The sequence below is a fragment of the Podarcis melisellensis genome (genome assembly GCF_964234715.1).
Source record: "Podarcis melisellensis genome assembly, chromosome: 3".
NCBI classification, from domain to species: domain Eukaryota; kingdom Metazoa; phylum Chordata; class Lepidosauria; order Squamata; family Lacertidae; genus Podarcis; species Podarcis melisellensis.
This window is the reverse complement of record NC_138530.1, coordinates 47,489,663-47,561,751: the sequence shown is the minus strand read 5'-3', so window position 1 is coordinate 47,561,751 and position 72,089 is coordinate 47,489,663. Positions and strand designations below refer to the sequence as shown.

The 72,089-nt window shown below is 42.5% G+C and overlaps 2 long non-coding RNA genes across 6 annotated transcripts; one reads left to right on the top strand and one right to left on the bottom strand.

Annotated features, from left to right (window-relative positions):
* Nucleotides 1–18,469: 18,469 nt before the first annotated feature.
* Nucleotides 18,470–24,848, bottom strand: LOC309367577. Its single transcript, XR_014167236.1, has 3 exons — nucleotides 24,719–24,848; nucleotides 22,499–22,726; nucleotides 18,470–18,711 (listed from the first exon to the last, which is right to left on the bottom strand). It is a non-coding gene; the product is annotated as an uncharacterized lncRNA (long non-coding RNA).
* A 5,989-nt stretch (nucleotides 24,849–30,837) lies between these two features.
* LOC309367552 lies at nucleotides 30,838–42,594 on the top strand. 5 transcript variants are annotated; one of them, XR_014167204.1, is made up of 6 exons: nucleotides 30,838–31,009; nucleotides 31,283–31,374; nucleotides 31,651–31,774; nucleotides 33,169–33,265; nucleotides 40,664–40,753; nucleotides 42,398–42,594. It is a non-coding gene; the product is annotated as an uncharacterized lncRNA (long non-coding RNA). The 5 variants fall into 5 exon arrangements; XR_014167203.1 differs by lacking the exon at nucleotides 31,651–31,774; XR_014167206.1 differs by lacking the exons at nucleotides 30,838–31,009; nucleotides 31,283–31,374; nucleotides 31,651–31,774 and adding exons at nucleotides 31,795–31,950; nucleotides 40,052–40,238.
* The last annotated feature ends 29,495 nt before the right edge of the window (nucleotides 42,595–72,089 follow it).

The window sequence follows — 72,089 nt, the reverse complement described above, 5'->3', positions numbered from 1 at the left end:
AGTCAGCCCCTTAAGCGACGTACACCCACAACACTAACTTGGGAAGGGAACAACCAAAACATTTTCCTCTCCAGCTTTGGACCGCTGCCCAGTTAAGGCAACTGCTTATCTGAAACTGTGGTGTAAAAACATATAGTTGTGTCAGTGTTAAGACTAATTCCTTTTGCACTGCAGCTACGGTATCCACAGTGTTTGTTCAGCTGTAAAGATGGCTGCCGTGTGAGAGGCAAAAACTGTGCTCTAGATGCCATGGGCACCCTGTGCTCCTTCCTGGATGGCATGCTCCATGTTTTGCTCTGTCTTTACCCTGCTGATTTCCTTAGGGGACAGGAAAGAGCAACAGGGAAACTCTGGGAATTGTAGTTTAAGGGTGCTGGCAATTGTAGCTCTGTGAGGGGTAAATGACAATTCCCAGGATTCTTGCGGGGGGGGGAGCCATGTGCTTCAGATGTGGCCACAGTGGCTGTGATGTGGTGTTGCTCTGGGACATTGTGGAAAGTTAAAATGGCGGCTTCCAGTCACCCAGCACATTTTGTTTAATGGGAGGCCCAGGGAAAGTGACAGCAGTGGGCACTGCTTGGGCTTCAGGGGCTCTGTCAATAGCTTGAGGATGCTGGGGCTACTAATGGGAGAAAAATGACTAGATCCTTCACACATGCTTCATCTTGGAACAAACAAACAAAACCACCCCAAATTGTAGGCGAGCCCAGTTTCCAGTCACGCAAAGAAAAAGTGAGGCATTAATGAGGCCCCCCACCTGCTACCTCAGAGTTATGTGGGAAAACCAAGAGATGATAAATGGAACCGACAGCTCCAGAGGAAACCTTGACATCCGTGAAAGTTTGAGGAAACAGAAGAAACAAAAGCTCGCAATTAGTAGCCCATGACAGGTCCAACGTCCCTCCTTCTATTAATGCAATTAGAGTCAATGTCGTGAGAGTGCTGGCGCATGATGCTGGAACTCGAGGCTTCCATTTTATACCTTCCTCTTTCAGCGAGCCTCAAAGCTGAGATCTTTTTCAAATCTGCATCTGTAATGGAATTGTTTTGAAAACATTTTTTTTTGTTTTATCACTTGCTGTTTGCTGCCACAGGCTCCTTTGGGAGGAAGGGAGCTGGGTGTAAATTTATTTATCAAATCAAACAAATAATAAACACCAAGCAGTTTTACTGCTCCATTTGACAACAGGGAAAAGCCAAATGTATGAAAAGTATGGCAGCATCCAAGTCTCTTGTATAACAAAGTGAGGAAGGCTACACACCATTTTAAGCGATTGATGGGGAAGATAGCATAGAGAAAAGAGGAGAAAATGGGGCCAGGTTAACAAGTGATGAATATACTTGAAATATACACTTGGGAGTGAGGTGTGGTCCCTTCCAACCCTACAATTCTATGATCTATGATTAAGGGGTTTATTTTTTTTAAAAAATCAATATTTTGATTTTTCAATCAAAAGCATGATCAATAGTCATGCTTGGCTTTAGATTCAAGAATAAGGCTGCAATTCTAATCACTCTTGCTAGGAAGTAAGCCCCACTGAAATCAGTGTAAAGGTAAAGGTAAAGGCACCCCTGCCCGTACGGGCCAGTCTTGACAGACTCTGGGGTTGTGCGCCCATCTCACTTAAGAGGCCAGGGGCCAGCGCTGTCCGGAGACACTTCCGGGTCACGTGGCCAGCGTGACATCGCTGCTCTGGCGAGCCAGAGCCGCACACGGAAACGCCGTTTACCTTCCTGCTGGTAAGCGGTCCCTATTTATCTACTTGCACCCGGAGGTGCTTTCGAACTGCTAGGTTGGCAGGCGCTGGGACCGAGCAGCGGGAGCGCACCCTGCCGCAGGGATTCGAACCGCCGACCTTTCGATCGGCAAGTCCTAGGCGCTGAGGCTTTAGGGATGGGCAAATCCGTAAAGGTTGGGTTTTCTCAGTTTCTTGTTTTTCCAATCTTCAGTTCTCCACATTTCTGCATCAGTTTGCAATTTTTTTTAAAATGGGGGGAAACCTCATGAAAATTTGTCAGTGTTTTAGTGCAAATTCTTCCTAATACATGCACATTTCCCTTAATATGATGCATTTCTGTATGTTGTTTTCAGTTATATATGCATCTTTATGCATAGCTTGCCTTTCATATATGCATTTTTAAACACATTACTTGGCTGGAGAACAGCATTACAAAATTCAGAGAACTGCAAATTTTGAAGGATATTTCAGTTGTCACATTCCTTCGGAAAGTGTGAATTAGGTACGCTTACTTTGGAATGCAAACTGGATTGGTCTTCTCCCCCATCCTTACATCAGTTTAATTTACTTTTGAGTATATGTGTTTAGGATGACACAGGAAGGTCTAGCAAGAACAGAATTAATGCAGTCTCACATATACTGGCATTTATTGGAAATACATCATGGAATCACACAGCTTTCATCGGATCATGCCCCGTATTTTTTCAAAATATAAATTTGTTATTAATACCTCTCTTCCACAAGATGGATTTTGTAGCAGATTGCCTGTTAATTTTATTTATTTGCAAAGCATTTATTTATGTGTGCATACAGACAACTATGACAGCTTTCACAGGGTATTTTAAAGGTACTCACCTTTCTCTTCCTGACCCTCTTTCCCACCCAGTTACAAATGATCTACAATCATTGACAGTTCTTTTCCATAAACAATAAAATGCTTTTTTAAAACACAAACACACGTTGTCACTAGGTAACACCAATGTCTATAGTATGCTCTTTTATTTATTTTTTTAAAGCAAGAGATTAAATGCAAGGAAAATAGTTAACAGCTCCATAAATCTTTCACTGTCTGCATCATAAATTTCAGCTGTTTATGTTCTTATCAGTTCCAAAGAATAGAATGATTCATTGCCAGTGTTTTACTGAGATTTTGTTTACAGGGGGAAAGTTGTCCAGATTTTTTTTTTTAAAAAAATCACTTAAAGATGGTCCCGTTCACACCATACATTTAAAGCATATTTAAAGCATATTACTTCCCCCAGAGAATCCTCAGAAATATTGTTTATTAATGGTGCTGGGAATTATAGCTGGGAATTATAGCTCTCTGAGGGGTAAATGACAGCTCCCAGGATTATGTAGAGGAAGCCAGTGGTACAAGTGTACTTTGAATGTAGTGTGTCAATAGGACCAATGTCCTTTTGGGGCACAATCCATGGGCTAGGTTTTCTGTGCAATCCCTGTTGAAATTAAGGAGACAACAGCATCCTAGTACAGCTCCTGTTCATTTCAAAGGAATTTATGCAGGAGAATTCCTTGCTGTTTTATGACCCTGGTCTTTTTTACAATGGTCCATAAGTGGTGCCATATTAGAATCAGTGGCTTCCCATCTAAGAGTGTACAGCACTGCCCATACACAAGGGGTAGGCAATGTAGGGCCATGCAGATGTTGAGGACCACAACTCCCATTGCCCCTGACCTTTAGTCATGCCAGTTAGGGCTGAAGGGAGCTAGAGCCCATCCCAAAACATCTGGAAGGCACATGTTGATTGCCCCTGCCATATATTAAGGATTGGAATTGCTTGGGTGACAACTATGACCACGGAGGGTGGTCTCACAAAAGCCACCATCTCTCAGCCTTGGTTTTCCATTTGTACTATGGGAATAATAATAATCCTGAGCTGTAAAAGGTATTGTAATTTCTGAATCAGGCATGTAAGGGAAACCCACAGTATATAAAACAACAAAATACAACAGAAAGGCAATTAAAAGCAAAGTGGAACAACAACAACAAAAGATGACAAAGAGGAAATTTTTAATCTGCTTGAAAAACTATTTTTTAAAGAGTAGCTGCACTAAAACCTCTTAAAAGCATGTGCAAACAGGACTGTCTTCAGCTGACATCTGAAAACCATCAAATGCATGGAGAGTACTTTGGCCATGTTGTAAAACATGCAGTATAATTGCTGTGTTATTGTTGCTATGCTACTGCTCTGCTGGACCCAGGCTAGTACAGGTACAGTGATAAAAACTGGTTTATCTTTTTATGATTGGGAAAGCTCCAAGGAGTGTCTCCATGGATCCAGAGATGAACATTTTCCTACTTCCACGTGTAAGGATTCATTTTCCTAGAGTATCATATTGGATTCACTCTCAGGCTCTGCACAATGCCAAGTATCCACCCAGCTTCTGCATTTGTTTAGGAAATCCCTTTGTTTTTAATATAGAGTTCATGATGGCAAAGGCTTCTCTGAAATAGATTTGAGTGGGCTGGCTGCATGTAGATTGCCACAATAGAGACTGTTTACAGCCCAATCCTAACCACATCTACTGAGATGTAAGTCCTACTGAATTCAACCAACCTTAGTTCCAGGTAAACGGTGTTAGGATTGCGACGCCAGTGGCTTGAAACAGATATGGAGCACAGAACCTCTGAGCAAGTACTAACACTGAACTGTGGAGCAAAGACCAAATACAGCACTTGAAGCACAGTACAGTGGTACCTCGGGTTACATATGCTTCAGGTTACAGACTCCACTAACCCAGAAATATTACCTCGGGTTAAGAACTTTGCTTCAGAATGAGAACAGAAATCACACGGTGGCGGCGCGGCGGCAGCGGGAGGCCCTATTAGCTAAAGTGGTGCTTCAGTTTCAGGGTAAGAACAGACCTCCAGAACAAATTAAGTTTTTAACCTGAGGTACCACTGTACTGGGGTGGGGAGGATTTTATTTGCAATCACAGTTAAAACTCCCCATGGTATGATTGGGATGCATTTAGTGTCACATGCAGTTAGGCCCTATATCTGTTGCCAATTCTTATGAAGTTACCACAATATTCTAAGTTGTATCGCCTTTCTAAAAATTGCAAATTGCTGTATACGCCACTGAAGTGTTTACTGTACTTGTTAAGAAGATATAATCTAATATATCTATTTTGTATTCTGCATTGTCTGTGACTCTGATTTATTTGCATAGAAATGTGCATACCGAGCTACTTTAACTCATTTAAGAAGGATTATTTCTGTATCTGAAGATCAGCATTGACACAGGGCCAGGTTACACACACACACACACACACACACACACACTGTTTGCATGTGGCAGAGATAATTGGAAATGAAATATTTATTCATAAATGCAGCCAAAGGCTACAGCAATACCATAAAATGAAACACAAATATCCAAATGAAACCACATGCTGTAATATCAAAACCAAGCAAATCTTACATCCGTTTGAACAAAATCAGAAATTTGAGCACTGTGGGCATCATCATATGAGTGAATATCATTCTCTTGCCCACCAAAAGCACATCCTATTGTACGTACTTTTAGCATACTCACCTTCTGAATGTGCATCCTTAGTTAGCCAAAACAATACTACTCACACACTAGGATGAAGTGCAAAAAAAAATCTTGAGAAAGAGAATCCTAGAGGATGGAGGAAACTTCCCTAAACTGTGAATATAGTTAGTTCCTTGGTCAAGAGAAAGTAGATGTGACCAACTGATGCACGGCCATGAATGTGTGCATCGCACTGACCCTGGAAGTGGCTGGAAAAGGGTTGGGGCAGGTGTGGAATGGGCTTACATGTGCTCCGTTGACACACCTGAGGGTGAGGAATGCAACCCCTGCACAAAACTGTTGTTGCCTGTTCTTGCAAAGGAAACTTATTGTGGATGTGAGAGGAGAGAGGAAGCTAGTGTGGGCCTGGAGGCCTAGGAGTAAGCATCGCAGAGCTTACCTGAAGTGCCTGGAGTCTCTTTTTAAGAAAAGCAGCCCTGCTGGGCAACAACATGCAAACAACTTAATGAGGACTGAGCATCCCAGGGGGACAAGATGCTGACTGACTCAGGGAGGGAGGACAGAATGGAGGGGAGGTTCATAGAATGGAGTATTCTGGGGGAGAACGTGGCCAGCTTGCTGAAATCCCAAATATGCGCACCCAGCTGTTGTTGCAACTGTAATTCAGTGCCAGCAGCTCTTTATGGCCATTTCCATGAAGGTCCCATGGTTGAGCCAAAGGGGTCTGTTTTGCCAAATCCTTTTCAAGATCTACAGGCTGTGTTTCTGGCATGATGCACACTTAACTTCCTCTACTCTTAGCATACTATCCTCTGGATGACAGATGCTAAGTAGGCAGCCAAGCCCCTTCCAGCCTTCTAAGATATAAAGGAGGAATTCACATGAAATACTGCCTGCATGAACTGTTGCTCTCCAGGCTGTTACGTGCATTTCTTCAGCACTCTCCTTGACTGAGTTCTGAAAACATGCCTGTCTGGTTTCATGGGCTTGGCCTATTCCATTCCTAATCTTAGCTCTGCTTTTCCGAGGAATAATAAAGGTTCTTGATGCAGCCTGAGATGCTTCAAACTCGCAGATTTCGTAACTCTTCGTGTGACATTTTTTTACCCTCTAGTTTTCCAAAGAGTCATAAAATGATATAAATACATGTGTTACATACATACCTTGCAGCCATAAAAGCAACAACTGAAATGGGATGCACGGGGATGTCCTGGAAAATTGCACAGAGAAATGAGATAATGCAAAATGTTTAAAAGGACACGTTGTTGAGATATGCTGTGCCAGTGTTCTAGTGTGGAGATTGCTAAACTAGGGCCTGTGGTGTCATGGTGCCCACAAAAACCCTCATCGGTGTCTCCAGGAGGGACCTAGAATCTGAGTTTTCTTTCTTTTCTTTTTTAAATAAATCTCAAGCCCTCCTAGAAAGAAAGTTATGGAGCAAAATGTGCAGGTTTTCTGTGAAATGAGCTAACCTGTCTGCTCCAGTGCTCTTAGCCACTGAATGAAGTCAGAGTTGTGAAAGTTTGGACACTGGACAGTAGGGATCCCTGGGGTTCCTCCTTCTCTTGGCAGCCACCATTTTGTGACTGGTGCCCTTGGCACCTTCTCAAAATTCCCTATCTTCTCTAGTGTTTGCTTTGTTTTTACTTTTCTTTCTTTCTTGAGCATTCTGGGGCACAATTCTGACATACTTGAGACTTCCAACCTCTATGGCCAACATGTTGGTTGCATGTTTACCACGCAGAGAAATAAATCAGAAGAGGCTCTTGTTGAACTCCATGTGCCAAATGAAATAGCAGAAGTTTGCCAAGATTTATTCTTTATTCCTCAGCTTTGGAGCTTCCTTCAGAATCACCCGTTCTTGGGGTTCACTCCTCAGTGTTGGAGGTTCAAAGGCACCCAGATCAGAGTGTCTTTCTGAAAAAAATGTAAGAGTATTCCCATTTTATGAAAGCAATTTGTAGTTAAGCACAAAGAAGGGAGTGACACAACCAGCATGATGAAGTGCTACAGACAAATGGCAGCCTCCTCTTTAAACTTTGTTTATTGGATGCATTTTTTAAAATAGAATTTTTTACAAGAACTAAAAGTTAGGTTTCAACCAATATACTAGAATGAAAAAATATGCAACAAACCATTGTTGTAACATCTCATGCAAAAGCAAAGAAACGAGAAAAAATACCGTATTTTTCACTCCATAGGATGCACCGCCCTATAGGACACACCTAGCCCCCAGCCCCCAGAACAGCCTGCTATCCGCAAGCTTAGGGAGCCGCGCCAATCTCCCCAGGCTTGCGGAGAGCTGCGCAAAGCCCGGGCGCGCTCTTCAGCGTGCCCGAGGCTTCAGAATGCAGGCAGCTCTGTGCAACCTTCGGGAGCCTGGCACGGCTTCCCACCGGGCTCCCGAGGGTTGCGCAGAGCTGCGCGGAGCCTGGGAGGGCAGGCAACTCTGCGTAACCCTCCGGAGCCCAGCACGGCTTGGCGCCATGCTCCCGAGGGTTGCACAGAGCTTCCTGAAGCCTGTATTCACCCCATAGGACGCACACACATTTCCCCTTAATTTTTGGAGGGGGAAAAGTGTGTCCTATAGAGCGAAAAATACAGTACATTCCAATCTAATACTAACTTTTAATTCTCGAGTCTTAGGAAAAGCTTTCATTCCCATGCAATACTTATATCTATATTTATATCTGTACAGTATGTTTCTATTTTCTATATGTTTTTGTTTGTTTCTATTTTCAAACATTCTCATCCTGCATTTTGATGGCACTTGCAGATAATATCCCATGCAATAGTCTCCATACGCACAATACATTTAAAGCACATTCAAAGCACCTCAAAGAATTCTGTGGTTTGTAAAGGGTGCTGGGAATTGCAACTGTGAGGGGTAACCTACAAGTGACTGGAATTCTTTGAGGGCAGAAATGTGATACGAATATCCTTCAGAGATTTATAGTGTATACAGGAATCTGCTTTGTACGTTAGGAAAAGTTATGTACACATTACCACTTACTCCACATCCAGTACGCTCCCACTGCTAGTTTTTGAAGCTGAATACACATGACATCAGCCACAATCTGTAGCGATCCTATAGTTTCTTAAGAAAGACTACTGTTTGAGGTGGTTATTTTTCTCAAACCAGCTTCAAACTAACTAGAAAACTGAAGCCACATTCACTTCGTACTTAAGCCATTTGAGAAAGCTGTCACACATGCACAGATGCAGATAACGGCTTCATGAATAGGAGTTAGGGGACAGAGAAGCCAAAAAGTTCATGCGTGTGAGGTGAAGACATCCTTAGCTCCTCCCTGATGTGCATGACATTACGCAAATGTGGCTTGAAGCACAGTGGAGAAAAACAACCTTGCTGTGATTTAAGCTAATGTGTACATATCCTAAATATCATTTTTAACACTTTATGGATTTTCTTAAGGTCAGTATTTAGCACAATGTATGATACCAAAAGAAAAACAAAGTTATACAATGTCCTTCTCCAGAGTCTTCTGTACATGTGTGAACCATAACAACCACAGCTCTCAAAAATATGTGTGTTCTTTGACGTAGTCTTCTCATTTCTGACTGGCACCCCTAAGGTACGCAAAACAAGCACCGAGGGAGGATGACAGACATATACAAGCTGTGCTGGGCACATAGTCACATAGAGAAGCTGCTAATAAAACACTGACATCAAGTTGGCAATGGCAGTTTGGGGTTGTTTCTTTTCATTATTATCTACATGGCACTATACAAGAACCAGCTGGCGTGTGAGGAAACCTTGAAGTTTCCCAAGTGAATTTCCAATATTATTTTATTCTGCAATATTCGCAATTATCCTCCGCCACCATAAAACATATAATATGCCTGTTTCCATTGGAAGTCAATTTATATATGGAGTCTGCAGGAGAAATAAATGTGTATAAGCCAGTGCTCCCCCCCAGCGGGTACTCAAGGGTACGCAGTGCCAGCACCTCTTTCTGTTGTTGTTAAAAAGTGTGGCACTTACTGTGACAACTTCATGGTGAGTACTGGCACCTCGTTTTTTAGGAAAAAAAGCACTGAAGATAACCATTTCACATACCCAAATGAAAAGGTCACCTGGGCCTTTGCCTTCTTGATTCTTTTTATGTGGTCAGACATAAAAAGTAGATGTGACAACTTCATAGACAGGTAGGATACTTTCTTTAAAGGGAAAGGAAGACATGAATTGGCTCTACAGAATAAAGGAAGCCCTCTGCTATCTTATCAGGGAGCAAGGTCAGTACTAAGTCAGCATCTGTGATCCTGGATGCAGGGCCATCTTAAGCATATCCGGCGCCATGGTGCAAAGATCCCTCCGGTGCCCCACCCCCCATTTCCCAGAGTTGCCAACCTTTTTTAGGGAGGACAGTGTTATTGGGGCTTTGCGGGGCTGGAGGAGGGGGGCAGTGGCTGGAGGGCAGCTCCTCCGGCAGGGAAGAGGCGGAGGCAGGACATGGCAGCTCCTGGCTCAGCTGGCCACTTTGTGCCATGGCAGGCAGAGGCTCCGGGTGCAGAGCTGCTTCAGCATGGCATGGCATGGCGGAGGCGGGCAAGCTGACGCTGGGGGGTGCCATGTTCAGCTTCCACCTCTTCCCTGGTGCCTTCCAGAATTTGGCACCCTGGTGCCCTTCGCCACTAGCCTCTATGGGTAAGATGCCCCTACATGGATGAAGGGGCCACATGGCAAGTATCAGAGACTTGGATGTGTGTGATCTAACTAACCCAGATACTTGGTGCAGCCCCAGGCCAGGCTGGAGGAGTGGTGGTGTCATCTTCCATAGGAGTTCCATCTAATTTACCAGGAAACCTTTTGATCTTGGGGCAAATTTAGTGAGCTTGCACTTGGTATTGGACAAACAGACAGGGGGTGCTGCCTCTGTACTGACCGCCATGCTGCCCAGTGGTCTCATTGATGAAGATGGCTGAAGTGGTCTCTGGAGTAGTGTTGGAGGACCCCAGGACAATAGTTCTGGGTGCCTTTAATGCTGTTTGTTTGTTGCATTTATACCCCACCTTTCTCTCCATGGAGCTCAAGGTGGCTTACATAGTTCTCCTGTTCCTCATTTAATCCCCACAAAAACCCCATGAGGTAGGTTAGGCTGAGAGGTAGTGACTGGCCCAAGCTTCATGGCCGAGTGGGGATTTGAACCCTGGTCTCCTAGGTCCTACTTCAACCCTCTGACTATTGCACCAACACCATTCATGCAGAGGCTGCTATTGGTCTGGCTTGAGACTTCATGGCAACAATGGGGCGATCTCTATTTGGTCCAAAACACCCAGTAAGGGAGACGGTTGTAGCCAATGCTCTGTGAGTGGAACTCTGCTAGCACAATGGGATTTCGCCTTCCTCTCCTTCCATCATGTCCCCCAATTCTGCTCTGGTTGGTCCCCAAACCTCCCAGAGCTGTTTTTGAGAGCATGCAGGAGGCTGCAGTGGACGGGAGAGGGGGGAATTTCATGCTGCAAATTGACATCTCTCGTACTAACATTGGATACCACCTGCACTCTTGATGTAGTCTCAATGGGGCTCTACCTAATGTATCCCAGCTCATTGTCAGGGGTGTGATTTGACAATAAGCTGATAGTTGGGGCTTCAAAGCAGCTTATTTGGTTTGGATAGTAGAAAAGTAGAGACTGTTGTAATTCGCTTAAAAGAAAATGGTTCTGTTTGTAACTTCTGTGAGCAGAGAATATTGTTATAAAATGAAATGATGTGTTTTCTTTTAGATTTCTTACTTTCTTCAGGTTTGTTTTGTGCTTTACTTTTTCTTTTCTTTGCATATACTGGTTAAACCAGTGAAATATGTCAAAACAACAGTTGTTGTAAGCTGTGACTTCTATAGCCACAGCCAAGTTGCAAAGAAGTTCTCTGCTCAGAGAGCCAACAGAAAGAGGCCGCAGCTGGGGGTTAGCTTGGCTTTCTTGAATGAGTGTTTATGAATGAAAAGGGCTGGGAGGAAGGAACCAGTCCCAACTGCATCTCATTTAAAGTGGTCACTTAGTCTAGGTGCACATTAATGGCTTAAAAACGCAGTGAGGTGGTTTGCCGCCTGCTGGGTTTCACATTGTATTTGCATGTTGCTGTACACACCAGAGAGCGGGCAGGAATGCCTTTTAGGTGTGTTACCTACTTGGTTTCCCTGCCCTTACACCCCCCCCCAAACTCCTGCACATGAAGTTGTTATCTGTGCATGTGTTGTCACCTGCACATGGCTGTCTCAAGTGTACACGCCTCAGCTTAACTGCAAAGTGAATGTGGCTTCACTTTTTCCTTTCAGAGTGAAGCTGCTCTGAGGACAAATGCATAAAACATAGGGCTGCCCATTTTTCAAAGAGTGAAAACCAGGACACCCTGAAAATTGTTGAGCTTTGGCAGCCCTATAAAATAGCACTATTTCTCAAGAAAACACAAGATATTTCAGCATTCTGGGTAACAGCATTTGTACACAGATTCAAAAGCCAGCCACAGTAAATGGCAATGTGTACAGAGCCTTAAATACTAGCTAAGAAGCCCTTTATAGCTTGGCTTTCCTCTGAATAACTTGAAACAATTGATTCTATTTTTTCCCTGAGTTCTACATAAGCCACCTTGAGTTCTTGTTAGGGTAAAAAGTGATGATGATGATGATGATGATGATGATGATGATGATGATATAGTTGACATGTAATTCAATTTTGATCAGCTGTATTACTTTTTATTACTCAAGCACAATAACATGGTGAAGAGAAGCTGTCAAGCAGCTGCAGGATATCAGAGGATATCCTGCTTTGGGGGAACTTGGCTTTTATTAATTAAAGAAAGAATACTTGCTTTAAAAATGCAATTATTATCAAACAGAAAATCTTTAGATTTCCTTTTATTAGTTATTTCCAGAAAGGCAATGTTAGCAAGTGGGTACACAAGGATTTACATATCTCTGACTTTCACCTACTTAAAAAACACCACCACAAAACCAAATAATACTCCACGGTTGTAATGCTAGAAGATAACACTGTAGTTTCCTTTGTAATTGTTATTAACTCTGCCTAACAGAGTTTCATTTTCACATGGTTTCACCACATACAATTATTATGAGGTATATTTTTATCACAGCTTCAGATAGAATTTGAAAACAATTTCTTCCCCTGTTTTACAAAGGTTAAGTGTTTACTTGTCCTTAAAGATTCCTTTCAAACAAACAGAGAAAGCTGAGATGCAAATGAAAATGTCTGATATCCTTCTGCCCATACCGTCTTGCTCCATGCCAACCTTCACTTGCTCATGTAAACAAATATGAAACAAAAATTGCAAAAATCCATACACACAATCACATCAAGTTTTCCAGTTCTGTACATTTAGGCATAGTTGTTTAAGCAGTAATTTAGCCAACCTATTGTTTATTATTATTATTATTATTATTATTATTATTATTATTATTATTATTGAAATTTCTATACCAGTCTTCATCTGAAAATCACATATTAAAACATTAAATTTCTAATAGTGCAATCCTAAATAAGTCTATTAAGAAATAAGCCCTATGTCATTCAGTGGGGCTTACTCAGGTAACTATACATAAGAGTTCAGTCTAAAGGGTCTAGCCCCAGGATATGTCAAGGAGTGCCTGGTCCCCTGTGAACCTCACTGATCACTTCTAAAGCTATCAAATGAAACTAGATTTCTTTGGAGGTTGTATTGTCAGCCACAGGGAGCGTTTTCTACTAGTGGAGTCCTCATTACCGAAATCTCTTCGCAGGGACCTCCCTTAGGCTTGCTGACTGTCAGCAGTTGACAATGTGGTCAAACCTTCCTGCTCTGAGGGCTTTGGATGTGGAGGGCTAAATGCTTTTTGACCCTTTTGCTTCTGTTTTACTTTGAAGAACTTGCTCCATTTTAAATGTCTTTTTTTTCTGGACCTCATGGTCATTTGATGTATTTTTCAGTTGCTCTCTTTTTCTGTTTCTGTTTAAGATATGATTTTTTTCCCTGGGTGAAGGAGAGGACTCGAAACAGCTCTCCACCCCATGTACTTTTCAGTTTGCATGTGCTGACAAAAGGAACAGGGAGGTCTATATGCATCTTCCACACATCCATCCATTCCTCCAGATGTGCTGATCTGCATCTGGATCTCCACTAGCAAGTTGTGGTGCACAGAGAAGGAGAGAGGGAAGGGGATGCCTGAAGGAGGGGTGTGCAGATGTTCCGTTCCCCATAAGGCCCAGGAACACACTGAGTTGGGGAGACGGAAGATTCCTTTAGTCAGTGTTGTGGGCCCAAGCCTATGGAACTCAAGGGCTGACTGAGATTTAGGCCACATTCAGGCCATACATTTAAAGTGCTATGGCATCAGTTGAAACAATCATGGCTTCCCTCAAAGAATTATGGGAGCTGCAGTTCGTTAAGGGTGCTGAGCATTGTTAGCAGACCCCTATTCCCCTCCCAGTGCGAACATTCCCAGAGTGGTTTAACAAACAATCAGTCCCTCTTCACAGGGAACTCTGGGAATTGGGAGCAATGGGAGCACGGGGAAGTACATGAGATACAGGGCTGGCGTTCTCCTCCCCGCCATTCCAAGGTCATGTCAGGGGAACAGGAAGGCTTTAGACACCAGAGCGAACCACCTTCTCCACCCTCCCAAGCACTTTAGGATTGCAACGTTAATGACATTATTGTTTTTGTGTATTGTTTGTAAACCGGGGTGGGGCTTTGTTTGGGATGAAAAGTAGTGTAGAGATTTTATTTTTTTTATTTCATAAAATTAGTACGCCGCTTGATTGTCAAAACAAAATGACACCTCAAAAGGGTTTACAAAAGATAATTTACAAAAGAAAGATTTACAACCCTACTTTAAAACATAAAGAAGTGATAATACAGTGGTACCTCGGGTTAAGTGCTTAATTCATTCCAGAGGTCCGTTCTTAACCTGAAACTGTTCTTAACCTGAAGCACCACTTTAGCTAATGGGGCCTCCCACTGCTGCCACACCACCAGAGGACGATTTCTGTTCTCATCCTGAAGCAAAGTTCTTAACTCGAGGTACTATTTCTGGGTTAGCAGAGTCTGTAACCTGAAGCATATGTAACCCGAGGTACCACTGTTCCGAAATAGGCATGTTCCTATAAATGTTCTTAAAAATATATAGGACGCACAGAGCCATTACTCCACACAAACAAAGGCATGTGCTATAGGCTGTGGTTGCCAGTGTGCGGAAAGAGTAGTAACCATAGACAACCTGGTTTTCAGGGGCCAATGGGAGAGGTAATTTATAAGCCACCTTGAGTTCCATAGGAGCAAAAGGCAGATAATTAATTAATTGATTAATTAATTAATTAGCAAGCACCTGGAGGGCACAAGCTTGGTGAAGGGTGATGTAACCCTTGATAAGGCTCCATGGAACCCCCAGGGTTTGGCAGAGCAGTCGGAACCCCACGTACTAACAATATACAGATAAGATATAAAAGTACTCCTCCCTTGGACATAAGCTTGGCACAGGCCTCGAAACAAGGAACAGAATATTTTTTACTCTCTCTTTTTTGTCTGCATATCAGGAAGATAAATTGATCTGCTGGATCTGTTTATCTCGCTCACTTCCAAGACTGATAAAAAGAAGAAAATACAAAACTATCAAAAACCTTTGTATAAAAGTTAAGAAGTGGTAAGGACACCACGTCTCTACTTCCCTCTTCTGCTCAAAGTGCCCTTCAGGTGCACATGTGGTACAAGCTAACAAGCTTCCATTTCCTCTTGTCAGCCATTTCAAGCTTCTGCCCTCCTCCAGCTCTGAGCTGTTAAAAGTGGGGGGACCTGTGTTGTGCCCCTGTTTCCAACTCCAAGCTCAGAGTTAGAAATGGGAGCAGATTTTCAGGATGGCAAATTGTTTTTATACACAACAATGGCAGCAAGAATATTATTGGCACAGAAATGGAAGCAAGAAGAATTACCGACGAAAGAAGAGTGGCAAATGAAATTAATGGACTATGCAGAATTAGATAAGATGACAAGAAGGACCCAAAACCTGCAGGACCAGAGATTCTTAGAGGACTGGAGTAAATATTTGAACTATTTGAAAAGCATTTGTAATAAACAGATTATGCTAGTAGGACTGCAAGAAGTTTTGTACAAAATATTGCAATGAAGACTATGATGAGAGTTATTAGTTAAGGACGATTAAAAGTAATAGAGAAATTAAGAAATGTAAACTAAGTGATAAAGATTGAAAAATCTTCAGAGGTGGTTGATGGAAGTCCAAAATATTGTATAAGATAAGAAAATATGTTAAATGATTGTTGGAAATGATGTGTGTGTGTGTGTACACACACACATATATATGGAAATAGGAGCAGATTTTCTCCTGACCTCATACAATGTTTGAAACATAGTAGGTGGTAAAAGACCGCACCCTGCCATCGAGGAACTGCTTTTTTTAACTGGCAACAACAACCTTTTGTCAGCTAAGCACTGAGTGTCAAGTTAGCTTTGGTAAACATCTTGCTTCTGCAGTCTATAATACACAGGCAGTACGAGACCCGTGAGCAGGCAAACACATCAAGCTGTCTCATGGTTTGACAAAGAATGCCATCATGAGAAATCTCTTCTGAGACAAGCATTTCAGCTATTTCAATCCAGGAAGAACCCAAGCCACTTAAAATAACATCTAAACATGAAAGAACATCTTTCAGAGATCTTCCCTAAGAAAAAGAAATCTTTCTACGAAGGCCACTGGCATCATCTGCTCAGGGCAATTCAAGCAAAGGACAGCAAGGATTTCTGGAGGATAGTTTCTGGTGCCCTTCAAGAAGGTAGAAACCAAACAACCACCCTCATTCCTGCCTCTAGCTGGTTCAATCACATAGCCAGTTCAGGCATGGCGGGAAAGGGCATGTCTTCGGCCCCTTGGCAGATTATTGGACTGTATTTATTTTTCCAGTGTTTCAAGATCAGGTTTCCCAAAATTGGGAAATTGCTGTTCTGATTTGATATGATTGGGAGGAGCTTAAATGTGAAAAAAATGTTACAAATCTAAAATTCATCCAGGTCTATAGTTAAACAAATGTTTCAGAAACATTAATAATTTCAAAACTGCCAGACATGTTTTGACTCTTCAGCAACTTTGCAATCTTGGAGAGTTTCATAAATTCATAATTCCAAAATGGGCCTTCTCAGTGATAGCATCCACCCTCTGGAATGCCCTCCCTCAGGTGATTTGTGAGGCAGAGACAGGAATGACCTTTAAACACTTCTTTAAAATATACAGTATATGTTTACCAAAGCTTTCTTGGACTCTGGCTCTTAATTTTTTTCTTTTATATTTTGTACACTGCTCAGTTTTACTTAGAATATACAGCTGCATTTTGAAACAAACGGTTTCTAGAATGTGGCAAACCCAGGCACAGATAGATTTTCCATGGAAGAGAGACCCATGGCATCAAGATTTCTAAGAAGCATTTAGTATACATTTTCATATATCTCATCGTATGCGATGGCAGAATCTTGATGATCCTCTACTCCATTCATGTTAACATTTGTGTGTAGGTGCACGCAAATATTTACAGTAGATACTTTCTCTCACACTTGCTGTGTGTGTGGATAGATAATGTGTGTGTGATGGATAGTTTGTGAGATAAATTTCACAGAATTCCCTTATGCTGCCTTCTATCATTTAATAGAATTTTGCTTTGCTCTGCAAGTTACGCACATGCAATTTTGTAACTCGAAGGGGGCACATGATCACATTTAAGGTTTAATTGAAAGATTTACTGTCCAGGTTAAAAATCAAGTTTTCACCTCTCAATGATCAGCTAGTTATACATTTGAGCTGAACTCCTCCCCAACCCCATTTCAATAAACAATCAACTGCGCATTCACTTGATTATGAGCTGCTGATGCAGCATTGTTAAGTCTTAGCCCTTTGTGTGGATTTTGGCAGAAACAGCAGTATTTTCCAGCTCATCGTGCAAATTTACTTGCCAAGAAACTCAGTGATCTCTTGGGGGCACCGCTATCTGAAATCTGCATCAAACACTGAATGAAACCCAAAAACATGCTCAGTGCCGATTACATAGTCACTCACTATGTGGTTTCTCCCTCCATTGAGTGACGCCTCCGTAGCACATGCAAATCCACAGATCTTTGTCATCCAGCAAGACACACCTCTGGACTAAACCAGTCAAATTTTGCATGTTATCATCTCATGTGCATCACATGTGAGATTTTCAATATGTAAATAAGCCCTTCGCAGTTCAGGCCACCACAACAGTGAGGTTCTGGGTTAGCTAACTGAACTGACTCAGAGGTTATATTCAGAAGTAATGTTCAAGTAGGTTTTTACAATGTCCTGTGCCAATAAATAAAACAAAACAAGTTACATTGCTTTGAACCAATAGTCAGTTTGCTTCATCTGCAGGAACTTTCACATGAACTGCATCCAGACTCACATACTTTTTGAGAGTCACATGTGAAAATGCTCTTGGTTACTATGCCTCAGCCCATGAGGCATGAGTGCAAGGCTGTGAATGATAACCAATTTATCTCACTTGCAAGCTAGCAGTATTATCACTGTGAATAGTTATTAATCATTTCTTAAGTGGTTTTACCAATCTGTTCTTATTTTATCCAACTGCATTTCTGCTACATCAAAAGTGCATCTAAATGCAGTAGCTGGGGACTCAGCTATACAGCCACAAATAAAACATTTTAAATGTATTGTAAAGCGCAGTATACAAATGTGGCAATAGATGGCAACAGTGAGCTATGCAAAATGTGATGTATTTTTCAAAATGTTTTTTATGTGTGTGTAGATTCTACCTGGGAGGAAAGGTGAAACGTATCAGTCCATTTCTGATCTGTGTCCATTTCATACGTGTTCATTCACAAGTCCATTTCATCTGGGTTTTCCACATAAATCACTGGAATATTTTATTTTTTTTAATGCCACAAGAAAATTCATATTTTCATTTACAGAACACATTTAAGGCTGCATTTTATCTCAATGTTCACATCTCTAAACAATATTTTATCCTGAAATACACATATTAAGGCACTTTGGTGCTTTTTTTTAGCCAAGATCTATATTGCAAAAATCAGGGAAGTGTGAAATTTGAAGGGCAATTTGGTCTCAATCCACACCTTTGTCCAGGAGGTGTAGATCATGTCAGTTCACATCAGAATTCACAGCAATCCAAGGTCTTGAAGTGATGCTGTTGGCTAGGTCTTTGGAAACACAATGAAGCCTTCCTATAATAGAAAGATGATTGCATCTAAACCCAAAGTGGGAGTTTGACTCTGCTTGAAACTACTGGAGAATGAAAGATGCTAGCAGAGGAATAAAAGTAAAGATGATTCCATTGAGGTATTAACCCTGTCTATATACACATGCGCGTGCACACAATGAATGTTTCTCCTCCTGACAAGACTCGCCGTCCCTCCCTTTTACATTCCAGAGTTATTACGTACCCTGCAGAAATGAAGAACTATTTATGCCCCGGGCATAGATAAATTCAAAAAGCATTTGCAATAATACAGAATGCTTAGACAAGCAACATTTCCCCCCTGCTTATGGAGCCTGGAAGCAAATTCCCACTGGCTTGCATAGATCAGGTCAAGAAAAATGGTGCGAGGGAGATGGCCAGGGTGTCATTGCTTGGCCATGATTTGAACCTGGGTCTCTCACCCACAGATGTCCAGACTCAAATCAGAAGGAAAATATTTCTGTATTAACTAGCCAGTGATCTGTGGTTTTTAGGTGATTTTAAAAAATTGTTTAGTAAACAGCTTTGATATTTTTTATGACATTGCAGGATATAAGTGTTTTTTTAATCAACCAGTCAATTAATGGGCCTGATACCCCTGTTGTGTATGTACATTAGTGCTACAGAGAACCCCTTTGTTTTCATTCTCCTATTTTCCATTTCACAGTTACCTCATTTCTATTTTCTAGACCATTTTCTAGGTTGTGTTGTTGGCTGGACCTGAACCAAAGGAGAAGCAGGTGTTTGCTTATAAAGCAGGGTTATCCCTGGAGTTAGGATACACAATGCCTTAGGGGTGTTGCCTCACTCTAAATAAGATCTGCGGGGTGCTGGGGCAGGTGAAATGTGCTGATTATGTAAATCCACATATTTTAATATGTGCAATGAATACTTAAATTTGTTCTTTCCCCCCCTTCCATGCTCAGATGCTGTTTTATACTGATTTCCCAGCATGAGTTTATCTGCCAAACTTAGCTTCCTAATAAGATCCTGCTCATCTCAGGGGTCTTTGGCAAGTAGTTGATATTGTTAGGCCGTGAGCTCAGCCAGAGGCAGTGTGCGTATCTAATCTTTTAATACAATAAACTGGTTTCTTTATGGATTATGTCAAATGTACTAAACACACACTTGTTTATTGTTTGACTGTGTAATGAGGCATCTGGGGCTTTGTACAACTTCAAAATATTAATAAACATGATTGCCTCTAAATAATAGATCAAACTAAAAGTGTTTTGACTCAAATAAACACAGGCAAGATCATGCCTGGAATTTAAAGACTTCCATTGATGACAAAAGCAAAAATGGGACTTGTCTATGCTCTGAGTTCACTTCTGGTTACCTACATAGATGTCAGTAACCTCATGTGAAAAAATTTCTGCACAGACCCTGCCAACCTCCATAGACCAAGGACTAAATTTCCATAAGACTTGTGCAGCATTTATTTTTTCCTCCAAATCCACAAAGACAAAGACTAGGTCTGGCAAAAGGGCTGATTCTCACCCCTCCTTCCTGCTTAGTCAGAATAAGCTCCCATTTTTTGTGCACAGGACACACCTAGTCTCTCATGTCGCCTTCCCATTGGTTGGGCTCTCTCAAGCTGTCAGTCATCTGCCCTCCTGCTACCCAAGATAAGGATAGAATGATGTATTATAGCTTTGTCTGCAGCTAAACCTCTTTAAGACCCTTCAGGTCCACCATGTGTGGAAAGTTTAGCCCAGGGGTCAGCAAAATTTTTCAGCAGGGGGCTGGTCCACTGTCCCTCGGACCCACAAATAACCCAGAGATGCTTTTTAAATAAAAGCACACATTCTACTCATGTAAAAACACACTGATTCCTGGACTATCCGTGGACCGGATTTAGAAGGCGATTGGGCTGGATCTGCCCCCCGGGCCTTAGGTTGCCTACCCATGGTTTAGCCCCTCATTTAGGCACTTTTTTGTTTGTCCCCCCCCCATACCTTCCTTCCTCGCTTAAAAAAATAAAAGAAAACCTTTCTAATTCAGACCCTAGAGGATGGTTCCAGAACACCCTCAGGAACATATCCCAAGAGCCAGGCTCTTCAAGTTGTACATTACAAGGGTTTGGCAAGCAAGAGATCATGGCAAGATGAGCTGAGTCTTTCTTCCAGCGATGTCCAGAGAGTAAGCTGGCAGTTTTCCAGTTTCCAAGTTAATCTCCTAAGAGGCTGTGAACTTCCCTGCATCTCACTAGCTAGGAAGGCAGTGGCAAAAATCCCTAAAGGTCAGAGCCTTCAGAGGGTTGGTGGGCTCCATGACACTTTCTTACCCAAGGGGAATGAACATATCACACACATTTGGCATTTCTAATATGTGGGGTGAGTAATAAAACAAAACAATATGGACTGAGTGCAACTGCCACTTCTCTGAAACTTTGGTATGCTGTGTACTATATCTTCATGAAAAATTAACTCCTAGTGGGCACTGTTGATTGTAGATGGTAATGAATTCACTACACTTTTTACAGGCTCGACTGCAAAAAATCATGTAATTTAAAAAGATCATGAGACAGTGAGGCGCTGAACCAAATGAACTTTTTGGAGAGGGATTTGATTTTTCTGATCTTGTTCCCAGTTGCTAAAATGTGCTGCTCCACACACCATTCAACACTGTCTGCTGGTAGGTAGCAGGTACATTAGTACCTTATGTACATTATGTATGTACATTATGTACATTATGTACATTAGTACATTAGTACTGTATTGAATATGCTACCAATGTATTTGAAGCTGAGGTTGCTTTTTCCCATCCTAGGAGAGTTACAAAACTATCACTGTCTGTCTTTCGTAGCTGGGAATAAATGAGAGGCGGTCTAAATTTTGTAAAGTTCATGCATCTTTTATGAGTTGGTACTGAATCAGTTAAGTGGCAGGCAGCTATACTGACAGTGGCCAGGTGCAGGGAAGCACAATTTGAGCCACCTTAAAATGAGTGATTGCTGAAGGTCTGAGAGAGAACAAAAAGTGCCTCCAGTATTTTGCAGGGCAGCTTCAAGCACATACCAGAAATTTAGGTTTGCGCAATTCAAGCGGATTAGTGCAACAAATCCACTTTAAAAAAAGAAACAGACTTTGCAGGAAATGTAACGAACAGTGTGGGAGGAATGAACGATTTAACACCCTGGAAGCAAATCAGGACAAATGCTAATCGTTGCAGAACTGCACCACCAACAAATAGCAACAAGTGCTCCATAAAAATGGGATACATTCTTACCTCTGTGTATACTTTGTGCAAGCGAATCAGGACAAATGCTCAATAAATTGATCATCTGGAGCAGCAATGAATAAATGAAGTTGGTGGCGCGTGGAACTACACTGAATGACTAGAGAACTGCATTGAAAAATTCAACGAGAAGTGTGAATTTTGATGGGTGGCTATGTTTCGCTTTGAGTATTGTTTCGGAAAATGCACATTGACTATGTTTGTTGAAGGGCAGATTATCTTATGGTGAAAGACAGATAATAAATCAAGATAATAATGATAAATCCGAACTGAAATGAATGTCTCCTCTGTGTGTGCCTGGACAGCTCAGTTGGTCAGAGTGTGGTGCTGATAATGCCAAGGTTGCAGGTTCGATCCCCGTATGGGACAGCTGCATATTCCTGCATTGCAGGCAGACTAGATGATCCTCAGGGTCCCTTCCAACTCTACAATTCAATGATTCAATGATCCCTAATACTGAATGGCTGTGATTCTCCAGGGTTTCAGTCAGGAGTTTTTCCTAGCCTTGTCTGGACTGAACCTGGAACCTTTTCTTGGCGAAACATACTCTGCCATTGAACTCCAGTCCCTCCCTTTCAGAAGGCAAAGCCTTGGGAAAATGTGAACCAATTTTGGAAGCTAAGCGAAAAGTACAGCTGAAAACGTAATAATATTAAAAGCTTGTATGGTCCCAGCTTTTAAATCTGCTACTGAAACTCAACAAGTCCGGCCTGCATTCTGTCTCCCCACCCCCCACTGTAATGAGTGTGATACCTTAACGCAAAAGTTGAAAGTCTCCATGGTCTGGATCCAATCTATTTGTTTGTTCTTTGTGGAAGAACAGCTTTGGTTCAGAGATTTCCAGCTGGTAAAACTTTCACTCTGTAAATTCAGTGTGAAACAAATGGGCTCCTTGCAACGGTGCCTTTGGAGAACTTTCAAAGAAGCCGACGCATGTCAGATGTATCCAATTAGCAGGGGGCTGTGACAGCATGTTGAAGCCTGGAGTCGAGAGAGGGAGAGAGAACCCCAAGAAGAGGCTGCGTGAATCACTGCGAGGTGATACGTCAGAGTTCTACAGTGCAAACATAATGTCTACTCAGATGCAAACCCCACTGAGCTCAGGCAAAAGGGGTCATAATTTTACTTTGGCATCAACTTCATTAACAACTACCATTCCTCACTTTTATTAATAAAGTCCATTTTCTACCTAGAAGTAATTCAGTCTGACATAGTAACTCCATTGGCACTTGGCTGGAGAACTGCACTTCAAAATTCAGAGAGATGTGAATCTTGAAGGATAACTCTGTTTTGGTCTGCATATAGTTTCATAAAGCATGAGTTAGGCAGGCTTGCCTTTAAAAGTGTGTTGCATCAAATGTCTCCCCCATTCCTACTGGTTGCATGTGTAAAAGTCCCCTGCTCAAATCTTACTAGCATATTCAAACCAACCAGGTTACTGATACTTAATGTTGTCTCTGTTACTCTGTCATGTGATTCACTCCTCTTACATCATCTTTGACTTCCCTTTGAAGCACACTTGGCAGGGAACAGACAGCCAATGGGTACAGGTTTTCTTTTTACAAGCTCTTGGTACTAAAATGTGTCAGTTATTACTGGTTAAATAAAGAAGAATTTGCTGGATCCCTAGATACAAACACGGGGCAGAATACTCTCCAGTAAGAGAGACCCCCTAACAGCGGTTTTAAACACAAAACATGCAGCAAAGCATGGGAATAGAGGCTGTTAGACCTTTAAAATATCCTATTTTGGTTTGCTTACAGTGCTTCCACTTTCTACCCTAGAATAGACAACATAGTTTGGCAAGTTAACATGGTGGGGTTTTTTTTTACTTACAAACTTTCCAAATGTCGGATTCATGTGTTTTTCCACACAGCAGCTAGAAAACACAGGCAGAAATTTTGGGTTACAAAATATGGTAAAACGTTTTCAAGCACATGGTCTGAGCTTGAAGCAATCAAGCTCAGGTGTCTGGTTGGGTTCATGTGGTGGAGAAACTTAACTTCCTTCCAACTTGAGGGGGCCTGACCTAGTTAAGTCTAGGAGGAAAGTAGTGATGCTATATAATAAGCTCCATATAAAGTTTGTGCCAGCAAATCAGGATTAACGTTCAATAAGCAGGTCATCTGGGAGGGCATTAAGGGAAGAAGCTGCTGTCATTGTCATAAGTGTCATATTGTTTGTTGTGCTTTAAGGAACAAGCGCTACCTAGTTAACATGGAAAATGCTCTTAAGCAATGCAAGCCTTTTTTACTTCAGGCTGAAGTGTTGAGAGCAAGATAAAATAGAGTGGATTATGTGTGCCAACAGTTCAGTGTCTGTTTACAGTGTTGTTCTTTGGGATGAGCTCCATGTAATCCAAAAACTGCTAGGAGGGCTGCCCACCCCAAACCAATCCTGATTGGAGGGGGCTTAAGCAAGACTCTATCTTAATAAAGTTGTGGATAGATGTGCAAGAATTGGCCTAGCAAATGGCCTAGTGAGTAGACAGATCAAATAAATAGCGGCACAAATGCTGCCTCAGTCATAATAAACCAGATCATTTCAGAGAAAACTAGAATAGTTTCTGTTAGCTTATGAATGAAAAGACAGGCATATTAAAAAAAAAAAAAGCTATTAATTTGCTGTAGTTCCTCAGATAGATTTAAACCGGATGCTTCTTCCCCGAGTTAAATTCTCTCTTCACCATCATACCTTGCAGCTGTCTGATAATTAAGTCAGAGACAAAGAATCAAAGTCTGGGAGATTTTGGAAAGGATGAACATAGGGGTTTTAAAGTTTTAGATGAGTCTTAGTTTAGGAAAACAATAAAACCCAAAATGTTTTAATGAAAGATCAGCTTTAACATCCGTAATCTGGCCAGACAACAGCAGGATGAGGAGAATGTTTGATGTAAAATCAAGGTCGTGCCCTGAAAATCAGAGACAGGCCTTGAGAGGGGTGTGTGTGAGCCATTAAAAAGGAAACAGAAACCTGAGAAGGGCACTACAGAGCTGCCAAGGCCTCTGCTCTGTCTCTCTTTTCTGTGAACATTCGAGTCCCTGTTTTTTCAGCATCCTGGTGTTGTCAGAGGAAAGACGATTCCAGAATGCAGAGGAAATCTAGGAGATTAATTTAAAAGTTTTGTTTGATCATGAATCTAGTTGCAGAGAGGAAGTTTGTTCATATATTTAAAAGTGCAACCCTAAGAGCAGATGAAATTATTGTCCCATAACGAGAACGCTTCAAATTGCTCCAGAGCAGGTAAAAAGCAGAATGGCAGTCATTTGCAGTTCCTCTGCCTGCTTTCACCTCAGAACAGGCACAAGAGCATCTGGGAAGGAGAGGACAAAGAAGATGTGGCCTTGAGGTGGCCTCTGAAGTAAGCCATATCTCTGGACCTCACAGACCTCTGGCCCCAAAGACATGTGCAACCCTCACCCAGCATTCCAAGAAAAGGGCCAGAACAGGAGTGAAAACAGTGTGGGATTCTGTGTTAGTGTATCACACTCATTACATGGAGGCAGGGAGAGAGAATGCAAGCAGAGGAGAGATTGAAAGGGGTGTGGGAAATACAAGCTTTTAATATTATTACATGCCACTCCAATCTCCATGAGCGGTGCAAGATTCCAGGGGTTGTAGGCAGTTGACCAGGGTTTGTGTTCCCTTTTGGGACAATGAGGCACAGCAGAGACTGTGGCGTCTTTATGATATAAGGTTTTATTTATGCATATATACAACCTGCACCTAGATGGAGGGATTGCAGAGCGTTCAAATCCTATGAGGGTCTGGCTCTGTTGTGCCTCCTTGTCTTCACTATTTCAGAAACATGAGATCTCACAGTTCTAGCTTCTCTGTCAGAAACCTCTGGGCCCATGTGCTGCTACCTTCAGACCCTAGACTGCCTATCAGACAGCCTGTTAGATCTTCCTAGGCAGGAAGGTGTATAAAATGGCTTTTTCCTGTTGTAGTTGAGCTTAGCTTGAGCAGCAAGTTCTTTCTGAGCTCAGGTGTGTTCCTGTACTTGGTTATTCATGGCATGCTCCTGATATTTGGCTTCTGTTTTCTCCTTCAGTCTTACTTATACTTTAGTTCTGACTGCTTCTCAGCTTCTCTAACAGCCCAGACTACTGCCCCTGGCCCAACCCTGACACCTCCTGTCCCAAACCCCAAACCATCCACCAGCAGCCTTCTCACCTTGGGATCGGACTACACAATCTGGTTTCATGTGCCACCATCAGAAGACAATTGTACCGTACATCTATAGTTTAAGGTGGCTTGAGCAAGCTAGCCAAGCAACACAGCAAAGGGCCAAGGCAACAATTTTTAAACAAAATTCCTACGCACGAAATATTGCATTTAATTCATTCCCTGAAGCCCTGATGTGTGCGCCAACATGAGATTGAGTTCCTAATGTGTGACAATACCCATGGAATATGAGATTAGGCATGCCATTGGGAATGCGGAGGGGGGAGGCACAAACTCATAGCAATTACTAAACTGTATCTGCATATTACATATTTAATTGAAATTATAAATTGGTAATTTATAATGAAAGGCTGCCAAACTGTAACCTTAATGAGACCAACCATAGAAACAGCTCGACATAATGGTTTAAAACCAGAGGGCAACTTTTGCTAGATTATGCCTTTGTAATAGCAGTAAATCATAGCTCTGCCATTAATATTCTTTAAAAGTGGTGAAAGGATGAAAGCAATCACAACCTAGATTAAATCTCATAAAAGTTTATGAATGCAAAGGAAAAGATGTCGCAAGGAATATTTATTAAATCCAAACAAGACTGAGGTGGGACTGATATTCAGTTATTAAATATGAAAATTTGCGTTTTCGTGGTTCTTCAGTGGTTTCGGTACAAGCAATCCAACCACCCAAATAAGCACCATGACTTTACATGTAACAAGGAAGTGGATGGTTGAAATATAGTAATTGTACAAGGAAGCTCATGTGCAGTGATCTAAGCCACTTTGAGTGAAGGAAACATTGATTTTTGCACTGGTTCTTTTGACATGGCATTAAAGAATATGGCAGATGCATATGATGTGGCAACAGCTCCAAAAACCCAAAGATCCACAGTGACAATAGAAACTAAGATTTCTGGAATGCAAGCATTCAGCCCGTTGGCTCTGCCAAAACTAGCTCTTTCGTACATTGAGGCTTACCAGCAAACCATTACCAAGCTTTACTATACTGTTTACTTCCCACTTAGATTAGCAAAGCATCCATCAGCATGAAAGGGTTATTTACATTCCCCATAGAAAATAATGGCATCTGTTCATATCATTAACAACTAGATCTCTTGTATTCACTGATGTTTAGGAGAAAGGGAAGTGAAGAGTCAGGACTTGGTCATCAATCTAGAGTTCTCCATGGACTGAATCAGGCCAGCCCTACTATTAGGCAGAGTGACACAGCTGCTTCAGGCTGCAGGTGCTGGTGGGTAGAGAGCAGTGGTGAGGTGCTTGAGGACAGCAGTGGTGGAGTTAGCTGCATGGGTGCCCGGAGTGGCGACCAATGCCATGCACCTGGGGGGTGGGTCAAGCTGCTTGGGGGGGGTGATCCGTCACGTGCAGTGGTGGCAGTGGGACCATCCGCCGCACATGGTGGTGGCAGCAGGGCGAGCCCCCCGCGGTGTGCTTTTTTGTCACCCCCCCTCATGGATGACACCTGGGGCCAACCGCCCCACCCGCCCCCCCTCCCTACGCCCCTGGAGGGCAGAGCTTGGTGTGCCATGCAGCTTACTCCACAAGTATTGCCAGACATTAGGAAATCAATCTCATGTTGGCTTATTTGTTAGGGTTTGGTAACAATGTCTCAGTGGTGTAGGATAATAATAATAATAATTTATTATTTATACCCCACCCATCTGCCTAAGGATGTTGCTCAGAAGCCTTTACATCATGCATCAATGAAAATATTTCTGAGGCACTTAGTGCTTCAGGTGGGCTTACTAGATGCTGTTTTCGCACCGTTTTTGCCGTTTTTGTGCTATTTTAGGGCCATTTTTGCCTTTTCGTGCCACTTCTAGGTTTGTGGTGATGTGTGCGCGTGTAGTCATGCATGCCTTGAATGCACGTAAATGGGGAGTTGCCTGTACCGCAAATGGTGAATCTGTGTGGTTTTTCCAATGGCAGCTGCCAGTGGTTCCAAACAAAGATTTAAAAATCCATGGAAAGAGGGGACAACCTTGTCTGGGAGAAAAGCGGAGAAGAAGCCATTATGCTGTATTCTGGATCTGGGCATGAAATACAAAGTGAGCACCCAGTGCACAAACTCGCAGGGTATACAAAATGCCGGAGTGTAGATAAAAGATGGGGACCGTGGACCCTGCCTGCTCCACATCCAGAGAAAGGAGAGCAGAAGTTGATGTACTGGACCTATTCAGCCCAGTCAATTACAAGGTGAAGATTATCTGCCACCTGTCGGTGACATACAAATCCGACCTGGTTTGGGTGGCTCAGCGTGCCTATCTGTCTGCCAGAACCGCTGCAAGGATCTTAGCGTCAGACTAGATATTGATATTGACTATTCAGCTTTTCCCCACAGAGATTCATGCTAAATCCCCTATTAGCATAATGCATAAACATGAGTCAAACAGAGAGCCTGTATTTACATTCATTTATCCAGAATTCATAAATGTTTTACACCAGCTTTCTTGCTGCAGTTAAATATTAAGTGCTTATATCAAGGTCAACCCTTCCTAGGGCGAGAAACTGAAGCAGAAGAGTTATAGATATGAGAATATTATACAGAGGGTTAATTAACACTTGAATCTGGGTCAAAAATGGCATACTTGATCCTCCAACTAATAGTTTAAATGTGCTGAAACGTTGTTTGCCGGGGAGCTGGGATTCTTCTGATCCTATTGAAATGTAACCAGAAGGAAACAAATGGCTCAGTGCAACATTCAGTGGAGCAGGAGGAGATCAAATATCCATGTTCGTTGGGGAAGATCTTGAAGCAACTGAGGAGCAACATGTTTCACTTCAATCTGGGATGACTCCGCCATGGATCCAAGGCAATCTGTGGCAAATAATTAAGCAACTTTGAGAAAGTTTATATTATATCCAGATCTTCATGACCTTCTGTGTTGTTACTGCACAATTCGCCACGATTCGCTATATTCCACTCTCAACTTCTGCTTTCTTTTAAAAGGAGGAACTGTGACAGTGAGGAGCTAGATTTCGGGGGAGACATGGGGCTGCCTCCAAGAGTTGTATCCCTATACAGACATTTTATTCCCTCTGTTAGAGATTTGGGGTAAACCCTGGAAATTAATAAATGCTAGGATTTTGTGTTCTTTGTGATATGAAAAGAGAATATAAGCTGCAAGGGGATTCCTGGGCTGCCTTACGCAAGCCAGTCTGGCTGGCTGAGGGAAGAGTAGAGCTGTTAGCGTTACAATAGAGAGCCATTGAGGGTCATCAACAACTCCCTGTCCCAGGTGTGACCAGAGACAGGATATTTGGACGGTTGCCGGGGTAACTGCTCTGGGGGAGGGCAGGGGGCTTCTGGGAAGAAGAGAAAGAAAGGGGGAGATCCACCTTGGCGAGGGTGAAGGAAGGACTGCATGAAATGCTCTGGACCATGCTGTAAGATCTGGACCCCCTCTAAGCAGTGGCGGAGCTTCATGCTCTGGCACTGGGGGGGGCGGAGAACAGGCGGGGGCGGCGCACATCCCAGGGGCGTGACGCGCCACCCATAGGGGCGTGATGCACTTCCTTGGGGCGTGGTGAGCCGCCCGTAGGGGCGTGACATGCGTCCTGGGGGTGTGGCGCGCAGCGTAGGCAGGGAGGCAGCCGCGATGGCACCCCACTGGGATCGTGCTGCCAGGGGCGGTGCACTCCCCCTGCACTCCTCTTCCTCCACCAGTGCCTCTAAGCAGACCGAGGGTGTAAATAGGCAAATATTTCTTAAAGCACGGCAGCCTCCGCCATGACTTCTATTCTCAAAAGGGACACAGACCCTGTGGGGGTGTCTGAGATCCCATGCGCTCTTGCCATGGCTTGGCTGAGAGGGACAGGCACCGGGTTTTTGTAACACCTCTCTCTGTAGCATAGATACCATTACTTAGGCATGCTCTGCACCATGTTCTTGGCACAATAATGGTACATCGGTGGTGGGTTTTTCTTGTTTTCTTATTAGTTGTGTTGCAATCATTCCCCAATTTGTTGTTGTTGTTTAGTCATTTAGTCATGTCCGACTCTTCGTGACCCCATGGACCAGAGCACGCCAGGCACTCCTGTCTTCCACTGCCTCCCGCAGTTTGGTCAAACTCATGCTGGTAGCTTCGAGAACACTGTCCAACCATCTCGTCCTCTGTTGTCCCCTTCTTGTGCCCTCAATCTTTCCCAACATCAGGGTCTTTCCAGGGAGTCTTCTATTCTCATGAGGTGGCCAAAGTATTGGAGCCTCAGCTTCAGGATCTGTCCTTCCAGTGAGCACTCATGGCTGATTTCCTTAAGAATTGAGAGGTCTGATCTTCTTGCAGTCCATGGGACTCTCAAGAGTCTCCTCCAGCACCATAATTCAAAAGCATCAATTCTTCGGCAATCAGCCTTCTTTATGGTTACTACCACACTATTGCTGCCTGGAGGGACTATTGTGCAACAACAACAACAAAAGCGGGACAACCTCCTACCCACAGCACATTTATGATATGAAAAGTTATAGGATTTCAGCAGGAAATTACAGAATATACACTGCTGTGCATGTTTTGGAAATGAAGCAGTATGACCACCCCAAAACCACCGCAGATGCAAGTAGTATCGAAAGTGAGATTGTGTATGTATGACTGCCCCAGTCACATCAACAGCACAAATCATCATGAATGCACAGTAAAAAGGACATCTGGAAGTGTCATTACTCCAAGGTATGATACCATGACATGGAACATTTCTCTATACCTGCTCGACGTGATTAGCTGCCATTGACAGACATGGAGAAACCGCATTGTGACATCACAATGTGACACTTCAGGTAAATTCTGAAGCATGTAGGTGTGAAGGAGGATCTGAACACTAGGATGCTGTTTTCTGCAGCAGCTCTAGCCATGTATTTAAACATTTATAGGTTATTTTTCTATTTTTCATTTCTTAAATAAACAGGAGCATTGAGAAGAAGACTTGAGTGGATCCATACAGCATCTGACACACTCACTTATTTACTATTTATTGTCTATATCTGTAAACTGTGGTTGAACCACAAAAGTGGCTTTCAAGACCAGATTTATAGTAAAAGAAAACCAGAACAACCATCAGACACATGGTAAATCATCAAGTGACTCTATCCAGTTTGGAAACCTAGAGTGTTTATAGCTCTTCTGCTTGGGCCAATATTAGAAGCTTTCACAGATGCACATTGTGGTGTCTTGTATGAAAAACAACAAAGTATAATAATGGTGGTGGTGATAGCTAGTGTGATTATTTATTTATCTGCACCTACATATTTTCAAGTGTTCGATGCACTTTGCCTAGATTATTTGAAGAAGCTTTTAGCAATCCTGTATGGTAGGTCGGTGTTGTTACTTTCATTTTGCAGACTATTTTCAAAAGAATGGTGAGTTCATGAATAAGCTGAGATTTGGGCTCCCTGTTGCATCTTAACCCACCAGAATAAGAGATGCAAAATAGGTAAGATGCACTAGTCTAAAACAAGCCATTGCCTAATCTAAACCACAGCATCATACATGAAATAGATATTTAAATGCGAAAAGCATGAATACTTGAAATGAAGAAGGGAGAAATAGAAGAAGGGGGACCCCTCACGCCAAAGAGAACACAGCACATCTAAATGTTGAATCTTTATGTCTTTTAATTTCCTCAAAGAAGGACCAGTAGGGTTTGAAATGCACTGGAATAATAAATATCTCTTTTGTCTGCCCCATTGCTTTTCGCTCCTATTTCCAGTTTAAAAAAAGATATACCAGGAAAGGCCAGCCAATGAGCTTGACATCTGCTCTGAGAGGCTGCTGTGAAAGGGTTTTAAGAGTCATGATGGGGGACCATCTAGGAAATCTCACCATGATTAAAGGTAAGGGCCAGCAGCACACATTAAGGCATGGGAAGGTCATGTCGTGCTTAACCGGCCGGCTGGAATTCTTTGAAGATACTCCTGCCCTGACAGATAAGGGGAGTTTAGTGGATTTAGAATATTTTGATTACCCAGAAGCATCAGACAGGATTCCAGGCTGGAGATTAATGACTATAGTAAAAAAGGGGGGGAGGGGGGGAGAAACTGAGTAAGAGGTAGCACAGTCCGCAGTGTGAAAGAAACAAGAATTGAAGACTAGATGGAAAATTTGGTTCAGACAGAGAGGGACAGAATGCAATTGTATAAAACACAGAGGCGGTTTTTGCAACTGTTGCACTATTGTTAAACAAAATGTTCATTTGGTGAAAAAGGAAGGTCTTTTGAGTTCAGAGAGATTTCCATTTTTTATTTTTTATTTGTTATTTATTCCTTGGAGCTGTTTGCAAAAAATACAGTCAAACCTCAGTTCCTGAATGGCTCCGTGTCGGAACGTTTCGGCTTCTGAATGCCGAAAACCCAGAAGTAAATGTTCTGGTTTTCAAACGTTTTTTGGAAGCCAGACGTCTGACACAGCTTCCACTTATGTGCAGGAAGCTCTTGCAACCAGTCGGAAGCCACACCTTGGTTGTCAAACATTTCAGAACGGATTACGTTTGACTGTATATACAATAACAAAAATAATCGATTTGAGTCGTATGACTCAAATTAGGGCTACTAGACCCAATATGTTTAAGCAGTGTGGCCTAAAGTAATTTCTGGGGCCCCTCTGGGATTAGAGGCCCTAGAGCTGAAGCTTCATTCGTTTCACAGTAGATCTGCCCCTGTAGGAAACTTAACAGAGCCATGCCTTCAGCAAACGCCCTCACCTCCCTAGGGAAGTGCACCTGTTCCCATCATTACTAACTTCCAGGAGGAATTTGGAAATAGTCTTGTTTACTCAGACATTTGGTGGCTGAAGAATGCTGTTTCTGGCAACCAAGACATCATTGGATGGAATGACGTTTTAACTGTAACAGATTTTATAATGTTTTTAATTGTAATTGTTTTTAGAATGCAATGGTTTAACCATCTTAGAATGTTTTTGATTTGGAATTGTGTATCCGTTTGCTGCCATGAGCCCCTTCAGGAGAAAGAGAAGGATATAAATTCAGTAAATAAATAGAAAATGAGGTTATTGTGTTATGGCTGTTGTTATTTTTATTAGATATTATTATTGTTACTGTATTGTGGTTAATATTATTAGTTAGTTAGTTAGTTAGTTAGTTAGTTAGTTAGTTAGTTAGTTACCGGTAGTTGCTTTTCTTACAAAGTAACCCACAAGGGACACACTTTAAAACAAGCATGCCAGTAGCTGCTTAGCTAATAATCTACCTGTACTTGTGTTTGGCTTTTAGCTGAAGAGTGCCCAGCTGTCTGACATTACAGAGGAGATCTCTCTGTTTGGAGGACTATCAGAGGGACCACCTCTGTTTGTCAGCTTTAAAGATAAAGGTAAAGGTAAAGGTAAAGGTAAAGGGATCCCTGACCATTAGGTCCAGTCGTGACTGACTCTGGGGTTGCGGCGCTCATCTCGCTTTATTGGCTGAGGGAGCCGGTGTACAGCTTCCGGGTCATGTGGCCAGCATGACTAAGCCGCTTCTGGCGAACCAGAGCAGCACACGGAAACGCCATTTACCTTCCCGCTGGAGCGGTACCTATTTATCTACTTGCACTTTGATGTGCTTTCGAACTGCTAGGTTGGCAGGAGCTGGGACTGAACAATGGGAGCTCACCCCATCGCGGGGATTCAAACCACTGACCTTCTGATCGGCAAGTCCTAGGCTCAGTGGTTTAACCTACAGCACCACCCATGTCCCAAGTCGGCTTTAAAGATAGACCCCCCTAAAAAGGGCAACCAAGGGTCTTGACCCATCAACACAAAGCACCTACAAAGCAGACACAGAGGTGATTTAGTCACAGTTTCCCCCAGTATGGTGAGATGTACTGTAAATTGTAGTAATTGCTTCTAAATTTGCATCAACACATACGCATTTTCACTTGTAAATTTTGTGCAAATTCACATCCTCTTTTGCCCTCCTTTATTGGTGATGCCTTTCCTCAATGCATTAGTGCCTCCCTATTTATTTGTAAATGAATGTAAAATGGCTTCCATGGGGAAAAGAAAGCCTCTCAAGAGAGAATAAAAATCTTTCCTGAGCAATCTAATCCTCTTTGCAGCCTTGCCTTCCTGAGCTCAAATATTTTTAATATAGGCTGGTGCTCTCTTTTCCTGACACATGCCTTGCTTGTCAAATCTGCCGATTTAAAACTTCTGGTGCACTTGAATATCCAAGACCCAAAAGTTACTCATCTTGTCGCCTTGACGGATCTCTGTATCTCTCCTTCCTCTCTTGCTCCAACTACCTTAATTGCCAGACAGGAGGCCCATTACGCTGTAATTCACTGTTTGAGGCGAATGAAATGGCTAATTTTCTCCCACAGGCCTTCATTATCTCTCCTAGACCTACAGGAAAAACTCTGCAAAGCATAATTATCATTCATTTCCAGATGATTTTGCCTGAATGCACTCTCCTTTCTTAACAATATAGTCTCTTTCTCCTGACTCTGGCTTATCAGAAGTAATAACAGAGAAATAAGAGAGGACATGGATTGCTCTGAAATGCATTATGTGTGTCAACCAACTATCAAAGGCACAAAGCAGCAAGGTACATATAGAAGGAAGGAGCTGGGATTTAAGAGGCCACGGAGTTGGTGATGTTTTGTTCTCCTTTTCCCCACACGGTGGGAAGTTCAGAGCAGCCCTTGCAGGATCAGTTTCTCTCAGAGAAAAGAGTCCGGGAGACCTATGGGATGTTCTTACCCATATTCATTAGAATCTTAAATCTGCTTTGACAAAACATAATATGGAGTTCTCTACACTGTAAGACGACTCTCCATGTTCTTCTGTTTAAAGCACTGAATATCTCCCCTTTTTTTCAAATTAGGGTAACTGCTTCACTAAGCCCCAGGCACAGGTTATAGCCAATTTGAACACAAAGGTCATGCACAGTGCAGGAATAATGCTTTGTTGCAGGCCACTAGCTTGCTCAGGTGGTTAAAAAAATAATAATCCCAGGGCAACACTATTAGGTTTGGTTTTATTATAATAATAATAATAATAATAATTTATTATTTGTACCCCGCCCATCTGGCTGGGTTTCCCCAGCCACTCTGGGCGGCTTCCAACAGAAATGAAAAATACACTAAATTTTCTTTAGACGAGAGCACTCTGAGACTTAGGACATAAAAATATATATTTATTTGCTTTATTTACAAGCTTATGTACAAACAGAGCACAAGGAGATGCAATGTGGAACTCCTGTGAGGGAGCAAACTTGCAGCATAAGAACATAAGGACATACGAAGGCAGACATAGGAAGGAGAGCTGGGGGGGAATCACATCAAGCAACCAAAGCACCCCTTTGGTTTCAGATAGCACATGGGTGGACAAGTCTAAACAGCCAGGGACACCAAATTTCATGGCCCTCTAACAGCTATGTGGCTCATTTACCAGAAGTAACCTATTTAGCATTAACTCTGGAAGTGTATACTCCAAACTAGGAGGGTGAGGTCTCACATGCTCCTCGAGATCTCATGCAATTTCTGTGAGATCTTGCCTGAAATTGGCGCCACTGGCACATAGCTATCAACCTTCCCTTTTTTTGCAGGAAATTCCCTTATTCCAGCTTTGTTTCCCGCTGCTATCCCGGATTGTTAGATATCCCGTAGACTGTCCCCGGGAAAGGTGAGGCTGCTGATCCCTTATTTTCAAATCTGAAAGTTGACAGCTATGCACTGGCAGAGGTAGCAGGGCAGGCGGGGTGCCTGCAGACTGACCCTTCTTCCTAAGGCCACCTAGTGAATTTATGGCTGAAATAACTCATGTGCCAAGCCACAACAGTGCACCAACTCATCCAAATCACCACAAAACCTCTGCAAGAGAGAGTTTGGCCTTATGGCAGAGGTCATCACCAACATGGTGCCCATAGGTGTAATGGCACCCTTGAGATTTTCCCCAGGTGCCCTGGAAGCCTCTGAACCTCCCTGCCACACACTCAGTGCCCGCTTGGTCATGAGGTGATTCCATGTTTCTCTCTTGAAATGTACATAGAGCTGAAAGAAGAAGCTTGAAGGAGAACATGCGTTTAAAGAAGATTGGAAAATGTTTACTGAATATATGGGGGGGGGGATTGTGTACACTTGAAAATGCTGGCAGCATTAAGATAAATTCAACAGTGTAAATAAGTTTTGATGGATGCACTAATGGAATACTGAATGGTTTAGTTTATGTAAAGTATGCAGGACTTTATGGTATGCAGAATGAACCATGGAAAGAGGAGAAGGGATATCATTGATATTTTAAGAATGTTTAAATGGGGTATTCAAAATTGTAAAACAGAAAATTTAATAAAATTGCTCTTTCCCAACTCCTCTTTCAATTCCAGGTGCTTTTCAGGGCTCACAATAATTCTGTTGGATCTTAATTTTACCCAGATCTTTTTGAAAAAGCAAAGTCTCGCTCTTTCTGTCTCTCAGTGAGGTGGGGAGGCTGATCTGGGGAAGAGGGCTGAGAAGTAGCTGCAGGGGGTGGCACCAGGACTACCCTCTCAACAATTCAGAAGCTCCCGTGGGCCTAAACGGTTTGCCCATCCCTGCCTTACAGCATTGTGCTTGAAAGCACATCACCGTGATAAACCCATAAACCACAGATGAATCAGAACACACAGTCCTTGAGATAATGTGTTCTGGATCCAGCTGAAGTGAGTTGCGAAACCTCCCATTGACATCAGTGGATCTGGGATTGATCTGGCTGCAGCTTGTGTTAGGGAGGATGACACGATGAGCCCCACAGATTTCCCAGAATAATCTCACATCTGACTCTTGTAAAGCACTCTTCACAAACACAGCCGAGCCAAATGCACATAGCTGCAGCGTGATGCAGACATCCATTTATTTATTAACGTGCTTTTATTTTTGCTCATTTTGCAAAAGCAAGAGCTGAATGTCACTGCTCACATCTAACAAATTCAGAGGCTCCTTCCGAAGCAGCAGCTGTGTTTATTAGTACAAGGCACGGCATAAAAGTGACACAGAGCCCAACCATTTCCTAATTGCTTTGTTGGGCTCTTCCCCTCCCCTTCCCTCCTGTTAGCAGATCCTCTCTGCTCTGTTCCATTCAGTCACTTTGGTGTGCCAAGTAAAACCAACATGAAGACTGTCAACATCAAGTGTCTCTTGTTTTTATGTGCCAAGAAGCCCCCCAAAACAACTGCGGGAAATAGAAGGTAAATTCACAATGTAAAGCATGCAGCAAGAAATGTATCACTTTATAAAATGGGTTTTCAATTGCCATAAGATGTGGCCAACCGAGAAGATACGCATCTGCCTTGTTCAAATTCAGATCATCCAGCCCACTACTATCTTCTCTGATAAGCGGAAGAGGCCCAGGGCTACTAACCGAGCACCAAAGTAATCATTGTACACAGACAAATATACAGTAGTACCTTGGTTCTCGAACGTAATCCGTTCCAGAAGACCACTGGCTTCCGAAATGTTTGAAAACCAAGGCACAGCTTCTCATTGGTTGCAAGAGTTTCTTGCTCTCAGCAGAAGCCACGTCGCACATTTGAATTTGGAAAAAACGTTCAAAAACAGAAGCATTTACTTCTGGGTTTTTGGCGTTCGAGAACCGAAACATTTGAAAACAGAGGTGTTCGGGAACTGAGGTACCACTGTATTCTTAGGTATTCAGATAACACAACATACAGGGGCAAATGGAACCTCCAAGTCTTTCCATCTGGCTTTTGGGACTCTCCCCAGGCCATACTCCCTCCACAGCTGCCACCCCTTCTTCCCACTCCCCTCACCCATCCTACTTCATGCCCAGATGGGAATGGGACCCTTGGGTGGGAAAACATTTCCCACCTCTATTCATCTTAAAGGCTAACAAATCGTATTATGGTGTAAGCCAGAGTAGCTAACATGGCAGCCTCCGGATGTTACTGGACTCCAGCTCACATCAGGCCTGGCCAGCCTGGCCAATGATGAAGTATCAGATTTTTAGCCTGCCCTTCCTCCTGAAGGAGCCCAGGGTGGCAGACACAACAATGACAAAGCATTCATTTTTAAATCTATAAGTAGTTTAAAGGTAAAGGGACCCCTGACCATTAGGTCCAGTTGCGGACAACTCTGGGGTTGCAGCGCTCATCTCGCTTTACTGGCCGAGGGAGCCGGCGTACAGCTTCCGGGTCATGTGGCCAGCATGATTAAGCCGCCGCACGGAAACGCCGTTTACCTTCCCGCCAGAGCGGTACCTATTTATCTACTTGCACTTTGACGTGCTTTCGAACTGCTAGGTTGGCAGGAGATATGTAGCTTAGAACTAGGGCTTATGGGGGGAGGATGATGGGAGTTCTAGTCCCAACAACTTGAGGGCACCATGTTGGCTACTCATCAGGTCTAAAATTTTGTGGAAGCCTGCGGATTAAACTTCACTTGTCAGGTGATTCTATTGTCCATGAAAGCATATGGCATAAGCCTTTTGAAGCAGTAAAGTTTGTTAAGCCTTCACTGTGCTACGGGTCTATGGATTGTTTTTGCTGCAGCAGTTTAACATGGCTATGCTTCTGTAAACCATCCATGTAACTACTATGTGTTTCCAGGTGAGAATATGTTTTAAGGTTCAGATGGCAAGAAAACCACAATCCCTTTGTGCTTTTACACAAGATCTGTTTTTAGAACCCAGGTCATCATAGGGGTGGGGGGAGATTTCCCCACTAGGAAGGAGAAGAACAATCAAAGTGTTGGCTTTCCCCAAGACAAGAACACTCTCAGAGGTCTAATGGCTCTGAGTTAATGGCATATTATGCAAACAGGCCCCTTCTTACTCGCTTTTCGCTCAGACAGAGCCAGATGCATGCCAAATGTTCATTCAGACTAGAACATGGGCCATTTGTGTACATAAACAGTTGTGTACCTGATTGTTTGAAACAAAAAATACCCTCCTTCAGTCTAATATGTCAGGTACCTATTTATCTACTTGCACTTTGATATGCTTTTGAACTGCTAGGTTGACAGGAGCAGGGACCGAGCAATAGGAGCTCACCCCGTTGCGGGGATTCGAACCGCCGACCTTCCGATTGGCAAGTCCTAGGCTCTGTGGTTTAACCCACAGTGCCACCCACGTCCCATATGTCAGGGGAGGAACGTATAATTCTAATCCATGGTGCAGTGGAGGGGGAACACAAAGGATCGCAGCTCTGCAGATTGATGATGTCATCTGCGGAAGCACCAGGGTCACTGATGGACCTTCCTGACTCTGGCAAGTGAATGAGGTGTTAATGAGGCTTCCAAGTTTGCTTGTGACAGATTGCAGCAGCATGAGGAAGACAGAGAATGAGGAAAATAGTCAGAGACAGGCCTTCACCTTTCCTTTGAATGGGGTTGTGACTGCACGCTAGAACTTTAAATGGTTAACATTTCTTTGCAATATCGTATGCATTTCTAATCAAAAGTGAAAGGTTGCATTTCAGGAGGCTGGAGACCTCTTGTTACAGCTCAGTGTGTTTTACAAGCTGGGCCTATGCAGTCAGAAGTCAGTGGGTTGTAATAAATTGGGTATTATACAGATTCAGTCCTTCTGACTCAAGGAATGAGTTGAGTAGCTCGGCAGCTGTATCTTTTTATATATATAATTTTTATTAAATTTCATTATATTTTAGAAAATTCACTTAAACAACCTTCAAATATCAAAGACCTCTTCTCTTTCCATGGTTCATTTTGCACAACATAAATCCCTGCATATTTTATATAAACTAAACCATTCAGTATTCCCTTTACTGTTACATCCATCAAAACTTTTTTACACTGTTGAATTCATCTTAATGCTACCCACGTTTTCAAATATACACAATTTTCCTCCATGTATTCAATAAACATTTTCCAATCTTCTTTAAATGTATGTTCTTCTTGTTCTCCTATTCTATAAATTAGACCTGCAAGCTGCGCATATTCCATCAGTTTCTGTTGCCATTCTTCTTTAGTTTTCCATTTTTGGTCTTACAAAACATGAGCTGCAGTTGTGGCATACATAAATAACCTTTTTTGACACCTGGGCGCTTGGCAGCTGTATCCAGCCCTATTTAGGATCCACTCTGGGAGGGGCTAGAAAAGGTGCCCCAAACATAGTCTGCCAAAGAAGTGCATATACACAACATTTACCCTTTTACGCTTTTACAGCTGCCTGCATTTCTGGACTCTACTTGAGGATATGTCTATGAACTCTTATTGGGATTGTGGCTATGGGGACTGTCGTGAATGATCTACTCCTGCACTTCAAAATTTAAAACTACATTGCTGATTGCAGCACCCTATCCTACAGCATCTGGGACTAACTGGGTTAGATTCATCAGCACCAGCACCTTTGGTATAAAGCTCCTTATAAAGTACCAAGAAATTGCATTGGATGATTTGAATCTGTTTGGTGTTGCATGGGCAGATGTTCTGGGCACTGCAATTGGTGAGGTTGAGAGCAATATGTGCCTGAAGGTATATATTCATTCAGAAAAGCGGCCCTTGCTTCCTGGAGGCATGGACTATGACATCAAAGGTAGGATCACAGAGAGCGAGAGACAGGTTTCAGACTAAGAAGCCCTGTATCATGCTAGTGGTGAATTAGCAAATATAAATCAGAGATTAATATTGAAAGCTCTTTTACATAGCCCAGGAGACAGTTTGTCAGAAAACTTCTACCACAAGGTTGTGGATGACAAGGCTTATACATATATAAAAAGATGCAAGTGACAGTCTTTGAATTTTTTTGCGCTTTTAACTTTTTTTATTCATCAACAGCACAACAATACAGCTCCATCTAAATTCAAACACAGACAAAGAAAACAAAAGCAAACTGAAAACTCAAGAGAAAAAGAATGCACAACTCAGGTGAAGTTGTAGCCTATTGCAACTTAAAAACTATTGCAGATGTATTGTGGAAAAAGTGCATTGGACTGTAAAAAATTTGCATAGGAAGGCACTGTTCGCTACAGATAGTAGCTGGAATTTTAATGCCTCATTGTGGCTTATGATGTGGGCGTGTCTAGTAGTAAGTCATTTTTGGTATGATGTTTCCGGCATCAATTATGTATTGTCAAAATCCTTGATATTGGCAAATGTTCATGCACTTATAAATTGCATTCATTCATGTAGTATGGGGATTAATGCTGGGATAACAAAGGTGGATTTTGTGAGCCCTTATGGCTACTTAGAGACTGAAAGGATACATACCCATTGTCTGCTATGCAATGGTCTGAGGACATCACTTCCCTGCCACATTTGAACATACAGTGGTACCTCAGGTTATGGACGCTTCAGGTTACAGACTCTGCTGACCCAGAAATAGTACCTCAGGTTAAGTACTTTGCTTCAGGATGAGAACAGAAATCGTGTGGCGGCGGCAGCGGGAGACCCCATTAGCTAAAGTGGTACCTCAGGTTAAGAACAGTTTCAGGTTAAGAACAGACCTCCGGAACGAATTAAGTTCTTAACCAGACGTACCACTGTATTTTGTATAGTCACCAAGAACACAAGACTAAGCCAACACAAAGAGGTACTGAAAAAACTGCTTTAAAGCAGCCAAAGGTTTATGCTTACATCTCACTGTAACATCAACTGAATAAAATCTGCTGATGGCGTCGTCCGTGAGTGGAGAAAGTGCATTGGAATAGGATAGAGTTTGCTATAACTATTCCCATGGGGTATTGTTTCCTGGGCTAAGTCAACATGAAATGATCAAATGGAGACTTAATAAAATATTGTGCTCATACTTCTACATAGTTCAATATCATACTTTTTTCTATTCAGGAAGTCACACACTGTATCACTATCAAGGCAATGATATGCAGGTGGCTCTTTTATAGAACAGAACACAGCACATGCTCAAATGTCTTTCTCTGGACTCTTGACATCCCTGGTGTGAAAGATAAATGCAGTCTCCACGAGACAATAAAAATGGCTTTTCTGAAATGCATTTACTTCTAGCTTGGAACTCAAAAGGCCTGGACCTTTGAGGCTTGAATTCAAATCCCAGTTCAGACCATAGGATGAGATGCTCTAAAAGTGGTTTACCCCCTCACCCCTCTTAATAGTCCCCCCCCCTTTAAAGTTTGCATTACAATAAGAATGATGAAAAAAGGCTTGCAGAAATCCAACCATTGCTTTCCTTTGTGCATCACCTTCACACTTCAAGAGACAGGGTGAGAGATGCCTTCATTTCTTCGGTGCATTATTGAGTGGAAACAACTCCTGCAGAAAACACCCTGCAGAAAAGATGAATTCTCTTCTAGGTCAGGGATAGCCAATGTGGTACCACCCTCCAGATGTTGCTGGACTCCCAACTCCATCAGCCTTTGTCCGCATGGCCAGCCATCGGGGTTCATGGATGGTGTAGTTCAGCTGCATCTGGAGGGCACCATGTTGGCTACCCCTGTTCTAGCCACTGAAAGAATGCTGTCCACATTTATTTGTGCCAATGCACTTTGCCTGTTCCTTGTATACAATGTCTTTCTCTACATAACTTATTTCTCCAAGCATCTCAGAGAACAAAGGAAACCGCCAGTTCTGGAGCCCAGTAGGAGGAAGGAGTCTCCCAGGATCTCCCTGTTGGTCCAGCTGGGGGCGTTGACTACAATTACAAAAACGAGGAACCAGATGCCTCACCAGAGGTGTTCATGGCTTCCATGCTGCAGAGCAGATTTTCAAACAGGTTCTTAAAAAACATTTTCTACCTCGTTTTTCATAGGCTTTTTCTACAAAGCTCGGTAACTCTCCTTGGTTATTTTATTAGTCTACGTCACTGATTTGATTAGCCATTTCAAAAATGATTAATGCTGCAAACTTTGTTAACTTTGATTGTTTTGAATCATTGCGCTGTATTGTGCTTTTATGATATTGTGAGTAGCTTTAAGTGGGCTATGCCCCAAGAGACGGCATGTAAGTACTTTTATAAACAAATACATAAAATCTTATTCATCTCTTGTGATTTTTTTTAACCTGTGTAGCTACAATATCAAGAATGAAGCATGTTATGCACATAAGATAATTAAAGTTAACAGCCCCCATAATGAGATACTTCATTTAACATTCACCATAATTACGCTAGTCATAAAAAATGTCATTAGGCATTAATGCGGATGTCATCCACCCTTCCACAGGAACCCCACCATAGTTCAGTAATAATTAATGCTCCATTAACACCTTAAATGTTTCATTATTTATTCATTTAACGTTAACATTAATGAGGCTGTGTTAAGCAAACATGTTCCAGCAATTATCACGCACAACATCCTGCTTGAGGACTGGCTGAGCAGGAAAAAGGAAATGATGTAAACCGATGGTTCCCAACTGGTGCTTTAAGCCTCACCAGGAAGTTGCTGTAGGTGAACCCCTCACAAGCGGACAATAAAATGGGGGAAGTCCTGTGGCATATTTAAAGCTAGCTGATTTGTGTGTCGAGACAAAATTAAAAAATTCCTTCCAGTAGCACCCTAGAGACCAACTAAGTTTGTTATTGGTATGAGCTTCCGTGTGCATGTACACTTCTTCAGATACGGCAGACCAACACGGCTACCTAGAAAGGAGAGCACCTAGAAAGGAATGCTGTGATCACCAATAGTCAGTGATCACTGAAAAATAAGTCATGTCAGACTAACCTGATCTCGTTTTTTGACAGAATTACAACCCTGGTAGATGAAGGGAACCCAGTGGATGTAGCCTGGATTTCAGCAAGGCATTTGACATGGTGCCCCATCATATTCTTGTAAAGAAGCTGGTAAAATGCGGTCTTGACTATGCTACCACTCAGTGGATTTGTAACTGGCTGACTGACAGAACCCAAAGGGTGCTCATCAATGGTTCCTCTTCATCCTGGAGAAGAGTGACTAGTGGGGTGCCACAGGGTTCTGTCTTATTCAACATCTTTATCAACGACTTGGATGATGGACTCAAGGGAATCCTGATCAAATTTGCAGATGACACCAAACTGGGAGGGGTGGCTAACACCCCAGAGGACAGGATCACACTTCAAAACGACCTTGACAGATTAGAGAACTGGGCCAAAACAAACAAGATGAATTTTAACAGGGAGAAATGTAAAGTATTGCACTTGGGCAAAAAAAAAAAAAATGAGAGGCACAAATACAAGATGGGTGACACCTGGCTTGAGAGCAGTACATGTGAAAAGGATCTAGGAGTCTTGGTTGACCACAAACTTGACATGAGCCAACAGTGTGACGCGGCAGCTAAAAAAGCCAATGCAATTCTGGGCTGCATCAATAGGAGTATAGCATCTAGATCAAGGGAAGTAATAGTGCCACTGTATTCTGCTCTGGTCAGACCTCACCTGGAGTACTGTGTCCAGTTCTGGGCACCACAGTTCAAGAAGGACACTGACAAACTGGAACGTGTCCAGAGGAGGGCAACCAAATGGTCAAAGGCCTGGAAACGATGCCTCATGAGGAATGGCTAAGGGAGCTGGGCATGTTTAGCCTGGAGAAGAGGAGGTTAAGGGGTCATATGATAGCCATGTTCAAATATATAAAAGGATGTCACATAGAGGAGGGAGAAAGGTTGTTTTCTGCTGCTCCAGAGAAGCGGACACGGAGCAATGGATCCAAACTACAAGAAAGAAGATTCCACCTAAACATTAGGAAGAACTTCCTGACAGTAAGAGCTGTTTGACAGTGGGATTTGCTGCCAAGGAGTGTGGTGGAGTCTCCTTCTTTGGAGGTCTTTAAGCAGAGGCTTGACAACCATATGTCAGGAGTGCTCTGATGGTGTTTCCTGCTTGGCAGGGGGTTGGACTCGATGCCCCTTGTGGTCTCTTCCAACTATATGACTCTATGATTCTACCTTCCTGTAACTGATTTGCGTGTGTTTTTCTTCTTATTTTTATTTTTCAACACAAGAGTACAGAAAGTCACCAGAGAGATGCTTCCACAATAATTTCCAGTACAATTCTACATAGGTATACAGGCTGATTTGCATGGTTGGACACATATCAGATGCACCTAAAACGATGACTGCCCGTATTTATTTAATTAATATATAATTTAGGAGGAGCATATTTCTTTTTTTAGGTACAGGTAAGGAGTGAAGGGTGATAGATCGATAGAGTAGGGATCAGCAGAAATGGAAGCACCTGTAAATTTCATTTCTCTGAGTTTCTCATTTTTCTAATCTGAAATTCATTCTCCTAATTTCTGCAGCAATGTGTAATTTAAAAAAAATCCTCATAGAAGTTCTTCAGCATTTCAGTATGTATTTCCTTAATAAATACGTTTTGTAAGTGGTTTTGACTAATCTACACATTTTCTCCTAATAAAATGAATTATTGTATGTATATTTTCATTAATACATTCATTTTCATGCAAATTTTCCCTTAATGTTTTAAGGAAAACTGCATCACAAAATGCAGTGGCTCCCCATTTGTGGAAAGCACTCCTCAGGGAGGTTCACCTGGCACCTTCATTAAGGTGCTGGATGTTTATCTGTCATGGATGCTATAGCTGAGATTTCTGCATTGCAGGGGGTTGGACTAGATGACCCTTGGGGTCCCTTCCGACTCTACAATTTTATGATTCTATGGCAGAGTGAATCCTAGTATCTGCTGCCTGAGCCAGCTTCCTTACTTTGAGTAACAGTGGCATCCATGCTGACAGTCACACATAGCTCTGTAGAAAAGATTTTAGAATGTTATTTCAGACTCTGCTGCCAACACACCCTCTTTTCAAATATTTGGTTACTATCGCCCTAAAATGCAAGCCTGTGGAATCAGAGCGTGTTGATCTTGCTGATGCAAAGCAAACATGTTTCACAGCTTCACATCTAAAAGCATTTGTGTAATTAGAATCTCTTGTCTGAGCTGACACAATCAGCCATTTCAAGATTTCAATCACCCTGAGGCTGGGAGCCAGGATGAAGCTGCATGACCAAATGAACCCCACTTCTGTGTGACCCTTGCCTACGCAAAGGGAGAAACTGAAGCGAACGGAACAAACGGCGAATGGAAAGATCAGGCGTTTGCTAGATGTGGAATGGCATTCAATGGGCCCCTCCATATGGCCTGTGGACTGAGCACTCGTCCTGATTTGCTTGCACAAAGCTTACAAGGCGGTTAGATTATATCCCATATTTATTGAGCATTTCAAAACAAAAAAAATTCCTTCCAGTAGCACCTTAAAGACCAACTAAGTTAGTTCTTGGTATGCACACGAAAGCTCATACCAAGAACTAACTAAGTTGGTCTTTAAGGTGCTACTGGAAGGATTTTTTTTTTTTTCTTTTTTTACTATGGCAGACCAACACGGCTACCTATCTGTTATGGAGCATTTGTTCTTCCTTCTGGGCATAGAATCATAAAATTGGAAGAGATCATGAGGGTCATCTAGTCCAACCCTCTGCAATGTAGGAATCTTTTGCCCAACATGAAACTCAAACCCATGCCCCTGAAATTAAGAGTCTCGTGCTCAGGGCTCAGCAACCTTTTTCAGTTGTGGGCCGGTCCACCGTCCCTCAGACCGTGTGGTGGGCTGGACTATATTTGCAGGGCGGCGGAGGGGGGATGAACAAATTCCTATGCCCCACAAATAACCCAGAGATGCATTTTAAATAAAAGCACACATTCTACTCATGTAAAAACACGCTGATTCCTGGACTGTCCGCCGCTGGATTGAGAAGGTGATTGGGCCGCATCTGGCCCCCAGGCCTTAGGTTGCCTACCCCTGCTCATGCTCTACTGACTGAGTTATTGACATGACAATTCCTGATTTGCTTGTGGGGTATTCATACATCTTCTCGTTAGTCATACATTCAAGTTCTTTTAAAAAGCGGATTTGCTTTACTTGAGTGACAGAGCCCTTTAACCCACTGCACAAGCCTAAAGTTCCATTAGGTATGATTGTAATTTACAGTGCACTCCTAAAGATGTCTTCTCGGAAGTACGTAAGTGCTATTTAAGGTAAGGGGGGAGGTCAGGATCGCAACTTTACTTGGGAGTAACACAGTAAGCATACATAGGATTTCGCTGTCAGCTTCTAAAGAGCCGAGGGGGTTACTCTTCTTAAGGAGGGTGAGAGAGATTTATATTGGCAATATTGCCACTTGTGAAGTAAAGAGATGGTTAAATAGTGACATAAGAAAGTGCTTTGTTATAGTGTCAAAGCTTCTCAAGGTAGGTGACAGCTGAACTACAATTAAACTACCTTCTATTCACATGCCCTCCAGCTGGCAGTGAGAAAATATAAGAAAACCTAGGGAGAGATTTTTAGTGATGCTTTTGCATCATCAATTACATAAAAGGTCAAGAGCACATCTTTTTCTTTTTTTTTAAGGACTGAACCCACAAAAATGCACTCATTGTTAGCTTTGAGGGTGCATATTTCTTGCCAATATAAAAATCTGTACGTTTTGCAATATTTATGGGTCAAAATAGTTTGCTATATAGGAAACACTTTCCCTCTGACTAAAGTATTAAGCTAACATATTTTCACTCACACTTGTTTTGGTAATGTAGTTTGCGTCTAAATATAAAACCAGCAGTTCGTTGCATTATTTATGTGTGAAAACAATTTCCTAGGTAGGAAATGCTTAGCTTTCTGCTACAAACAGCTGCCCATTGCAATAGATTTCACATTTCAAATAAACTAAGCCTGCTGAGATAATGTTCTCTTAGCCACACCTGCTAAGGCTTGGAAAGAATAAATAATCCACAAGTTTTTCATGCATATTAATGATCTGGTCCGCTTTCACAACATGTTTTTAAAAATAATTTGGTTGCATATAATACTTAAATAGTTTATTCATGAAAGAACTGCTTTGTTATTTGGGGTGAGTGTGTTAAATACTGAAAGTAAAGAGAATTCGAATTATCTCAGTGTAAAACTAAGTGCATATTCTAAAGTCACAAACACACCATATTTAAAGCCCTGCCATACCCCTTTAAAAGTTGTGGCTCCCCTCTCCTAAATTCAGGGACTGCAGTGTGTGAAAGGTGCTGACCTCCCAGACCTACAATTCCCAGTGCCTTTAACAAACTATAGTTCACAGGACACTCCATTACAATTAAAGTGGTATAAGAGTGCTTTAAATTTATGGTGTGCATATGACCTAAGAAACAAAGGGCTGATACAGAAAAGGGCAACCCCATATAAAGTTCTCTCTTCCCTCCATAACGTATGACATCATATCCTGATATCATGATGCTGAGTGTTTCTCAACCTATGCTACTAGGAACCAATGACAGAAGAGGAGCAATATGCAGTGTACTGATGTTAGGGCACATGCTCAGTTGTATTAAAGCAGGGGTTATGAGAGAAGCAAGACTCCTTTAAAGTCCTAATGCTTGAGTCCCTACATCACAGACTTAGCTTGTATATATGTGTAAATAAACCATATATCATAAAGAAACCACAGTCTCCACTGTTCCTCATTCCAAGGAAACCGAAATCTGGGTAAGCGCACCTGGAATCTCAGAGACTGGGGTGGCACACAATTGTTTGTTTGTGTGTGTGTGTGAGAGAGAGAGAGAGGGAGAGAGAGGGAGAGAGAGAGAGAGAGAGAGAGAGAGAGAGAGAGAGAGAGAGAGAGAGAGAGAGAATGAATCACATTTATCTAAAACATGGATTATAAGGATGTAGTTCAAACCAAACTTTTAAACATATAAACACACCAGCAAGATAAAGTCTGAAAGAGATGGAAATTAAGATGATTCACTTCCTATAAGGCACTTTGGTCACAAAAGACCACTCCAGCTTTCTCCCCTTATCTAAATGAAGTGCCGTTATTGCTGGGAACATCCTTTCTCATTTTTTCATGCTCAATAACATATTTCATAAATAGCTCTTTAATCCGAAGTGGTGATTAGTTCTTTACATGCCAGACAAGGGCATTTAAAAAAAATATGTTCTAAGGCACGGAAGAAGGAAAGTGGGATTGCTCACGTTTCACATTAAATTTGATTTCCAGTCTGTGTGTGTGTGCATACAGGCACACAGGCACACTCACATAAAGCAAATTGCTTTTTCTGCAACTGCAGAGGACCCCCAAAGCCAATAGGACCATTAATGCAAATCTGTGGTCATGAAGATGGAAGAGAGTGTCTGCCTTTTACCGTTAACCCTCCCTGGGTTCTCTGAGAAAATACTCAGGTGGAGCAGGTGAGGGAGGCTTGTTCTGCAATGGCTTTTCAAAGCCATCTTGCTTTTATCCTTCCCTTGGAATCGGCATCAAGTGGAAATCCAGCACAAACAGAAAACAGGGCTCGGCAAACCATCCTCACACAAGTTTATTCAATTAGGTATTAAATGCTTGGAGCAATGTTTCATTTTGCCAACAGCTGCATACAATCATTTGTGGTTTTGAGGCCAGAATAATTGGCATGTTATGAGCTCCCCCCGCTCCGCTTTTGGCGTCCAGCTGCAAAACCACACGGAAGAAGCAAGTACTGTACACGGATTGACTGGAATAGAAGCTTCACTCTGGATCTAGAAGCAGACCTTGGAGCAATGTGAACACACCCTCAGACGTTCCAGCAAAAGACTCGGTGATCAGTTCTGGAGGGCTTTCATTCCTCAGAAGCTGCTGCTTCAAATTAACAAAAACCCTTAGAACGGTCATCTCCATTGTGGGGAAAGCTACCATAAAATCATAGAGTTGTGGAGTTGGAAGGGACCACAAGGGTCATCGAGTCCAATGGATTGGATCCCAACTTCCTGCAATGCAGGAACTTCAACTAAAGCATCCATGGCAGATGACCATCCAACCTCTGCTTAAAAACCTCCAAGGAAGGAGATTCTACCACCTCCACTGTTGAACAGCTCTTACATGGATTTTCCATGGAAACCGATATTGGTGTTCTTCACACTGGGCTAACTAGTTTTTTAAAATTAATTTCAGTGTTTGCAATATTATCACATTACGATTTATAGCAGTGGTTCCCAATTAGGGTTCCCAATTAAGGGGCTTCCAATTTGAGACGTCATGACATATCAGAATATCGCGATGCTTAGCTGCTGATATATCGCAGTGTTGAAAACCAGATATCGCTCAGCCCTAGTCTGTTTTTTTAGTATACCTAAAACGCTTTGCTTATTAGGGGCTACCCCACATTTTGTTCAAAAATTTGCTTTGCAGACTTAACTACCATAGAATTGTAAAAATGTTCAAAAGTAGGGGGGTCCGTGGCTTGGCTTTTGAAAAATAGGGGGTCCTCAGTAATTAGCTAATTGGAAAGCACTGATTTATTGGGAATGAAGACTTAAAACAGCAGTCCTGCAAAATGTGAACGTAGTCAAAATTTCAGTGTGCCTTTAGTGTGTTGTTGTTGTTGTTGTTGTTGTTGTTATGTTTCTATACTGCTTTATATTTTTAAGCAGTTTACAGCATATAATAATATAATATAATATAATATAATATAATATAATATAATATAATATAATATACCAGAAGACTTAAACCGCACCAGCATTCCACTTGTTCTCAACAGCCTCGCCTAGACTTTGAAGTATATTCCATTTTACATTATTTCAGTTTGTGTTTGATCAGAACACCAATACCTGAAGGAAGAGTGCTTCTGTTGAAATGCTCAGAGATGAATTTTTAAATGAGTTCAGGTTAATAAAAGGTATCCCTTCACCTTCTCTGCATCTCTCATGCTGTGAGACAAACATGACTACAAAATACCCTGACTGTGAGATCTCTGCAGGGAAGATATTACATTACCGAGATCTGTGGGAAATTACGCCGAAGGGGGCCTCAAGTCTCAAGGGTGACTGGGCACTGAGCAAGGAACTCGACATCAGATAAATTTTCCAAAGTGCCAAGGACTCGTCTTTAGAGAGGCATCAATGACTTTTGCACTCTCTCAGGCCTCTATGCACACTTGGAAGAGCACTGCACCGCCACTTGGGTGTGTAAAATACACATTCTCCCCTCCATTTGTCTTAAGAGAAAGAATTATATTTCTGTGAAAGCAAAGGAGGAGTCTGCAAGCAGGAAGGAATTTGGGAGACAATGATGCATTTGCCACCTCCCTGGATGCTGGCGAAAATGGCTTGAGAGGGGCAAGTACCTAGCAGTGTTCATTTGGCCAGTCATTGAACTTCTTCCTCCGCTTCAGAAATCAATAGAGAGGTTGAATAAGTGTGAGTGGTTGCGCATTGTGTGCAGTATTGTTGTTTTTCTAGAAAAAGAGGTGCAGAAACTCCCACCTCTTTTTGACAGACAACCCTAAGTTGTTGAGCTTCTTTCAAGAGGACGGCCAAAGTTGTTGCGCTTTTTATAGTGTTTCTGCTGTTTTTTTGGCACCAAACAAGCTGTTCAAAAGCTCTGTGAAAATTTAAAGCATGATCTGTAAACCTACGCAGGGTCTTCCCTATATGAATTTTCTGGTGCAGGAGAGCCTATAGGTTCTCATCTACAAGGTTTATTTGCTGATTTTGCTCTTTATTTAGTTTGCTCTGCATTGTCTACCTCCTGCCCTCTCTGTACCCACATTTTCTAGTCCTTGTTCTGATTTTTAAAATATGCAGATGGCAACTTTGGCAACGTAGATTTGAAATGTGCATATTTTATTGTCTGTTTATTTCTACTCCATTTGAAGAAAGCCAGCGTGCTGAGTTTAGATCTTCAAGTGCTGGGCCTGAAGAGATGACAGCTTGGAGGGCTAAATTATGCAAGAAGACATTGGTTCAAGTCTCATGAATGGCTCGTTGCTGTTGCGTTGACAGAAGTCAAGTTTAATGGAGGAACATAAAAGAACTACCCTTAGGACCCAAGGCAGACTCTCTCCTTGCCCTTCCATCAGGGTGACACAGATGTGATCGGCAGGACAGAAGACTCCGAAATCAAATCAGGTACAGCGCATCCATCATTTTGACACAGCCACACAATAGCAATGAGCTGCTATGCTAATACAAGAAATAGCCATTTCGATGAGAAAATAAAACGGACCTGTTTAGTCTTTTCCCAGCTCAGGGGCCGCCCTTGGGGGTACACAGGTCATCCAGTAACGGCCAATATTGCCATCACTGCTCTCTTCTGATTCTTCAGTTCATTTAGCTCAATTTATACAGTACACTTGCATTGAAAATTAGGAGCATATGGGCACCATTCCGTATGAGAAACTGATTGTGGGACGCTGTGCCCACATAGTTACAAGTGTGGTTGTGGGCGATTTTAACCACACCAATCCATCTCTCTAAAAGCAGGGATGACTTAAATCAGCGTAATCTCACAATAATCTTGCATGGTGAGTGTCACTTTACACATGCAGCTTCCCACATGGAATGTATGTACAAATTTATATTTGACAACATCCCGAATTGGCCAGTGTGATGTAGTGGATATGGTGCTGAACCAGGGACACAGGAGTCCCTCCAGACTGGTGTTTTATTGGGGGGAGGGGTGTTTCCGCAACATATTCTTGGTGCAATCATAGTGCACTGGGGTGGATTTATCCTGCTTTAGTTTCTTCTGCATCGCTTCCCCAATTCTTCAGTGTTGCTGCTGTCCAGAGGAGCCACAGAGCAACAGAAGCAGGACAGAAATAAACCAGAACATGTATGGTATAGAAAGTTCCTGGATTTCAGCAGGTAGCCTGCACTGACTGGAAATGAGGCAGTGGGGGCCACCTCAAACCTTTTGCAGCCACAAACCATATTGAAAGTGTGTGACTGTCCCAAAAGAATCATGATCACAAATTATTATGGATGTATAATAAAAAGGACCTCTGGAGGGGTTGTTGTTGTTTAGTCGTATAGTTGTGTCTGACTCTTCATGACCCCATGGACCAGAGCACGCCAGGCACTCCTGTCTTCCACTGCCTCCCGCAGTTTGGTCAGACTCATGTTTGTAGCTTCGAGAGCACTGTCCAACCATCTCGTCCTCTGTCGTCCCCTTCTCCTTGTGCCCTCCATCTTTCCCAACATCAGGGTCTTTTCTAGGGAGTCTTCTCTTCTCATGAGGTGGCCAAAGTACAGGAGCCTCAGCTTCACGATCTGTCCTTCCAGTGAGCACTCAGGGCTGATTTCCTTCAGAATGGATCTTCTTGCAGTCCATGGGACTCTCAAGAGTCTCCTCCAGCACCATAGAGGAGGGGTACTAGGTTTTAATGCTTTGCTAAGTGATATTGCTGAACAAATCCCTGAAACAATCCTTATCTCTCAAGCTAAGTTGTACAAAAGTAGAGCACAAGGAAATGCAAGGTGGCGTTCCTACCAGGTATTAGACCTGCTACGTAACATAAGGACATAGGAATTGAAGACTCTCTCCCATGAGATCCTCAAAGAGAGGGGGCCACTAGGGGCGCATCAGAAGATGGCTGACAATAACATCTTTCCGACCCACACAAGGTAATTTGGAGGCTGTGAAGGGAGTAATAGCCTCCCTAACCCCCCCCCCCAGGATTGGGGGGGCTGCCCTTGCCTGCTGTGCCCTATACCACCCCCCAATTTGAGGGGATGGGGGCACTAGGCAGAATGCCCTTCTGTGGATATCGGCGCTCCTGGATGCTGCCTCTGATCCGCACCTCTAGCTGCAAGAACTTCAAAAGAAACGATTAGGATGAAGTGAATGCACATATTTCAAGGAAGGAGGGGGAGTAAAGACTGCTAACAGAAGAGATCTCTGATAAACGAGACGAGTCGGAAGAACAAGAATTAACCAGATGAAGACACACCAAGATTCGGTATGGCAAAAGGACTGGATGGGGGGGGGGACTTTCCTTTCTTTCCTCTATGTGATTAAACAAGAATCCCCCCCCCCCTCACAAGTTAGAAATGTCGTTTGAAGGACTTAAGCTGTGGATTTATGTCTGTGTGGAGATAAACTTTCTAACCAAAGCATGCTTTAAGAAGAGCGTGGAATGTATAAGGGCTTTGGAATGACGCAGTTAAAAAATACCGTCACCATATTGGGAAGTTCTGTCGGAGGACTTAAGTCTGGGAGGAGAAATAGAGAAATAGAGCTGTTTTTATATTGTGGGTGAAACTTCTCAGAGGGACTTAAGAACGACAGTTCTGTGATTAATGATGGAAAGAGCGATGTTATTTATGAATGTGATGATATATGGAAACCATCTCGATTTGAGGATTGGATGAACGGAAAATTCACACAGGATTATTATTGGTGTTTATCGGCTTAAGGAGATTATCAGAAGTGATCATAAAGAAAAAAGAGAAAATATATGAACAAGATGAGATGCGGAAACAGCAAGATAAGACTGGATATAATTATGAACTTTGTTTGGACTGATTCGGACATTAACGCAGTAGCAAGAAGATGATCAGAATCCCCCTTTGGATCTTGAAATATGGGTCCCCTCAACAAAATTTAAAATTCGGCTTTGTAATTCGGAATTTATGTGATGTGATTTGATTTGATTTGATTTGATTGGTTGGTTAATAAAAATTATTTTTTAAAAAAAGATCCTCAAAGAGAAGCTCTATCCCACACTTCCCCAACCTGAGATTCTCCAGATGTTGGGGATGCAGCTGATGGAAGTTGTAGGCCAAAACATCTGGAGGACATCAGGCTGGTCTAGAAAACCCCAGTGAAAATGACTAGTGTTGTCCTTCTGCAGTCATTTGAACGGAACAATTTGGCAAATTGGTTTTAAAATATGGCTGGTGATAGGCATGTTGCTATCACTGAACAGGGACAGTCACTACTGCACAGGGACCAGATTTAGTCTGGCATTAGTAAAACATGAACAATAATCAAGCGCCCACTTGTTGTCTTCTCGAAGCACACACAGCCCGCCTGCTGTGTTTGCTCTTTTTACAAAGTCCACGTAACTCTCTGCATCTTTTCTGGAAACAAATCCTTCAGTGAGCATTTTCTTTTTCCATACAGGAAAAGAAATATAGGCGCAGCAACAATAAATGGCAGCCAAGCTTGAAATAATACACCACATCCCACATGTTTCTGCTGAAAGAAAAGCAGCTATTTGTTTGAAAAGCTGTGCAGATATTTGTAATTAAATAGCAATAAAATGATGCATGCTTACTTGCAAAGATCTTGAATTTCAAGACTTCCTATAATGTAACCAGTTGTTATTGAAATTATCAGTGGCCCATTTCTGAACTCACATTGGCTGGACACAAGTACAATTTGGCTGTTGATATCATACATGCATAAATATGTCATATGAACTGTGCTTAATAGGAACTTCTTATTTTCAACAGGAGCTGTGTATATGAATAGGATGTGAACTGTGTCTAATAGGAGCTTCGTATGACAAATCTGCTCCTGCAGCTCTTAGAGTTAAGAGTGAGCAAATTACACAGAGTGAACAAATTACAGATAAACTGGGATGCTGAACTATAAGGAAATGCACTTGAAGTTGGTGCAGAATAGAGAAGGGGAGATCAAACGATCTGGGACCAAGGATCCTCAGGAATCACTAGGTCACATGTGAATGTGTTTGGCAACTTTACTCCTTGCAGTCCCACAACTGACCAAGGGAGCACACCTGTGTGAACTGGCGCACACAGATGAACCCATGTGTTCATCAGAGGAATAAAGAGGATATCTCTGAAGCTGTCCTCAGGTCCCCTCCACCCCCAGTAGGTGGGGAAATTTACTGCATTAGCTTTTGCCAACCTGGTGCCCTCCAGATGGTTTGAACTACAACTCCCATCAGTTCATGTCAGCACACCCATAGGCCAGGACACCTAGAAGGTACCTGGGCAGCGAAGGCTGAAGCTGACTTAGATCAATTATCTCACTGTTGCTTCCCTGGCTTAGTTTAAATGCAAATAGTGGGTTGTTGGGGAGATCACAGTTCTGCTATATTCCCACTGGAATGGAGGTTTTCCTTTGCTGGCAGAGTTTCATATCGCAAATTTCATATTGCGAGTGGGTTTTTTTTACTGCTTCTTACAAACTTGTTGGAAGTTAAATGAAATGATCTGCATGCATGAGAAATTTCTGATATCTCTTTTATGATCCCTGGATATCTTGCCTTGCCTTGCCTTCTTCTTTTTTAACGACATAGAGGAGACACAGAGTGTTTAGCGAGTTGATGGAAATTAAAAGAAAACATTCAGTGTTGTGAAACGGTTTAAACTAGGAGGGGATAGAAAACCTGGAAGATTAGTCATTGGACATATTCCATCTGGTGCTCTCCTCATGCACAACACCCGCCTAAAACGAAATCAGCAACATTTGCTCATTACGAGGGTGCGATTATTTTTTATGGCATTTGAAGTTGTTTTCTTTCAGGCAGACAGTCAATATCATCATCAGACTGGGAAAGAAGCCAAGCGGAAACCCTTAATGCTTAAAGCTCTCGTTTTTGTCAGGCATATACAATACTCCATAAATTACAGGCAACAAAAAATGTTACAGATTATGTTTGTGTCGGTTGAAAAAGGAAGGAGCTGGCAGCAAGCCCAGTGTTCGTAGAGAGTGAATGTCTCCACTTGTAAATATTAAAGCTGGGTTAGCTAATACTGAATCTACTCTTGTATCACCAACTTTCAATTAGGTTTACAGGTTGATGCCAACCTGAGTCCAATCGCAAGTTTGCCAAGCATCTTCTTGAACACAGTGGATGAGAGGAGTAGGCTTATTTATTTGTTTGTTTATTCCATTTATAGTCCAGCCATGCTGCAGATGCTTCTCTTTCTCCTCGTTGTTATCCTCACAACAACCTTGTGAGGCAGATTAGGCTGAGAGACTGTGACTGGCCCAAGGACACCCAGTAAGTTTCATGCACAAACAGGGATTTGAACCCTGGTTTCCAAGGTCCTGGGATGTGGGTGGCGCTGTGGTCTAAACCACAGAGCCTAGGGCTTGCCGATCAGAAGGTCGGCAGTTCGAATCCCTGTGATGGGGTGAGCTCCCGTTGCTCAGTCCCAGCTCCTGCCCACCTAGCAGTTCAAAAGCAGGAAGTGCAAGTAGATAAATAAGTACCACTCTGCCGGGAAGGTAAACGGCATTTTCGTGTGCTGATTTGGTTCGCCAGAAGTGACTTAGTCATGCTGGCCACATGACCCAGAAGCTGTACGCCAGCTCCCTCAGCCAGTAAAGCGAGATGAGCACCGCATCCCCAGAATTGTCCATGACTGGACCTAATAGTCAGGGGTCCCTTTACCTTTACATTTCGAAGGTCCTGGTCCACCACACCACACCACACCACACCGGCTCCCTTTATGGGATCCCTCTGGCATCCTCATCATTCAGACATTGAATAACTAACTTTAAAGGTGATAGGTGGGGAGATAATGTGAGGTTGAGGGGTAAGCTGGAGAATGACTGCAACTCCACAGCTGAGCATGTGCTCTGCAAAAAAAAAAAAAAAAGGCTCCATGCTCAATCATTGGCATATCCAGGTAAAGCTGGGAACGACGACTCTCATCTTAAATATTGGAGGCATGCAAAGCCAAATGATCTGATTTGGTTATAACAGAGCTTCCAATGTTCCTTAGCAAAGGACCCTTCCTCTGCCTCTCCGATTGTGTAGGGAACATCTTGCATTCTTTAGTATGGTCATTATCTCTCCTATTATTCATTCTAAAACTCTGCTTTCACTTGGGCAAAGGGGAATTTTCAGCAGGGACCTCAAAGGAAGTTGTTCTACCTGTCATGGCTGTGTACAAGAGGTCATTCCAGGAAGCAAAGCATCAAATCACAGTATCCTATGGGTTAGAGACACTGGCATCAATTGCACATAATACCAAGTGAGAACAAGCAAGCCTGAGGGTATCTCTCACAGCCACTTTACTCCTCTCCCACTCCTGTTGCTGCCATGTTACCTGGAGCTAAACCATGGTTTCACTAAGTATTATGTGCAAACCAGGCTTGTGGTTTGTCTCCCCACAAACAAACCATGAATGGTAAACTAAGAACATTGGTTACGTCCAGATGTGGATGTAACACCCAGCCAAACCTTGGCTTAGCTATGGGTAGTGTGGCAGTAGCAGGACCAGAGGAGGAGCTAAACAGCCACCATTTTTGCCCATGCTTACTTATTCTCGCTAGCCTGTTGTTTGGCTTAACATTTAATGGGAGCTGGACTACTCTGTACCTGCCAGATTCCCTAGTTGGTGCAGGAGTCCTTCTTTGCATCTGACCTCCCTTTGTATCCAAAGTATCACCCAGCAATTTGAATAAGAAAAGAAGGTATGGACCAAAATGAAAGCCTCTTACTAGTGAGGAACTCAAGGACCACCCAAGCATTAGCATAGCTGAATACCAAAGCAGCTCTCATGCTGCTTTGCAATGAAAATACACTTTATCTCACCCAATAGAGGAATTGGGTGGGACCTGGCTTAAGGCAAGAGCTGGGAATGTTTGCAGCAGCAGTATTTTTAAACGGACTATTAGTGTTGCAAGGCACAGATCAGCAGTAAATGGTTGTTAAATACTTGAGGCTTGGAAAAGGCTCTGTAAGAATTGCCCTTATTTGGAAATTAACCATTAAAGGGAATAAAATGGTAAGTTACAACTGAGGTCCTGGAAGGTACACAAAGAGGCAAACTGAAGCATTATTTTATGGCCATGCAAATTGAGGAGATTGCCTTTCCTCCTGCCTTTTATACAACTTAATTGCCAATGATGTTTCTTTAATGGGTACCGATAGCCAGAAGATGCTTGCTTACATTAACATTGATAACTATTGATGAGTGATGCTGCAACCTACTAGATATGCCCCATCTGCTTGGGTGAGGACTAGAGAGAAACAAGTTGGAGAGTTTGAATAAGACAGTGAAGGAGACAGTCCTGGAGCCTTTAAGAAGGGATTTCAAAAAGACAATGTTTATTTTAAGGAACTGATGCTGTTCATATTAGTTGGACTATCCATCTGGGTGTTTATTTGTTTAAGTATATTTTTAGCCCACTCTTCGTCACAGGGCAGGTCACAACACCATTTCTCGAGGATTAAGAACAGCTCAAAGGAGTACAACACTAAGATCTCATGGAGTTGGCTATAACTCTGAAACTGTAGCAGCAGCTAACATCCCATAAATTCCTAGGCCACAGATAAGTAATTGTCTAGTGCCCAACCTCCAGGAATATATCAGAGCCACTCATATTTCCATAAAAGAACATTCCATAGTTGGGGTGCCACTACAGAGAAGACCCTGTTCTATGACCCCACCCAATGTATTTCCCCTCAGTTGTTTGTTTCCCCATGCTCAAAAGAGACCAAACACCACAAGTCTATAATACTTTATTTTCATAAAGAAACCTCAACCTTATAGATGACATCCTTAGAAATTTGTCTCACTCAGGGAGCTATGAAGTGTGAAATACATAGGGAGGCAATTGGCATGTATATCCTAAATTTTGTCACAATGATGCTTTGAAGGCCATTGATGTTTCGCCTCACACGGTTATCTGCCCAGAATGAATCCAATGTCCTGATATAAAATTCATGATAGCCAAAAGGAAGAGCCTAGATTTGACCCTAAAATTATGGTTTGACTAAGCATGGCCCAAGGGACGCGGGTGGCGCTGTGGGTAAAACCTCAGCGCCTAGGACTTGCCAATCACATGGTCGGCGGTTCGAATCCCCGCGGCGGGGTGCGCTCCCGTCGTTCGGTCCCAGCGCCTGCCAACCTAGCAGTTCGAAAGCACCCCCAGGTGCAAGTAGATAAATAGGGACCGCTTACCAGCGGGAAGGTAAACGGTGTTCCGTGTGCTGCGCTGGCTCGCCAGATGCAGCTTGTCACGCTGGCCACGTGACCCGGAAGTGTCTGCGGACAGTGCTGGCTCCCGGCCTATAGAGTGAGATGAGCGCACAACCCTAGAGTCTGGCAAGACTGGCCCGTCCGGGCAGGGGTACCTTTACCCTTTTTTTTTTTTTTTAAGCATGGCCCAAATGACTTAGAAAAACAAAAACAAACATTTCTGCTAATTTGCTTGTATTTTTCAGCCATCTCTGATATAAAAGGAACACTTTTTCCAACACTTAGAATACAGCTAAAAGTGGCAGTACTATAACCTGACTTGGGCTTAGTGCAAGAAGGGGAATAATACCATATTCCAACTAATACTGCACAAGGAGTCTCAATCGGCTCATATTATGTTGGGGGTCATGCATGTTCTTATAATGCTGTTTGAGGACTGTAACATGGGAGCAGACAGTAGGAAGTCTGTTGCTTATGTATGAAAAGTCGAGATTCCCTGACCCCTGATTGACTGCTGGAATGTGGAGGAGACATTGGCCTCCGCAAATGCCTATGGTGGCCTCCTCAGCAGTTGATGGAGCAGCAGTCTGAAGTTCTCAGAAACTGAGCTATTGTTGAGTGTGGCTTCAGCTTCGCAGAAGCATCTGAGAGAAAGAGTTGGCTGTTTTTGTGTGTGTGCCTGGTTCATTAGTTCTGTTCGGTTTAAAAATAAAGCTTTAAAACCATATGGCTTTCTAGCCTTTAGACCGACTTGGCTGTTTGACAGTAGCTAGCATAGGTTTTATAACTCTATGACAGAAAGCAGAAGTGCAAAATGAATAAATATCGTGTGTGAAAATATAGTTGGCTTAGTCCTGTTTCGCCACACATACCCCCCCCCACACACTTAGAATTGCATGAAGAGGAGAGTGGGAGCCCGCTCATTGGCCCCAATCCCCTTTGTTGTGCTCTTGTCTCCATTGGCCTCTGAAATATACTCGGAGTCGAGAATGGCTTTCATGCTCTTTATTCAGCTCATAATGGTGAGGAGGAATGGAAGGTCCCCCAGAATGTCTGCTTTACATACATTATTTACACAATGGGCCCCACGTGATTGGCTAATTCCAGGATTCACCTGTAGGCCAATCAGGTTGCGGATTCACTTCCACCTGGAGCTGGATTGGGTGGCTCCTGTGGACCAATCAGACTGCTGCATTCTGAATCCTATTGTTCTAGGACCAATCAGACTGCTGAATTCTGAATCCTATTGTTCCAGGATCAATCAGACTGCTGCATTCTGAATCCTATTGTTCTAGGACCAATCAGACTGCTGCATTCTGAATCCTATTGTTCTAGGACCAATCAGACTGCTGCATTCTGAATCCTATTGTTCTAGGACCAATCAGACTGCTGCATTCTGAATCCTATTGTTCTAGGACCAATCAGACTGCTGCCTTTGGAGCCTATTCAACTCAATACATAACACCCTCTAAACAATTTACGCATCTGGGAATCTGCTCTGGTTAAGAAAGTTTATAATCCTGTGCAATCAGGGTCATGTAGGGAGCCTATGTTAAAAAAACGTGGAGGATGCCAGAGTCAAATGCTAGCAACACAACTGGGGGGCAATGAGCCCTCCCTCCTTCACACAATTCTAATTGTAAAAAATCACCACCTGAGCCAATTAAAACTAATTCCCCCCTCCCCAGCACCATGTTTGAATCAAAGCAACCTGTAGACTCACATTTTGCCTGCCTCCCAAATTGCTGCATCCTGCTACAAAAATAATAATTGATTGATCGGCTGCCATTTAAGTGGTTAATGGGCTAGGTATAAACAAATATGCATAGTGCCAAGACTCTGTTTAGATACCATTTTGAGAGACTGAAGGAAAAGTCAATGATCTTAAGGAACACTCTAGGAGTCCCCGCAAAAGGGGGGAGGGAATAAATACTTGTAATCTGCATTATAATGACACACTGGGACCATGTCAACTTCAGAAATAAACAGGAATGTCCTTAAGTATGAGTCCCACATTATCACATTTGTCCATTTCAGTGGATTTATCTGCCAGTTAAAGCACTTATAGCTTGTATCCCTAAAATAGCCTCTTAAAAGATGGGTTGCCCAGGTGCCCACCACTGATAATGAACTGTATGTTGTAGACATTACTGCAATTTTATTTTTGTGGGAGACAACGACGTGAAGACATGGCCTTTTTATTTGTATTATGTGTTATTCCTATGACCTGCTTTTATAAAACCCAATAAAAAGTTATTCTAAAACAAACAAACAAACACAGTATTTCGTAAGGAACAACAGTAACAGGATAGATATGGATTGTGGTGAAAATTGTGTGTACAATGCTTCCCAAACCGGCAGTGGTAGGGAGTACACTGGATGCAAAAGTAAATGGGAGCGTGAACACCGAAATAGTCACCAGTCTTTGGCAGACTCTGTCACCTGTCTAGCACATTGGCTTTCAAGGACATAATCAAGCAAAGCAGCTGGCTGAGAAAATAAAAATTCAGTACAGCGGGAAAGCGGGAAAGCCTCGGGAGGGACGGGCAAACTAAATTGTTGCCATTAAAGGGAAGAGGCTTGTGCAGGGAAAGAGACAAAAGGGAAGAGGGCAATCAAATCTTTGTTTATGAATAAAACATTTCTTCATTCATATTGCAGCAAAAGGAGGACTTCCCATACCAATTTAGATGTTAGGTATTTGCTGTCTAGAAGAGGAGAGTTTCCTTAGTTGTCATTGCAGCTTCAGCGCTACCTACAGTTAGTTCTGCTCAACTATCATGTCTTAGCTCTGAATCCTCAGGGGTCCATCACATGCTTCTGATTTTTACAGGGTGATCTGTTTTTAGCATTGCTTCACTTTCCCGTTGAAATCAAGAGAGCTTGGAAGGTCTTGGCTGGATCACGTCCATTCTATGATGACCAGATGAAGGCTGTTGCTTGGTACCTAAAGGACTTGGGTCACAGGCCCATGACATGAATCTGCATAATATCTGCATATGCTAATTTATGCATAGAGAAGTATCTGGGGAGTTAAGGTTGCAAGTGGCTGGGATCTCCCCAGCCTCTGCAGTTCACCCAGCTGCCCTATGAGCAGAGCTAAATGTTTTGTTCATAAAGGAAGGCAGGTCAGGAGATCTAGAGCTCACTGCAGAAGACCCAGGGCGTGGGGCCCCTTGGTCCACCACCTAGCAACACACCTGGCCAGATGCAAAGGACAATCTGAAGGAATTGGACTTTCAATCATTTTGTGTTTTTGTTGTTGGTTGTAAAATTTGGCCAATGTGTTTGCTTTTCTTTTAGAGGCTCTCCTGCAGACGAGGGTCAAAAGTTCACAGGGGGGTTAAAATGAGAAGTGGATGTCTTTCTGGCGATGTTTTGTACAAGGAAGTGTTGTACACAGGACAGTCAAAATGTCATCCTAAGAATCTGGCAATCAGGGGGGGAAATAGAAACTTAAGGAGGAGTCAACATCTGAGTTTTGGCCACCATTTTGTTTGTGGCAGTTTTCCAAGAGTTGTTCATTTCCAGAGTGAAGTAGTCATGTTAGTCTGTTGCCGCAAAACAAAGAAGAGTAGTATAACACCTTAACAACTAACAAATAAGCTTTTGCAGATTACCACCCATCTTATATATCAGATCTAAGATGATAGACGGACTCTGTCAGGGGCAACCCTACTGTTAGGCACATTCAGGCAGCTGATTTTGGATAGCATGGAAGTACAGAAAATAGTTATTTAATTTACTGCATTTTTACTGCAAGGGAAAGATGCTTGTGAGTTGTGGTTTTGTTTTGTTGCTTCACATGCCGAAATAACTTGAGCAGCCGTGGGTGCTAAGCACCGTGACTTGTGAGGAGGTGCAATTTGGTGTTCTGACTCAGACAGCAAAATGTCTTGGGCTGGCTCTGGACTCTGTCATGCATAGTGCAGATGAAACCATTTTAGCTGGCTGATTTGTGCTGACCACCTGGTTGGAAAGAGTCTGACCCAGCACAAAGCGCTCTTTGAGGCATCTGAAGGATGATGTTAAGACAGGGTGACACAATAGCTGGGAACAGTCTTTGGAAGACAACAGCCGAGAGGAACAATGCAGTGGTGGCTCCAATTGGGCTCGTTATGTAAGCTGCATGTTTTGCTGCTTATGTGGTTTGGTTGAAATCTCACAATGGCATAATACCAATGTGTATACATAGGATAAATAAACAGCTTATCTGCATCCCTGTCTAGCTCCCCTTTTCATTCAGAGTGAGAAGCAGCAAGCTGGATAAAATATTGAAAAGCAAGGCCATTATAGAGTGGTGGTGTTTGAAATCCGAGATTTTTCCTTAAAACAAGGGATGACCTTAATGATTTGGCAGCCTCAGCAAAGCACAATATCAATAAACTCTGAAAATCCAAATATATTGTAACGCCACACACAACCAGCTGCATTACATCTCAGGATTTGATGGATCCTGCATATTCCTGGAAGGTAGATGTTTGGAGGCCATTGTCAGGCACTGAACAAATACTTCTGCATTGGAAATGCTTATTCTGCATGTGTACTTTTTCAGCAGGTTCTTCCTTGAGTTGCTGGTCTTGCGTAATCTCCTCAGAGGCCAGAAAATCCTGTCCCATGATGTACTAGTAACCAGGGACAATTCTCAGTTAAGATCCACTTATCCCTCCTCACTACAAACCAATTGCTCTGCTATAGGTTTTCCCTGAAAGCTGCAATAATAAAGAGTTGAGTTTGTGGAAGAAGTCTGGTGTGTACTGCTGTTTCCACATACACAATAATGGCCTCTCTTTTTTTATCCTTCACGAGGATTTTTGTGGCGGAATTTTATTCTTCGGTGCAGCTATCAACCTTGTGGCTAGCTTCAGCCCATTTGTTCTTTGTCAATCAAACGATTGCTGCCTTCCCATTCACCAAGGGCGGAAAAGCAAGTGTGTTGGGTGTCTCTGTTTTCTTAATCAAACAGAGTGAGGGGTTGCTGCTGTTTTTAAAGTTCAAGTAGCTTTAAGGAAACAAAACTGGTGAATTGACTGCCTTCCCATTCCCTCCCTGCCACCATGGCTTCTCCCTTCCCTTCTCCTTCTTTCAGTCTCCTCAGAGTTGCCAGCTGCAGGATAACCTTCCTCACCATGATTCCAACTGTGGCAAATTGTCCTGAAATCATGTACGGTTTCATGATGTGAAAGGCGCAAGTGGGATTAGGGAGAGTTCTGAGCTTCTTGTAACACAAGGGCCCTGTTCTCACAGCGAAGGCAGTTGCCTCCCTCCCTTTGTGGCTGCCAGCTGCCCAGTGTTACGTCATTCTTTATGCTGCTCTGAGCTGAAGAGGGTTGTCCATTTTTTTTTTTGATGGGATTTTGTTTTGGAGGCTGTGGGCATTTTTTTGCTCTCGCTGTCCCCTCGCTCCCTAACTTGCATCTCAGAAACACCTATCAGTTTAAGGGGCAATGATATACAGTTGAAATCTTCCTGTTAACTCCAGTAGGGTGCTGAAAACTGTATTTCATTTTGCTCAGAAACAGAGGCACCGCACTGAGTTACTGAGGTGTGGGAGCCAGATGGCCCATCAGCTGCTATTAGAATCATCTTCCAATTGTTTTAAGGTACAGCGCTTTACACATGGCTACCTGCCTACAAATGTATGCCTGGAAGAGCTGGTTGACATCAAGGTGGTACTCCACTTTCATCGTTTATTTTTACGTAAAACATCTGAACATGTTTTAGTTCCTGCACTCTTGGCCTGGAAAATAGAAGCTGCTGGGTTTCACATACAGGAGCCTAGGTGCATTCATGTATACATGCACAAGCTCCATGAAAATGCCAGCCTGGGATAGCTCAGCTGGTAGAGCATGAGACTACCATGCTCATGGATTCATTTCAGGGTCATGGGTTTGATTCCCATGATGGACAAACTGGACAGAGGAACAATGTACGTTCCTTCGGCTGACCTTGCCAGCTTGAGACCAGCAGGGTGTACAAGGTGGCTGAACCACTTTCAGATTTTGCCTCCTCCACCCCCACTTTAGGACTGAAGCTTTAGTGCACAGTTTTCATATAGAGAACATAAACAACATGATATGGTATTGGCTATGTAAAACTGGGGTGCGGAGCATTTGGCACTCCAGATGTGGCATGACTTCAACACACATTGGCTCCAGCCAGCATAACCAAAGGTCTCAAAGGATGATGGGAGTTGTAGTCTAACAACATCTGGAAGGCCAAAGGTTCTCCATCCATGATACAAACAGAAGCATGTAGTCTTAAAATGCCTAAATAAAGTGTTTAAGAAATCGGTAAAAAGTAAAAACTCATTTATTACAGCATAAGCTTTTGTGGACTACTGTCTGTTTTATCAGATGCTTCTGATAAAGTGAATTCTAGTCCACAAAAGCTTGTGTTGTAATAATAACGTTCTTAATCTTTAAGGTGTCACAGGAATCTTTGTTGTATTTTGTGCAACAGACTTAGATGGCTTCCCCTCTGGAAATGAATAAAGAGTGTGATTTTAATCACACAAGTGTATGAAATGAAAGCTAGGCTCTCGTAGTGACACTTATTAACCTGCTCATAAATTTGTAATATGCCTTTTTCATTGCAAGTGATAATCTCACTGTCTCAATTTATGGGTTTTGCACTGTTCCCATCATTATACCCTATAGGCATCAGGGTTTATATGCTTGGATAATTTGAAGAAAAGTGTGTGTTTGGTAGCCGAGTAGGGAGGGGACAGGCCAAGGAGAGTTTATCAATGTTTGCTTGGGGGCTGAATCCTCAATTGGATATATATTTTTTAATCCCAGAGATGCTATTCCTCTCGTTCCTCCACCACAAACAGACTTAGAGATGTAATGGTTGCATCACATTTTAAACAATCGTTTGTATATTTCAGCTCCAGGAACTGTGAACTTCATATATTCATGTGAGCAATTATACCATTTCAATTTAAGACATGTTTGTTGGGCATGTAGACAAATGACTAAAAATACTAATCGTCACCATCAAAAAATGCTATTGTTCCCATTCCCTGGGTGCCTATAGTTATACAGTGGTACCTCGGGTTACGTACACTTCAGGTTACAGATGCTTCAAGTTACAGACTCCGCTAACCCAGAAATAGAACCTCGGGTTAAGAACTTTGCTTCAGGATGGGAACAGAAATTGTGCTCCGGTGGCGCAGCAGCAGCAGGAGGCCCCATTAGCTAAAGTGGTGCTTCAGGTTAAGAATAGTTTCAGGTTAAGAACAGACCTCCGGAACGAATTAAGTTCTTAACCTGAGGTACCACTGTATAGTCAAAACAGCACCATCTATGAGCCAGTGAAAAGGCTCAGAAAAGTTTTTTTTTAAGGGGGAAATTTCTCTGGACTGGCAAACAGTTCTAACATAGCCCAGTGAAAACTGAGCATGTTCAATACAGAATGCTGACTGACTTGGGGGTGGGGGGAGAGGAATGATGGATAACCAGGGGGAGGGCAAGAAGAATGGAGTGGAGAGAACTCCACACTGCTTGCAACACTTTGATATAGATCCCACTTACTATATTAATAAATAAAAGCATGCACATGCTGAGTGCTATAACGACATTTAGAACATAGCATACTAACCACAAATGGTAGGATAATGACCAAGTCTGTGCTGGAGTCTGAATACTTCATTAACAGCTTACACATCTTGTCTGAGTGATTATAATTTCCACTGTCCCAAAAACAACGCAAGCACATGAACAAAATCACTACCAGCCATCTTCCTCTCTGTGGCCAACTGTAATGTGTGTGAAAGTTCAGACTGAAAGGGTGTTGGGCTTAGACTGGAAGAGCTGACCACAGATACACTAAAAGAGCTTCTACAGTAGAATCGTAGGGTGGAATTCATTTATTTAGGGTGGAATCAATTTCTTTCTGTGAGCCATTTACATGAACTTGTTATACCGTTGTCCTGTGTTTTCTCTCTGTCTTCTCCTTCCATCTTTTTTCAATCTGCAGGAAACACAACTTTTTTAAAAAAAAGACGAATGGAACAGTAATGTAATCTCCCTTGGGTGTGGAGAGTTCCTAGTTCTACTTTTCCATCTTTTAAAAGAGCCATGGTTTCCATGTGCTTTTGACTTCGAGATAATGGATCTTGTTTCCAGTCCCTTTCCTAGTAATCTCTAGCATGAAATTTTCATTGCTGTTGCACTATGAATGGACACATTCATTGTTCTTTCCGCCATGGCCCCAAGACTGTTTAGTCACCGGCAGATCCCATTATTGTGCATGTCAGTTTTGAAAGTTTTGCTCCAATGTGTGCATGACTTTACATTTGCTTGCCTTGGATCTTAATCCACGGAACATACTGGGAACTAAAGTTTTGTTGCCAGTCCACCTCCCCCTCAGCATATACATACCCCTGCAGTTCTTAGGGTTAACCGAAGAGGGGTTGGACTAGATGACCCTCACGGTCCCTTCCAACTCTACAATTCTATGATTCTATGCCCTTCATGTATTGCCTGAATTTTATTATTATTATTCATAAAATTTATATACTGCTCTTCATCACAAGATCTTAGGGTGGTTCACAGATTAAAATACAATATAAAAGCACAAGTAAATAATTAAAACCAAAACGACAAAACAATACCGCCCCTTCCCACAGACACATTTAAAAGACTGTAGAATGTTAATCAGCCAAAGGCCTGGTTGAAGAGAAATGTTTTTTTCGCCAGGTGCCCAAAAACATGTAATGAAGGTGCCAGACAAACCTCCCTGGGGAGGGCATTCCACAAACAGGGAGTTGCTGCAGAAAGACTGGTTCATGAATTTGGACAGAAAATTTAAAATTCACAGGTGTAGACATTCTCATTCAAATCTGCAAACTGAAAAATTGGATTCTCAGTGAGCTAATAGCCCCATATTGATGTGCCCTAAGTGCACTGCTTTGTATCAGAATGCATTTCTTCAAATAACATTGTAATTCTATCATTAAAATCACTCCAATGTACTTATGAGCCTGAAAATTCATTTCACAGTTGTGCCCAAGAAAGCAAATAAACTGTGTTGTTAAATGGCACCTCATCAAATCCAATGTCATTATTTACTAATTAACCCACTGGTGGAACTCAGACTTTCACTTGCGTAAAAATGTGCCAACTTCCTCCTCACCCCTTTTTATGATATTTTCCCAAGGAAAATGGTGGGGTAGGCCTTCCGGCAGAAATATTCTCCTCTGGGATTCATAAACCTGTTCACTTTACGCTAAAAATTTTTTGAACCATTTCATTAGATTAACATTCTCTCTCTCTCTCAAACACACACACACACACACACACACACACACAATGTGAAAACCTATTCAATATAAAGCTCGCAGTTTTAACACTTGGGATTTTTCAGAGAAAGTCCTGCATCATTTATTTGGAGTTTCAGAAACATTACATAATAATTAGGCAGGGAATCCCTGAAGAAAATTCAAAGTCAGCAAAATAGAACAAAGGGAACAAAGGTGGAGGAGTGAAAGCAAGCAGAATAATGGATCAGAGAAATTACAGCTATTTTGTGCTTTAAATGGGAGAATGCTTATGAAAAGAAGGCTCTGAAGATGTATTTTACACATATTAAGGAGCAACAAGAACGCTCGCATTCCCAGATATGTAGAAACAAAGCTATAAAGTTGCTAATTTGACCAGAATCTAAAGAGGAAATGAAGAGATTTGTCAGCAGGGACGGTGTTCCAATGGACAAATAGTTCCCATCGTCTCCTATCAAGGATAGGAAACCTGTGGCACTCCAGATGTTGTCAACATGAGCTCCATCAGCATGGCCAACAGTCAAGAGCTGATGGAAGTTGTATCATGGCAACACATGGGCACCTTTGGGCTCATGGTAGCCTCTTGGAATACCTGAATGTGTTGGCACTTTGCCTGTGACCCTTCTGACACATTCTGCAACTACATACAAGATTATCAATTCCTCTTCACAGACAACATCAAGGAGAGGAAGAGGAAGTCTCCTAACAACTCTCTGTCCCCTTAACAAATTACAACTCCCAGAATTCTTGGGGGGAGCCATGACTGCTTAGAGCTTTAAATGTATGGCGTGAATGTGGCCCAGGTCAGCACACACTGGAATTCACAGAAATCAAATTCCCCAAGCAAACCTCCTTCACCTGATTCAGTCTTTCCTCCAACTTCAGTGCCTCCCTGAGTGTTTCCACCCATGCAAGCCTTGTGCTGAGGAGGAACCAGTTAGTCTCTGTGGTGGGGAACAAGCTGGACAGATGGGTGACTCTACGGGAAGAAGGCACCTCTGCACAGACAGAAAGACGTGCCCATCTGTTGATGTGAGTGAAGATGCAGAGTTGCCCTATACACAATAAATATGAAAAGTGGGGTCATGGCAATGCCATATACAAGGTGTGACCGGAAAGTTCAGTGAATGGTCACAGAAATTGGACAGCGAGAAATATTTGAACATACAATTGGCATCGGAAACCTACAAAATGCTCACAATTGTGTACGGAGATGAAGCAGTAACTCAAAAAACAGTTTATGAGTGGTTTAAGCATCTCCATGAAGGGTGGCAAACCATTGAAGATGACCCTCAGTCTGGCAGACCGTCGACGAGCAGAACGGCGGCAAATGTCAACAGAGTTTGTGAGTTATTGATGAGGGATCGGCATTTGCCTGTCCAAATGATGGCAGAAGAATTGCATATTCCACATGAAATCATTACTGAGGTTACTGAGTTGTCCCACCCTCCATATTCTCCTGATCTGGCCCCACTGGCTTTCTTCTTCTTTCCAAAACAAAATCTGCACTGAAAAGGCACAGATTTCCCAACATTTCACACGTCTAAGTTGCTGTGACGAGGGAACTGAAAGCAGTACGAAAAGAGGACTTCTCCAGAAATTTCCAACAGTTCTACGAAAGTTGTTAACGGTGCATTGTATCAGTGGGGGCCAACTTTGACGGCCTGTAAGGCATGTATGTAGATATATTCCAGAAGACTTTTATGCTCTTTTGCACAGCCATTGCAAGCCAAAAATAAAGCTCTGTTTAAACATGCACATACTTATTCACAATATCAGCATTTCCATTATGAAAAAGTTTGTGCTACATAGGGTGTAAAGAATAGGAAAATAAATTAATACAATCCCCCATGTTGTTGTTGTTGTTGTTGTTGTTGTTGTTGTTGTTGTTGTTTTAAAGAAACACTCCAGTGACAAATTGAGGTCCCTTATTTTGAGCAATGAACATAAAGTTGTTTGGATGATATTCATCGTTCTGGCCACTGGAAGACGTCATGCAGCATCAGTATTGTCAACTTTGTGGAAAGAAGAAATATGAAATAAATCAAGGGCCCTTCATCATTGAAATCCGACAACAAAAGCCAAAGCAGGCCTCTTTGTGTACTTCTTCCCAGAGTCCCTGTTGGTTTGCTGAATGAATGTTGTAAAACAAACTTCATGGGCGAAGCATTTCATAGAGAGAAGATTAATTTCATGCCTTCCCTCGACCGCCTATTATTTGCTTTCAGAGCTGTCAGGAAGATAAGCGTTCCCAGCGAGTTCAGTCCTGATCTTTATTTAACATAAAATTTCAGAAACCTAAAAATAAAAATAAATAAATGCACTAAAGAGCCAAATGCAAACCAGCAGTGTTTGAAGCAGGCTACCAAATGGCATTAATTATAATATTGAAAACAGGGATTAAGAAACACGGAGCTGAACAGGGCAGGCATATGCTGGGCTATTGACCTATTCCATATGTGGCTGCTATTGTTCAGCTCCACTATATTTTAACCTGCTGGCTGCTTGCCGGCTATTTCTTCTTTCTTCCCATGCACAATTTCTGAGATGATGATCGTCTAAAATCTGGCATTTACACATGAATTGTGCAAAGTGGTGCCTATGCGACTGGGGGTGCTAAATTGTGTGTGCGTGTTTCAGCTAGCCATAAATAAAACCGACTCTGATTATTAGCTTGAGCGGTGCTGGAGTGATAATGGGAGTCTATTTATTACAACAAATATTAAGCCCCAGCCGGTGGGAGAGAGCTGACTTAACTCCTAAAGAGATGGCTTTGATTTGCTCAATGATAACTGAGGGTTTGGTGGAGGGATCAGAGCTCAGGGGGAAAAGCAGCTGCTTCGCATGCAGAAGGACCCTCCTCCCCCCAGGTCCAATCCCTGGCAACTCCAGTTAAAAAGAGGAAGCAGAAGATCAGGTAGCGGCTGCTTTTGAGGCAGGGAGAGCCACAACCAGTCAGAATAGGCAATACTCAGCTGGATGAGTAAATAGCCTGACCTGCTATAAAACAGCTTCTGCTGTTATCTTCTATACCCTGGTGGGCAGAAGATAGATAAAATGTTTAACTCATACCCTCTAACATTTGTCTGATGAAACTAGGGATGGTCTATTCAAGAATAATAGGGATGCGGGTGGCGCTGTGGGTTAAACCACAGAGCCTAGGACTTGCTGATCAGAAGGTCGGCAGTTCAAATCCCCACAACGGGATGAGCTCCCGTTGCTCGGTCCCTGCTCCTGCCAACCTAGCAGTTCGAAAGCACGTCAAAGTGCAAGTGGATAAATAGGTACCACTCCAGCAGGAAGGTAA